At 41.6% G+C, this 60,948-nt stretch overlaps 1 long non-coding RNA gene across 1 annotated transcript; it reads left to right on the forward strand.

Moving 5' to 3' along the window:
• The first annotated feature begins 32,162 nt into the window (after positions 1-32,162).
• LOC137301309 (uncharacterized) lies at positions 32,163-57,388 on the forward strand. The gene is made up of 3 exons (XR_010958266.1): positions 32,163-32,255; positions 53,525-53,764; positions 57,082-57,388. It is a non-coding gene; the product is annotated as an uncharacterized lncRNA (long non-coding RNA).
• The last annotated feature ends 3,560 nt before the right edge of the window (positions 57,389-60,948 follow it).

Genomic DNA, 60,948 nt, shown 5'->3' on the forward strand with positions numbered 1-60,948 from the left:
ACTTGTCTAGCGCGAATGTTACCTACCACTTATCAGCCCAAGTCTGAATGTTGTCAAGGTCTTGCTGCATGCAGGCACAGACTGCTTCATTTCATGAGGAGTTGCGAATGGAACTGAACACTGTGCAATCATCAGCGAAAATCCCCATTTCTGACTTTATGATGGAGGGAAGGTCATTGATGAAGCAGCTGAAGATGGTTGGGCCTAGGACACTGCCCTGAGGAATTCCTGCAGCAATGTCCTGGGGCTGACATGATTGGCCTCCAACAACCACTACCATCTTCCTTTGTGCTAGGTATGACTCCAGCCACTGGAGAGTTCTCCCACTGATTCCCATTGACTTCAATTTTACACGGGCTTCTTGGTGCCACACTCGGTCAAATGCTGCCTTGATGTCAAGGGCAGTTACTCTCACTTCACCTCTGGAATTCAGCTCTTTTGTCCATGTTTGGACCAAGGCTGTAATGAGGTCTGGAGCTGAGTGGTCCTGGCGGAACCCAAACTGAGCATCGGTGAGGAGGTTATTGGTAAGTGCTGCTTGATAACACTGTCGACGACACCTTCCATCAGTTTGCTGATGATTGAGAGTAGACTGATGGGGCGGTAATTGGCTGGATTGGATTTGTCCTGCTTTTTGTGGACAGGACATACCTGGGCAATTTTCCACATTGTCGGGTAGATGCCAGTGTTGTAGCTGTACTGGAACAGTTTGGCTAGAGGCGCCGTTAGTTCTGGTGCACAAGTCTTCAGCACTACAGCCACGATGTTGTCGGGGCCCATAGCTTTTGCTGATCCAGTGTACTCAGCTGTTTCTTGATATCACGTGGAGTGAATCGAATTGGCTGAAGGCTGGCTTCTGTGATGATGGGAATATCGGGAGGGGGCCAAGATGGATCATCCACTCGGCACTTCTGGCTGAAGATGGTTGCAAACGCTTCAGCCTTGTCTTTTGCACTCACGTGCTGGACTCTGCCATCATTAAGGATGGGGATGTTCACAGAGCCTCCTCCTCCCGTTATTTGTTTAATTGTCCACCACCATTCATGACTGGATGTGGCAGGACTGCAGAGCTTTGGTCTGATCCATTGGTTGTGGAATCGCTTAGCTCTGCCTATAGCATGCTGCTTCCGCTGTGTTGTAGCTTCACTAGGTTGGCACCTCATTTTTAGGTACGCCTGGTGCTGCTCCTGGCATGCTCTTCTACACTCCTCATTGAACCAGGGTTGATTCCCTGACTTGTTGGTAGTGGTACAGTGAGGAATATGCTGGGCCATGAGGTTACAGATTGTGCTGAAATACAATTCTGCTGCTGATGGCCCACAGCGCCTCATTGGATGTCCAGATTTGAGCTGCTAGATCTGTTCTGAATCCATCCCATTTGGCACGGTGGTAGTGCCACACAACACGTTGGATGGTGTCCTCAGTGTAAAGACGGGACTTTGTCTCCACAAGGATTGTGCAGTGGTCACTCCTACCAATACTGTTATGGACCGATGTATCTGCGACAGGTAGATTAGTGAGAATGAGGTCAAGTAGGTTTTTCCCTCGTGTTGGTTCGCTCACCACCTGCCAAAGGCCCAGTCTGGCACTTATGTCCTTCAGGACTCAGCCAGCTTGGTCAGTAGTGGTGCTACCAAGCCTCTCTTGTTGATGGACATTGAAGTCCCCCACCCAGAGTACATTCTGTGCCCTTGCTACCCTCAGTGCTTCCTCCAAGTGATGTTCAACATGGAGGAGGACTGATTCATCAGCTGAAGGAGGAAGGACGGCGGTAGGTAGTAATCAGCAGAAGGTTTCCTTGCCCATGTTTGACCTGATGCCATAAGATTTCATGGGGTCCGGAGTCAATGTTGAGGACTCCCAGGGCCACTCCCTCCTGACTGTATACTACTGTACCGTCACCTCTGGTGGGTCTGTCCTGCCAATGGGACAGGACATACCCATGGATGATGATGGAAGAGTCTGGGACGTTGGCTGAAAGGTATGATTCTGTGAATATGGCTATGTCAGGCTGTTGCTTGACTAGTCTGTGGGACAGCTCTCCCAATTTTGGCACAAGTCCCCAGATGTTAGTGAGGAAGACACTGCAGAGTCTACTGGGCTTGGTTTGCCTTTGTCATATCTGGTGCCTAGTGGTCCGATGCCAGGTGATCCATCCGGTTTTATTCTTATTGTGACTTTTTGTAGCGAGATTGTACAACTGAGTGGCTTGTTAGGCCATTTCAGAGGGCGATTAAGAATCAACCACATTGCTGTGGGTCTGGAGTCACATATAGGCCAGACCGGGTGAGGACGGCAGGTTTCCTTCCCTAAGGGGATATTAGTGAAGCAGATGGGTTTTTACAACAATCCAGTAGTTTTCATGGCCACCATTATTGATGCTATTTTTTTTAATCCAGATTTTATTCATTGAATTTAAATTTCCCCAGCTGCCGTGGCGGGATTTGAACTCATGGCTCCATATTATTAGTCCAGGCCTCTGGATTACTAGTCAAATAACATAACCACTATGCTGCTGTACCCGGTAAAACTCAAAACTTAGAGGTTGCTCATACACATAAGAGCAAATACATTGGTTCTAATGCATTTAGATCTATGAATCCGTCTTTCAAAACCCAACGACTATCATGTTGGTGATCAGGTTGTACGGATTCACTGCTGTGTTTAAGTTCATGCAGTTACCTGCTGCTCTTCAGAGCCTGGTTAATATCCTTGGTCAGTACTTGACTAATTAAATAACTGCCAGACTTCACTTTGGTGAGCAAAAGATGACCAGTTCTGCTGAAGGATCAGATCTGAAACATGAACAACATTGCACTTTCAAAGTAATTCACTGTGAAGCATTTTGGAATGTTCCTGAGATACATAATAAGGCATTAAGGGATAAATAATGTGATTTAATGTTTCTGGCGCATAGCTTCATGTGACAGGAGTACATACTGGGAATTTGGATGTGTTTGAATTCCTGATATGTACACACATGAAGCTCTGTCCCAGATATGCTAAATAGTAAAAAAAAAAGATTTTCTGTATTTGTAGTTTTTCTTTTAATCCTGATCCAGCCATCACTGGGACTGATTGATGTTAGATACTAATTTTATCATGAGTTCATCTTCAAAGCACTCTGCTAAATATCAGACTTACAGAAATGAGTCATGTCAGAAAACAAAAAAAACACATAACTGCACATAACAGACACAAACCCCTACAAAGCAACAGTAATTGTTCAACAACAGAGTCTCGCTCGAAACCAACCAGAATTTTGTAATTGCAAGAACCCAGTGTTTCAGCACTCTCTCTTGCATTATCAAAAAAAATGGGATAATGCCTGACGCACACACAATGTTACACCAGGTACGTAGATGAACTATGGTGCAACAGAACTGGAAAAGTGTAGTTACATTATTTCACTGTCACCCTGGTAAAATTGTTGGGAAACTCTTTCTTATAACACGATGGTGTCATTCAGATTGTGGTGACATCCTTTAAATCAAAAAATGTCACTATTTAGTAGAAATATTATTACTTGATCAATATTTTGTAAAATGAATGAAAAACTTTATCAAATTTAGATCAATACCCAATCACAATGTCAGTGATGATAGAAACCTCTTTTCCATAACACATACCATTTAGTCAGCATTATCAACTGCATGAATCTGTGAACAATCTGATTGCAGATCTTTCTGTAAACACAGAAATTGCCATTGACGGAGATTTTCTTTTAATGGGAATGAGGATAGTGATGGAACATGAGAAAATTTTCTTCAAGCTGCACCTCCAGGCTTTGGTAGACACCAAAGATTTGGGAAAAAGTTGTATTCCCAGCATAGTGCAGTTTCCTAGGATCAGCTGACTCCAGTACAGCTCACAGGTGGATTTAAAGTCATATCCAGTGCTCTTCGCAGTGAAGATACTCCGGGATACAGCCTCGTAGGGTGGAAGGCTATGAATATTATCAGCATTCTTCACAAGTTCCTCAAAAGTCAAAATGTTACCAAACATAATTGGATGGTTTCCCAAAAACAGCATTAGATTTCTTCACTGATATGTGCAAATAATTTTACTGGTCATTCAGGATGTACTGGGATCATATAAAAACTGAACTATGAAGAAAAAATATTCAGCAACCTCTTCAGGTTGACCACTTGAGCACAAAGGAAACTGAGGCTCATCCCAAGATGGAAAGAAAGATCCCTGGTTCTACTGACATCCCATAACTAATAATAAACTAATTATTATAGTTTATTATTAATTAGTTTATTATTATAACTAATAATAAATATACCTATTAGTTATTCTAAAATAACGAAGTCTGGTCCATTTTCAGTCTCCTGTGTTGTTGTTTGCCACTTGGGATATTAGCTACAATTTACTCATTTAAGGTTGGTGGTTTGTTCTTCGACCTCTTGTATAAAGCTGACAACATTTACAGCTTTCAACCCTTTCTCTTAAATGTGAACAAAATGACTTGTGGTGAAATAGAAATTGTAATTTCAGATTTTACTCTGCCTTAAATCGAGCTTCAGTTTAGACGGTCTTTTCATTTTGGCAGAATATTTGTAAAAGTTTGTTACAAATAAGTGGCATGCATCATCGATGCCAAACTGTACTTAAATGAATGTGATTCTTTTGTATTAATTTCACTTTTTGTGATAGAAATTATGGAATAAGTCACTGTCAAAATCTGCCAGAGGCAGCGATACATCCTTTAGTTGCCTGTAACAAATTTTTACTTCGACAAAGCAAGCGTCAGCTTTTAAAAATATATTAGTTAAAGGGGAAGGAAAATATAGGGGGAGAACTTTCTGATTAGACTACCCAAGTTTCTACCTGAAGGAAACATAAGAATAAATATACCTATTAGTTATTCTAAAATAACATTGATTTTTGCAATCTCGAGACCTGACATTTTGGATCCCTTTCTCTTCGGAGGCACTCCAGTGACTTCAGCTGTTCTAAAACTCTGGTACCCACTGAAATGATTAGGGATACAGTTGAGGCGACTCTTGAAGTGATTGAAGTCAGCACTGAAGGGAAAATGACCTGAAATGGTAGGTCTTTGCGAGATATTAATATCAGTGTTATTCTAATACAGGTAATTTTACTTATCATTACTTTAGATAAAGATGGGAGGAGTACTTTGAATGGAAAGTACTCCCCCCTAGATTTTTCTAACTCTCTGAGTGTGTTGATTTTGTAAGGGACAATCTAATGTTACACTCAATTCCCAAATTATGTATATCAGTATAATACCTAAAAATACATTCTGCATTTCTTGCTACATATCTTTTTGTTGAGTCCTGCCTGGTTTGTGATTGTTCAATAGATTGAAGATGTCAGTGAATCAGAACAATGTATCTAATCAAAGTACAATTTATTCTTCAGTCTGAAAATGCTGCCAAGTCTGGAGACGTTACTGAAGCACAGAAGACATCTAACATCGCAAAGTACTTAAATATAGCTGCATTGGTGATTGGACTCATTCTTATCATAACAGTTATTTCCATCCAGGCTACAGCTATCTCAAAATAATATGGAAATTACACAAACCTACTGAAAGAAGATAAAATTGCAATTATGACTAATATGGAACAAAATTAAATGCTGGCTCATTTATGTCAAAACAAAATGTGTGTAAGAAGGCATTATCTGATTATATAAAGAAACAAATGTCAACTAGTTTAATTCTAAAATGTGTCTTGCATTCAGCTGAGAATAGTGCTTCACTAACCTGCTATTTTATTATATATGTTTCCAGTTATTGAGTACAAATCAACATTGGCTAAAACAATCTATTTCCAATATACTATTTCCAATATGCTCATTTTTATCCTAATTTTGACAATTCCTCAATAAAATGAAAATTTTCAGTTTGCAAATTGAATTTGAATTGTTTCTATGGCTAGTAAGTACATTGAAGTTCAGAAAGGTTTTGAAAAATCAAAATAAAACAGAAAATGTTATTTTGAATTTGTCTTTTAAAAAGGAATGTAAATATACCATGGGACCAAATTGGGGAAGGGAAGGATCCAAAAGACATGTCTTCCTTATTAAGTTTCACTGCCAATGAATCCTGAAAAGGTAATGTCTAAATTGCTGTTTAGTGATGCTGAGGCTTTTGTATACTTTACACTTGCTAATTATCCATGTTTTACATGGATAGTCAGCAGTAATGAAATGCAAGGGGTAAAGGATAATCCCAGTGTGATCTGAGGGAGGGAGGGAAGGGAAAAAAGCTATCAGCATGGACTACTAAGGGATGAGGGGAGTATACTAAGGGATGAGGGAGAGACGAGTACCTTCATGAAATTGGTGGGGAGGGAGGGGAAGTAATGTGCCTCTATGTCACTGTGGCACCGTGTAAACAATTTTAAAAATGTTTTAATAATCTGATTTATTAACAGAGAACACCAATTTATATTAATACACAACAGCCTAAAATTTTTATGCAAGAACCCTGCAATTTTTGCCACAACCTTCTGCTATACAATGAAATATTGGGTACCTGCAGTTTAAGATATGTCAGGGCATGTACCATAACATTTTCAGTGCTATAAACCTACATTCAGGCTATTCTTGTAGCATTAGATGAGAACATCAGGGCCACTGACTGAATAAGTCAAATTTCATTTTTATTAAATGATATTCAGGGATTTTTACTGGTGCTTTGGGGTTGAAGTGGTAGCACAGCCAAAACTACGCATGTGCATCTCACATTGCAGGAGTGAGGAATAAACCTCATGGTCACTCATTCCGTGCCTCCACTGCAGATTGGCTCACACATCAGGAGCAGAGGAAGCCCGAAATGAAAGAAACAAATTCAGTTGCAGCAAGACTAGATCTGAGCAGATTCAAAGGATTTGTACTGTCATGTACAAGCACTGATTGTAACTTCTCAAAAATAGTTTGTGATGCTTAAAGTAATTTTCAATTAAGAATAAACATCTGTTTTTATCTTCACCCCAGAAAGCACAATCAGAGTCAAATTGCATCCAACTGCACACTAGTGCAAATATTAGTTAAACATTAAAAGGAAATCTGGTTTATACCACCTCAATAAACAAGCAGCCCTTCTCAATATAGTGACGAAGTGTAGCAGCATGGATGGAAAGTTGCTTGACAGACAGGAAACAGGAAATAAAAGGTTAGGGTTAATGGGTGTTCAGATTGGAGAAGGGTCGGAAGTGGTGGATCTCAAGGGTCATTGCTAGGTTCACTTTTATTCTCAGTACTTTTAGATGATTTGGACTTCAGCACACAGAGCACTATGTTGAAATTGCTGATGGCACAAAAGTAGGAGATTGGCAAACAACAACAAGGACTGCAAAAGACTTCAGGTAGATATAGACAGCTAAGCCGAATGGCAGGCAGGTGGCAGATATAAGTGTGAAAAAAACAAGGATTGGGAGTATATATTTAATGAAAAGGTTCTGAAGAGTGTGGATAAACTGAGAGATCTAGAGGTTCAGATGTATAATTCCTGAAAGTATGTGCAAGTAGATAAAGCCATAAAAAGGATCCCTAGCATTTCAGGTTTTAGATATAGGGGCATAGAGAACAAGAATAAAGAGGTAGTGATAAATTTGAATAAGGCAGTGGTTAGGCCACAGTTACAGTACTGTGTGCGGTCTTGTCCCACCAATTATAAAATAACATTAAAGCCATACAGAGCATACAGTCAAGATCTTAATTTTATGTGTCAGCTTGTCTCACTATTGAAGATCACGAGTTCAAGCCTCAAGGACATAACCTAGGCTGACACTTCAGTGCAATACTGAGGGAGTGCTACATTGGTAGAAGTCCCATCTATTGGATGAGGCATTAAACCAAAGTTTTGTCTGCCTGCCTAAATGGACCAATCAAAGAAGAGCACAAAGTTCTCCCAACTTGGTCCTGTCCAACATTCTTCCCTCAACCAACATCACCACAGTGACTGCACTTCAGAAAGTAATTAATTGGCTTAAAAGCACTTTCGGACGTCATGAGGACATGATAAGCAGAAACAGTTTTCCCCCATTTATCTTATCCAAACTCCTCCAATTTTAAACACCTCTATCAAATCTCTCTTGGCCTTCTCTGTTCTATAAAAATGATCCCCAATATCTCTAGACTTTCCTTGTTACTAAAGCTTTTGACATACTTCATCAATAGGATGTTCAAAACTGGATAAAATCTCCTAATTGAAGCCTAACTAATATTTTGTATAAGTTAAGCATCACATCCTTGTTTTTGTACTCTATGCCCCTATTTATATAATCTAGGATGCTACACATTAATATCTCATCTGAAGACCGCTACTGTGACAATGCAGCACTCCCTTAGTACTGCACTGAAGTGTCAGCATAGATTATGTTCTCAAATCCTGGAATTCATAAATTACACTTTTCACTATAGACTCTCTTTAAACTAGTAAACAAATCACCAAAGGAATTCCACCCTAATGAGCAAATCAAAATTTAACAGTTTGCTCATGCTTAACATTGGAAAGTAGCTGGAATGCCTCTGCGGAAACAAACTGAAAGGTCACATCCTGATTCACTCAAACTGAAAGATCAAATTGAGAGATAACAAATCTTTTCTTACCCAGCATTGATTTCCTTGGTTTACAAAGTATAAACCGAGCGCAGTACAAATCTATATCACATCAATTAAGTAAAACTTCTAGTTGTCCCAGTTACAAAGCTACACTGTACAAAGTTGAAAAAAGCACACCATAGAAGCACACCATTTTCACATCGTTCACCTGACGAAGGAGGAAGCCTCCGAAAGCTTGTGAATTTAAAATAAAATTGCTGGACTATAACTTGGTGTTGTAAAATTGTTTACAATTGCTATTTATAGAGCATTGGTTGATGAGGTTGTGCTAAATTCCTCTCTCTGCCATTTTGCTACAGCCATAAACCCATTTATTTTAAAGCTGTCAAAAGAAGAAATTAAATCCCTTTGAGATTCTAATTAACAGACATTGCTGCTACAGTGCTAACTACCACAAAATAAACTGTGTTTTGATTTCTTACATAAAATATTTGCTACCGCCAGGTTACTGTTGATAACATTTATTGAAAATGGGGCATGCTTACAATATGCATTTCTCCTCCCTTCATTGGCGCATGAACCTTCAGCCACCTACATCCTACTTTATGGAACTTCATCTCTAAATCAGTCTGCCTCGCCATTTCTATGCTCTTCTTTAAGGCCCTCTTTAAAACTCATCTCTTTGACCAAGCTTTTGGTCACCCCTCCGAATCAGTCTGTCTTTGGTTTGATATCCATTTTCCCCAATGCCTTTGCAAAGCGTCGTGGAATATTTTCTGACATCAAAGGCACTATTTTAAATGCAAGTTGTTGTTATATGGATAATCATCTTAATAATTGCCGACTGCTACTATTAAATTCCCGTCCATCAGCTCAGCAACGATGATGGGGCCGACTAAAATATTTAAATCTCTGGTGATGAGCATCACAAAATAGAGATACTGTAGTCTGAAAAACAGGAGCATTTCATTTTCGCCTAAAAACCCAATTCAAATTCTGGTGCCTCACAGATGCCCATAATTAAACATAATTGTGCATGGGTAAGAGATAAAGATATCTAGCCCTGAAAAGCTATTCACGGCCATAACAACTGTTTTTAAGTTATTGAAGTTTTTGCTGCGAAAATCAATTTCAGAACTGCGGAGATTGCAAATTTACACGATGGGATTTAGCTTTTCTTCCCCCAAGTCCCTGCCAATCACACAGCCAGAAGTCAGAGAAGAAAAGTGGATTTCAGTGGCACAACTGCCAAAATTATTCCATACTGAGCTCAATGTCTGTAACAAAAACTTAAATGGCATTAAAACAGGAGGATACTTTCAGATTCTCCTGCTCTAACGGGCTCCAACCATGGCTAATATCTGCTTCAATGATTTCTACACAGAAAATTATTCAGTTGTACCTGCAAGACATGGTTGTGGTCATATCAAACCAGATGGAATGTTGAAAGTGAACTGGTTCACTTTAAATCTCTAGCAGTTGCTATAGGAACCAGTAACTGAAGTATCATGCTGAGAAAGATTTTGCGTTCAATTCTTATTACAACATTTAAATGGCAATGGGAAATTCAATTTTGTTGTTTGCAGAGCGGAATGAACTGAAGGTTTAGCACATTAAATTCAACAGCTTTAATCAAAAGCATAATGATCTTCATACCTGTACTCCTGCAAATGATATTTTACATAGACCTAGTTTTTAAGGGAAGTTACCATTACCCTTCAATTATATCATTTTTGTCAATACATCACTTTGATTTTGACCTGCAAATTATGTTAATTCTAATTTAGTTAACAAACCCATATTTCAGACTATGAAAAATAGTTTTTGTTTCCTTTGATATTCTGGTTTAACAATAAAAAATAATTCCCTCATTGCACACAATGACCATTTAATTTCATGATAACCAAATAAATATTACTTTTTGGCAAACTTCCAGTGGGAATCATAATGTAATTATATGATACCTCTACTTTAACTAAGTCTGAATCTTAAGCTCCAATTTTAACTCGAGACGCGAGTATGGCATGGGGGGGCGGAGCGAGTGACAAGCCCACATTGCCACACCAACGTGAGGCCCAGGCCATTTTAACCCACAGGTCTCAATATATCTCAGGACTGAGTCCAGCCCAAACCCAGCGGGAATGACCTGGAGGCCAGCGGGCGGGAGCGGTAAATCACGTGGCTGCAGGCCAAGGAAACGGTCTGAGACAGTCAGTTAAGTGTGTGGGGGGGGGGGGCTGGCAGGCAATCGGGGTCGGGTTAGGGGAGGGAAGCATGGAGCAAGAGAGGCCCAAGGTTTCCATTGTGGGTCCCAGCAGGGCATTCCTGCTTCTCCTGGCCGAGAAGAAAACTTTAAAAATGGAAATTTGCTTAACTTCTTGGCCTTCTTCTTGACCTGCTCCTGTGTGATGCCAAAATGTACGCTGGCCAAAAAGTGCCTGTAAAAATGGTTGGTATGTAGCACAACTTTTATCCCCTCACACACCCATTCGGGTCAGGAGTGGGGGAGGGGGGGCTTGGGCAGTTAAAATCGGGCCTTAGTTAATGTGACATCATCACACATCACCAAAATGGAGAACATTGACCCATATCAGGTTGTCACAAAAAAACTTTGTTACAATTGACCTCACTAACCCATTTTAGGGAAGAGAAATTTGACTCGGTTGACCACTTGAATAACTAATATCCAGCAATGTGTGCATGTGCGTGTGCGTGTGTGTACCTGTGTTTGTGTATACTTGTACGTCTACTGGAAGGTTCTTGGCCCTCTGGAACTGAACTCCAGCAGTGCATTTAGAAGTAAGAAGAGAAAAAAACTGGCATAGGACATTTCTCACCAGTTGAACATGACAAGTCATGAAATTATCCTGAAGCTTAAAGGAGGCAAGAAAAGACGCTTGAGGCATTCCGCGACCGGTGGGCACTGCAGGGACTAGAGTGCATGCTTGTTCAGGAAAATAAAATTCTTCTTTGACTTGACTCTGTTCATTGGCCTGTCGGGATGACATGGGTAGCCCTGTAAAATGGGACACATCCACACATAACCCCACCTCCTCCTTTCTCTTGGGAAGCTTAAACAAAAGAAGAGAAAAAACAGAAAAGAATTTGCTGTAATAGTCCCTCTTGAACCATTCATTTCAGATTTTACTGTAGACTTTCATAGATATTAAGAGGTACTTTGATCTTTATTCAAACTCACACTCACTGACTGGGTAATTGGCAAAAACCCAAATTTTAAATGCTTCTGGTTCTTGTGACAAGAAAAGCAGAATAGCAGAAAGAAACTGAACTCTTTATGACATTTTCGACATTCTGTTTCACATGTACGGATGAATATTTAGATTACAGTAACTCACTGTTCAGCTTAATATCCAACTCCCCCAAGCCAACTATAATTGAACTGGATGCAAAACCCCAGTATTAGAATTGGATGTAAACCATGACTGGACTATTATAGAATTAGATAAAGACTACCACTGTCAGTGAACCAAATAAAGATCACTGGAAAACTGAACATAACACTGCCTCTAGAGTGCCAGGAAGTTGCATACTGATCACCAATGGACCATTAAAGGATTGCATACAGACCACTGTTAAACTGTTGAAACATTCAACAAAATGCAAACACCAGAAGGCAACCAGATGCACAGGACACAGACGACCATAGGAATCAGTTGCATTAGCCATTAGTAATCATTGAAAATTCAACAGAGTGTTGGAATGGTTGGCAGTACCATTGGCCTGTCCACTCCATTTCCTGGGCACCTGATCTCACCTTGCTGTCACTTGGCCTCACAACAGGGTCCTTCTTCTCCTCACCCTCCAGCCCACCGGCCCTCGAATTTGCCAGATTATCTCTGCTATTTTTGCTACCTGCGATATGATCCCACCACCAAACATGTCTTCACCTCCCCTCCATGCAGAGCATCTCTCACTATAATCCACTCTATGTGCAGATTTTTCAGTTGTCATGATACCTGGACATCATCAGAGATCACCAGACCTGTAGCAACGGGCAAGTGGAGACCGGTGCAGGCAGAGGATGTCACTGGGACTACCTAGCCACAAACTTGCTGGGGAAGGGGGAGAATTGGATCCCTAAAAATTGCCCATGCCACCTTCATGTCATGGCCAGCTTGCCATCACACCATGCAGTCAAAAAACAAAACATTGAAGGCACTCGCTAAAATGCACTATCAACTTTGCCTCCTGGTTTGATCGTGCTCTATTTGATGAGGTCAATGGCCTCAACAGAAACACACCTATAATAGGTAGAGAGCTTACCAGATACATTAACACAATTTCTCTCACCGAAACTTGGCTTCCTTCAGCTTGAGGAGGTTGTTGTTGGCTACATCTTTTACTGCATCCATAAGCCAGAAGTTGAATTCTGCCTTTCCAACGTAGGCTTTGCTATCTGCACTGATTTAGCGCAAGCTACAATCCATACCAAAAGGCGTCTACAACAGGCTGATAGTTTTCCAAATCCGCTTTGAACTACAATACTATGCCACCAGCATTACTGCCTACGCACCAAATTGTGAACACCGATCACATCAAAGAGTAATTCCATGAAGATCTCACCAACATCATAAGATCAACACCAAGAAATGACAAACTAATAATCCTCAGAGATTTCAATGCTCAGGTTGGCTGCAATTACACCTCATGAAAAAAGGTAATTGGATGCCACAAGATTGGCAGTGAAAACTCCAATGGCATTCTCCTTCAGGCATTTTTTTTATTCGTTTATGGGATGTCGGCGTCGCTGGCAAGGCCAGAATTTATTGCCCATCCCTAATTGCCCTCGAGATGATAGTGGTGAGCCACCTTTTTGAACCGCTGTAGTCAGTGTGAAGGTTCTCCCACAGTGCTGTTAGGTAAGGAGTTCCAGGATTTTGACCCAGCGACAATGAAGGGACTGCGATGTATTTCCAAGTCGGGATGGTGTGTGACTTGGAGGGGAACGTGCAGGTGGTGTTTCTCCCATGTGCCTGCCGCCCTTGTCCTTCTAATTAGTAGAGGTCGCGGGTTTGGGAGGTGCTGTCGAAGAAGCCTTGGCGAGTTGCTGCAGTGCATCCTGTAAATGGTACACACTGCAGCCACAGTGCGCCAATAGTGAAGGGAGTGAATGTTTAGGGTGGTGTATGGGGTGCCAATCAAGCGGGCTGCTTTGTCCTGATTGGTGTCGAGCTTCTTGAGTGTTGCTGGAGCTGCACTCATCCAGGCAAGTGGAGATTATTCCATCACACTCCTGACTTGTGCCTTGTAGATGGTAGAAAGGCTTTGCGGAATCAGGAGGTGAGCCATTCGCCACAGAATACCCAGCCTCTGACCTGCTCTTGTAGCCACAGTATTTAAGTTTCTGGTCAATGGTGACCCCCAGGATGTTGATGATGGGGGATTCGACGATGGTAATGCCGTTGAATGTCAAGGGGAGGTGGTTAGACTCTCTCTTGTTGGAGATGGTCATTGCCTGGCACTTTTCTGGCACGAATGTTTCTTGCCACTTATCAGCCCAAGTCTGGATGTTGTCCAGGTCTTGCTGCAAGCGGGCACGGACTGCTTCATTATCTAAGGGGTTGCGAATGGAACTGAACACTGTGCAATTATCAACGAACATCCCCATTTCTGACTTTATGATGGAGGGAAGGTCATTGATGTAGCAGCTGAAGATGGTTGGGCCTATGACACTGCCATGAGGAACTCCTGTAGCAATGTCCTGGGGCTGAGATGATTGGCCTCCAACAACCACTACCATCTTCCTTTGTACTATGTATAACCCCAGCCATCGGAGAGTTTTCCCCCTGATTCCCATTGACTTCAATTTTACTTGGGCTCCTTGGTGCCACACTTGGTCGTCAAGGGCAGTCACTCTCACCTCACCTCTGGAATTCAGCTCTTTTGTCCATGTTTGGACCAAGGCTGTAATGAGGTCTGGAGCCGAGTGGTCCTGGCGGAACCCAAACTGAGCATCGGTGAGGTGGTTATTGGTGAATAAGTGCCGCTTGATAGCACTGTCGATGACACCTTCCATCACTTTACTGATGATGGAGAGTAGACTGATGGGGCGGTAATTGGCTGGATTGGATTTGTCCTACTTTTTGTGGAACACCAGCTAGCCAACACCAACACATGTTTCAACAAGCCAACGAGTAGAGGATCACCTGGATGCATCCTTGCTCTGGCCACTGGCAGGTGACTGACTGTGTTATTGTAACGCATGGTGCTAGCTGTTGGTGTCTCCACTGGATGGAGAGATGCACGATAAGAATGACCATTCATCCAAAGCAACTTCGGCATCGTCAATAACCTTCAGTCAGAGCACTCAATGTCCATGCACTCAAGGATTATCAGTCCGCTAATGCTCACCTCTCCTAGATTAATGATCAAGGCTGCTTGGTGAGGAAGACGGCATACCAGCAATTAATGCAGCAAGCTCAAACTAAGCTTGACTCTATGAAGGAAAAATGATGGAAAGATGAAGGCTGAGGTATTGCAATTAGCCACTGACCAAAAGGACATGATGCGCTTCTTCGATGAGCTATATGCTGTGTGTGGACCGAAAACAAGCGGCACTGTCCCCATCCTGAGTGAAGACGGCAATTAGTTGCTAACTGACCAAGCAAAAATCTTGGAACACTGGACTTTCCATTTCAACCAAGTCCTCAACTGTCCCTCTGCAGTTATGCACTAAACGACATACCGCAACTATCTGTGCAAGACCAGTTTGCCATCCCACCTGACAATGCTGAAATCCAATTTGCGATCAAGCAAAAGTCGGGTGGAAAAGCAGCCGGTTTGGACAGTATCCCTGAAGAAATCTACAAGCACAGGGACAAGAAGTTTAAGACTCCTTGCCTTCTGCAATAAAATGTGGGAAGTAGAAACCGTGCCGCAAGATTTCAAAGATGTCAACAATGTGCACCTCACAAGCACAAAGATGATCGCTCATGCTGCAATAGTCATCGCGGAACTCATCTCTCCGCCTCACCCAGCTTTAAATGCGATAGATGCGGTCGTATGTGTGTGTCAAGGATCGGGCTCGTCTCCCATCAGCTCACCCACAACAACTGAGACCTATCCGTCAATTCGATGGGAGGCTCCATCACTATCTTTTATTCTTCAGTTCCGATGCAGGGTCTAAACCCGAAATGTTAACCTGCCTCTTCTCTTTACAACTGCTGACTAACCTGCAATGTATTTCCAGCATTTTCAGTTTTTATTTCAGATTATACAGAACTTTAAGATTTTATAAGATTTCCTACATTACAAACTAATGGAATTATCAGCAGAATGTACCCCCAGAAAAGGTACAAACTTTGGTATAATTTACTAAATAAAAACATGATGGAACGCAGATTGGCAAAATATCCCTCTATGTTCGGGCCTGGGATATGGTAGTAATATCCCTGGTGACATAGGCCATGATGCCTTTGAAAGATGAAAGCAGTCAATGCTGACATTCCTAAGCTTATCCCACATCAGAAATCATTTCTAGGTTATATGTAAAGGAACTAATTGGTTGGATCTACAAGAAGCTAAATTTAGTTGCCACCAGGGGACTTCATCAGCACACTAAAGATGTCCCACTGTCAAACCAGCTACGTCAAATTGAAAGAAGTAGATTCTACTCCAGCATTTCACTTCTATTGCTCTAGCGAACCCTTAAAGGGATCTGTTAAAATGAAATTGCACATAAGATAAATATTTTATGGTACAGAAGGAGGCCATTTGGCCCAATTGACGTGCTGGCTCTCTGAGAAAGGTACCTACTGAGTCCCATTTTTCCACGTTTTCCCCATATCCTTTAAAAATTTTCTTTTCAGAAATTTATCCACTTCCTTTTTAAGAACTATTATGCATTCTACTTCCACCATTGGGGCTAAGGATAGGTCCTTGGGGGACTCTGGAGGTGATTGGGTGTGGAGGTGGGAAGAGAAGCCATTGCTAGAGATGCTGTAGTGAATGTTAGATGAAGATGATATTGGGCTTGGATGTGACGCCTTCTTCAATTGAATAGTGCGCTAACCCTCTCTGTTTAGACTCATGCATAAAGAATGGCAACTGTGGAACTGTACCCTAGTAGGTCAATTTTGATAGGAGAGGAGAAAATTGTCAAAAGAAACACAAATATGTTTATCATGCAGAACTTTGACATACCAGCCTTCTGTCCTGCTCTGTACCCATTTTTCCTCTTTATGCTACAACGGGTATTACCCACCACCATCCAAGAAAGAGATAGACCATCTTTGCTGTGAAGTTTTTTTACAATTATTCTTAATTCCACTCTGTAATCAGCATAGTGAAGGTGTGCTTCTCTAGAGTGGAATGATTTTAGCAGCCTGGTTTAAGAACTGGTAAAGTTCAAATGAGGTCAAATAAATATGCTGAACAGTTTACCTTTTACAGTTTGGCTCAGTTGGTTCAACTTTTGCCCTTGAGTCAGAATGTCACAGGATCAAGTCCTACTTCAGAATTTGAGCATATAATCCAGATTGACACTTTAGTGCATTGGTGCCTTTTTTTGGGTGAGGTATTAAATCTGCTTGTTGAGGTGAACCTAAAAGATCCTGTAGCACTAATCAAAAAACAGCAAGGAAATTCTGCTGGTATTTTAGCCTATAACCATCATCATCAAAACAGATTATTGGTCATTTATTTCACTTTCATTTGCTAGTCGTGGGGAGCTTACTGTGTATAGGTTGTTTACTTACAAAACAACAGGGACTACACTTGTCCCTCATGTATGTATCAATCCTCCCTTTAAATGCATTGATGCTACCTACTTCAGTCACTCCATTAGACAGCGAGTTTTAAATTCTCACCACTCGCTTTGCAAAAAAACAATTCCACTAAATTCTTTGTTTGCTCTGTTATTTGTTGTTCAAGCAGGGTCAAGAACAGTACCCTGGTGATTTTTCCCTTTCTAGCTAAGGGACGCTGAGACTAATCACAGTACCCCCATCAATATCATGACACAGATCAGTTACATCAGAACAAGCCAAGTATGAAACTTGGGACCTTCTGGGCTGTATGGCTCAGCTGCACACCAACTCCTCCAGCTAAGATATTGGGAAAGCATCACCCCATTTGTAACAGGGCCCCCTCAAGCACTTCGGGAGTTAACTTGCCTTATGGTTAGTTGCCCTACATGTTTCAGCTGAAAATAGTTATGTTAGAACATAAGAACATAAGAAATAGGAGCAGGAATAGGCCATACAGCCTCTTGAGCCTGCTACGCCATTCAGGAAGATCATGGCGGATCTTTGACCTCAAATCTACTTTCCCGCGCGATCCCCATATCCCTTGATTCCCCAAGAGTCCAAAAATCTATCTATCTCAGCATTGAATATACTCAATGACTGAACAACCACATTCTTCTGGGGTAGAAAATTTCAAAGATTCACAACCCTCTGAATGAAGAAATTCCTCCTCATCTCAGCATTGAATATACTCAATGACTGAACAACCACATTCTTAAATGGCTGACCCGTTATCCTACGACTATGCCCCCTAGTTCTACACTCTCCCGCAAGGGGAAACAACCTCTCAGCATCTACCCTGTCAAGCCCCCTCAGAATCTTTTATGTTTCAATGAGATAACCTCTCATTCTTCCAAACTCCAGAGAGTATCAGCCCATTCTACTCAATCTCTCCTCATAGGACAACCTTCTCATGCCAAGAATCAATCTAATAAACCTTTGTTGCACCGCCTCGACAGCAAGTATGTCCTCCCTTAGATTGGGAGACCAAAATTGTACACAGTACTCCAGGTGTGGGTTCACCAAAGCCCTGTATAATTGTAATAAGACTTCCTTACTCTTGTACTCCAACCCTGTTGCAATAAAGGCCAACATGCCATTTGCCTTCCTAATTGCTTGCTGTACCTGCATGCTAACTTTCTGTGCTTCTTGTACGAGGACAAACAAATCTCACTGAACGCCAACATGTAATAGTTTCTCACCATTTAAAAAAATTCTGTTTTTCTATTCTTCCTACCAAAGTGAATAACCTTACATTTCCCCATATTATACTCCACCTGCCACCTTCTTGCCCATTCATTTAACCTGTAGATTTTTGTGTCCTTCCCACCTAGCTTTGTATCGTCAGCAAACTTGGATACATTACACTTGGTGCTTTCATCTAAGTTATTAATATAGATTGTAAATAGCTGAGGCCCAAGCACGGATCCTTGCAGCACCCCACTAGTTACAGCCTGCCAACCTGAAAATGACCCGTTTATCCCTACTCTTTGTTTTCTGTCCATTAACTAATCCTTTATCCGAGCTAATATATGACCCCAACCCCATGAGCCCTTATCTTGTGTAACAACCTTTTATGTGGCACCTTATTAAAAGCCTTTTGAAAACCCAAATATACTACATCCACTGGTCCCCCTTTGTCTACCCTGCTGGTTGCATCCTCAAAAAACTCGAATAAATACGTCAAACACGATTTCCCTTTCATTAAACCATGTTAACTCTGCCTAATCATATTATGATTTTCTAAGTGTCCTGTTACCACTTCCTTAATAATGGATCCCAGCATTTTCCCGACATCTAGTGTCAGGCTAACTGGCCTGTAGTTCCCTGTTTTCTCTCTCCCTCCTTTCTTGAATAGCCGTATTACATTGGCTACCTTCCAATCCACTGGGATCGTTCTAGAATCTCAGGAATTTTGGACAGTCACAACCAATGCATCCACTATCTTTGCAGCCACCTCTTTTAGAACCCTAGGATGTAGGCCATCAGATCCAGGGGATTGGTTGGCTTTTAGCCCAATTAGTTTCGCTAGTACTACTATTGAACTCTATTGATATTAATTACTTTAATTGCTCACTCTCATTAGCCACTTATCATAGAATCATAGAATCATAGAAAATAGGAGCAAGAGTAGGCCATTCGGCCCTTCGGGCCTGCTCCACCATTCAAAATGATCATGGTTGATTGTCTAACTCAGTACCCTGTTCCCGCTTTTTCCCCATATCCCTTGATCCCTTTAGCATTAAGAAATATATCTATCTCCTTCTTGAATATATTTAATGACTTGGCCTCCACTGCCTTCTGTGGTAGAGAATTCCACAGATTCACCACCCTCTGAGTGAAGAAATTTCTCCTCATCTCGGTTCTAAATGGCATACCCCATATCCTGAGACTGTGACCCCTGGTTATGGATTCCCCATCCATCGGGAACATCTCCCTGCATCTAGTCTGTCTAGTCCTGTTAGAATTTTATATGTTTCGATGAGATCACCTCTCATTCTTCTAAACTCTAGTGAATATAGGCCTAGTCGACCCAATCTCTCCTCATACGTCAGTACTGCCATCCCAGGAATCAGTCTGGTAAACCTTCGTTGCACTCCCTCCATGGCAAGGACATCCTGCCTCAGATAAGGAAACCAAAACTGCACACAATACTCCAGATGTGGTCTCACCAAGGCCCTGTACAACTGCAGTAAGGCATCCCTGTTCCTGTACTCAAATCCTCTTGCAATGAACGCCAACATACCATTTGCCTTCCTAACTGCTTGCTGCACCTGAATGCTCGCTTTCAGCAACTGGTGTACAAGGACACCCAGGTCTCGTTGCACCTCCCCTTTTCCCAATCTATCACCATTCAAATAATAATCTGTCTTTCTGTTTTTACAACCAAAGTGGATAACCTCACATTTATCCATGCTATACTGTATCTGCCATGTTCTTGCCCACTCACCCAACTTGTCTAAATCACATTGGAGCCTCTTTGCATCCTCCTCACAGCTCTCATTCCACCCCAGCTTTGTGTCATCTGCAAACTTGGAAATGTTACATTCAGGTTCCCCACCATTTCTGGTATGCTATTTGTGTCTTCTATTGTGAAGACAGATAAAAAATATTTGTTTAACGTTTCTGCCATTTCCTTATTTTCCATTATAATCTCTCCTGTCTCAACCGCTAAGGGACCAACATTTACTTTTGCTACTCCCTTCCTTTTTACATACTTGTAGAAGCTCTTACAATCTGTTTTTATATTTCTTGTTAGTTCACTCTCTTTCTATTTTCTCCCTCTTTATTAATTTTTTGGTCATCCTTTGCTGGTTTCTAAAACTCTCCCAATCCTCAAGCTTACTAGTCTTCTTTGCAACATTATAAGCCTTTTCTTTTAATCTAATATTATCCTTAACTTCTTTAGTTAGCCACGGATGGATCACTTTTCCAGTGGAGTTTTACTTCTCAACAGAATGTATATTCGTTGAGAATTTTAAAATATTTCTTGAAATATTTGCCATTGCTTATCTACTGTCAAACCTTTTAACCTAATTTCCCAATCTACCTTAGCCAACTCACCCTTTATACCTATGTAATTGACTTTATTTAAGTTTAAGAGTCTAGTTTTGAACTTATGTATGTCACTCTCAAACTCAATATGAAATTCTATCATATTATGATCACTCTTCCCCAAAGGATCCTTTACTACGAGATTACTAATTAACCCTGTCTCATTACTCAATGCAAGATCTAAAATAGCCTGTTCCATGGTTGGTTCCATGAAATATTGTTCTAGGAAACTGTCTTAAATGCATTCCATGAACTCGTCCTCCAAATTGCCTTTGCCAATTTCATTTGTCCAGTCTATATGAAGATTGAAGTCCCCCATGATTATTGCATTACCTTTGTTACAAGCTCCTATTATTTCTTGATTAATACTCTGACCAACGGTATATCTACTGTTAGGGGGCCTATAATCTACTCTCACTAGTGCTTTCTGCCCCTTGTTATTTCTTATCTCCACCCATATTGATTCTACCTCCTGATCTTCGAGCCAAGATTCTTTCTCACTACTGTCCTTATGTCATCCTTTACTATCAGGGCTACCCCCCACCCCCCCACCTCCTTTTCCATTCTGCCTATCTTTTCGAAATGTCAAGTACCCTGGAATATTTAGATCCCAACCTTGGTCACCTTGCAACCACATCTCTGCAATGGCTATTAGGTCAAACCCATTTATTTCTATTTGCGCCATTAATTTGTCTAGCTTGTTACGAATGCTTCATGCATTCAGACAAAGAGCCTTTAATTTTGATGTTCAATAGCACCTTTTTAACCTCATCCAATAATTCACCTAGTAGCCCTAGAGAGTGGGCACATAGTGTCTGCTGATATGCTTGAGGCTTACCACGACCGGTGGGCATCACATAGACTGGAGTTCATCATCAACACAGGTAATAAAATTATGATTTAATTTGGTTTCATTTAATTTATTATTGTTCAGTCAAGGTGACATGGGTTAAAGCCCAGTGTCATTGATGAAGGGGCATGTTTGTGCCTAAACCCCGCCCCCCTTTTTATGGGGCTTCAAAAATAAATAAATAAATAAATAAACTCAGCTGCACTACCATCCAGTAGATTAATGGACCACCTATAAAGCCTCAGTTTAATATGAGTGCTTTGAGCTCAAGTACTACTGAACTGTTTAATTATGGCCTTATCCAGTATCCTCAGCAGAGAGAGTTATGTGGCAATCAGATCTAGTATTGATGTGAAACCTTTTGCCCTCAAGTACAAAATCTCTACTAAAGGACTGTTCTATCTGTGACAAGAGTTGTTGCCATGCAATATTCTAGCCAGCTGCAGAAGCTTGTAATATGACCTGATCATGCCAAGTTGTCGCTATTTTAAAAAAAATATTTTATTGGATCTTTATAGAATACTGTTGCTCCTGTCTGGCATCTTAGCTTTATAGGAATGAGGATGATTGGATTGAATCTAATTAGAAAAATGTAATATTGTGCCTGATTTTTGAAGGTTGGACTTTCTTTTCCAGGCATGAGAAAATAACATCACAATTTGCTTAATTTCCATTTAACTCCATCAAAGTATGGTTCCAGTTTTTTTTGGTTTGAGTCTGTTTGTGTACTACTTACAAACATAATGGGCCAAATCTTCCTGGAAAAATAACGGCGAGTTCACGATGCACACCGTTATTAATGCACAAATCGGCCAGCAAGTTCAGGGGAAGGAGAGATACGGTGTGAGTTGCAAATCTCCAGAATTTGCTGGTCGATTTACGCCGCTCCGCTGTTTGCTTCACACAAATGGCATCTCGCCCTTAGCCTCCCCGTCATTTTTAAGAACTTGCTGGATTTGCACATTATTGCCCATTAAACTCGAAAGTTAGGGCTCATAATTAACAGTGTAAGTGCTCTTTTAACGATGTGATAATTGTTAATAAATATTGTGCCAATCGTACCTTCATTTAGAAAGAATAAAAATAAACTTGAAGGTGTGACTGGTTTAAACTGTGGCAAAATCTGGCCATGTAGTAATTAATCTGAGTTGGTTTATTTCTTAGACTTTCATTCAAGTGAAGACTCATCCCTCATCTTGATTCGAGCCACAGAACAAAACAACATCATTATTCAGCTCTCACAGGACAATTTTCACTCAAACCAACCACTTGGCTGAAGTGGAAAGGTCATGCTTTCATTATGCAATCCTGAGCTGATAAAATCTACCATAGCTGGCTACATGAGAGGACAAACAGTTGTGTTTGTTCTGCATATTCAGCCAGACAGGTCACAATCATTAGATGTCACCCTGCAACAGAGTGGCAGCCTTAAATTCAAGAGTTTTAGCACTTGTCACTTAAAAGCTATTCCTCAGCGTACAAGCATATTAATAGGGTTCTGAAGAAAAGCCAACAAGAGGAGGCATCTGACAAATTTATTTAGTGGTGCTGTACTTTATATCTTCTTATTTCTTAAGAGATGTCAAGCTAAATTCTAATAAAATGGAATTCACAAAACCCAGGACAGAATTGAAGGCAGGCAATTTCTTAATCTGCCCTTACAATATTATTTTGTTCTTTGTCTTTGCTATGTCTTTATTTTTTGTTATATACTAGCTCATTTCCAGTGGCATTATTCGTGGGTAGTCTGAATTGTGATGTTTAGCTGCTGAGATAGAGCTGTGTTCAATGTGGCCTGTGCCTTTAAATAATGTGCTCAAATAACCTCTTATGAGAAGTGGGTCTGAATAGGCACACCATAGGCTCAATTATAAGCTATAATTGCTGTTGTTGATGGTGTTACTGCAGATTGCTCAGTTCCTTTTTTGGGGTAAGGGCCAAGTTATCTGAAAGAAATGACTAACTTACTTTCTCTTTTTGTGTATTTTTTAAAAGATTGTATGTAACACCAACAAATCACAGCTGAACAAGGCTTGATGTCTGAAATGTGTTAGGCACACTTTTGTATAACATTTCAGAAGGCCAGTAGCTGAAAAGTCCTGTGAAACACTACAGTGGAATCTTAATGTTTAATCTGCCTTTATATTATACATTTGGCTTTATATTATACTTTTGACATCAGTGTAATGCTATCTGGGACACTGACTCATTACTGTAAATATTGTGCAGATTGGTGGGGAATGCATCACTGCAGTGGTAACAAAAGCATCTGTTAAAAGTGATCTCACACTGGTAAGGATGCACACTAGCAGCAGTATAAATGTAATTTGTACCATCCTAAAAAAAATGGTATTCTCTGAAAGTTAAAAATATGCTTACAGCAGTCCACTCTGCTGCCAGTGACATTTTAAATAGTGAAAAGAACTGACTAGTACCTGCGATTTCTCAGCATGTTCATCCAGTGAGTACTTGAGCCACACAAACCAGCAAGGTCCCAAGTTTGATCCCTAGACTGTGCTGAATTAAATGATGTCAGCAGGTCCATGGTGCTTTCCATGTTTGAAAAGTCAGTCAACACTCATGGTTCCAGCTCACACATCAATAATGGCCACTTGGAGAAGGTACTGGTGGAATGTAACAAACCATAGCTGACAAGGAGTCAATGCCTGCAGGAGAGGACGGGGAGCAAAACTGGCAGAGAAAATTAACAACAATTTTTTTTAAAGAGGAAAAAAGATCATTATAAATTGCACCAACAGTCGGAGAGCTAAGTAGGTTGCTATGCATGAATTTGAGTATGTATATGCACTCCCAACCCAAAAATATATAATCTTTTTGAAGAAATGTTGCTCACGTTAATGGAGTAGATAAAATGTATTAAACAATCATTGAATATATATATTTGACATCCTCTTTAGTAATCTGATTTTCGGAAAACACTTTCAATATTTTCCTTAACACTAACACGGGACGCAACCAACAGAGTACCCTTTGTCGTCCAGTACTTCCCCGGAGCGGAGAAACTACGCCATGTTCTCCGCAGCCTTCAACATGTCATCAATGAGGACAAACACCTCGCTATGGCCATCCCCACACCTCCACTACTCGCCTTTAAACAGCCACCCAACCTCAAACAGACCATCGTTCGCAGCAAACTACCTAGCTTTCAAGAGAACAGCGTCCACGACGCCACACAACCCTGCCACGGTAACCTCTGCAAGACATGCCAGATCATCGACACAGATACCACCATCACACGAGATGACACCACCCACCAGGTGCATGGTTCATACTCCTGTGACTCGGCCAACGTTGTCTACCTCATACGTTGCAGGAAAGGATGCCCCAGAGCATGGTACATTGGCGAGACCATGCAGACGCTGCGACAACGGATGAACGGACACCGCGCAACAATCGCCAAACAGGAGGGTTCCCTCCCAGTCGGGGAACACTTCAGCAGTCATGGACATTCATCCACCGACCTTCGGGTAAGCGTACTCCAAGGCGGCCTTCGAGACACACGACAACGCAAAATCGTCGAGCAGAAATTGATAGCCAAGTTCCACACCCATGAGGACGGCCTCAACCGGGATCTTGGGTTCATGTCACGCTACACGTTACCCCACCAGCGAACAAATGTTATCTGTTTTTAATATAATGGGTCATTTGCTGGCTCTCTCTGCCTTCCGGATGTTTCTGCCTCTCTCTGTTTTATTTCCCTGTTTGTTTTTTTGTTGAATGTGTATTCGGGGGTTCTGCAGGTGACACCTCTCTGTCTGAACACGGTGATTGCCTTGGCAACGGGCAGTTGCAGGGGCAGTCTGTAAACACCATGTATTGTTCAATATGTATAAATGCGTAGGCTTCAAGGAGCTCTTGAAACATTTGCCTGAGGAAGGAGAAAATCTCCGAAAGCTTGTGAATTTAAAATAAAATTGCTGGACTATAACTTGGTGTTGTAAAATTGTTTACAATTCCTTAACACTCTTAGAGCAGAGTGCTGTCACTTTTAAAGGGCTGTTGTATGTCACACAGGAAAAAAAATCTGCTATTGGAGGGGAAAGTGGAGTTACAATTCCCCGCCTCCCCTTCCCATTAACTACAGCAGAGGACTTCAGTCCTCTGCTGTAGTTAATGGGAAGTGGAGGCGGGGAATTGGAGTAAGGGGCCCGACATTCCACATAACACCAACTTGGAAACTATGCCATCATTTCCATTTTTAGCCAGCAATAAAAATGCAACACTACATATTCTTGCAGCAATTTGGCAGTGGTTCTCAAAGCCTTTATCCATCCTCTTGGTAAGACACTGTAATCATACATCAAGGACTTGGAACATATTGACATCCTTCATTCACAACATAAACATTAGATGTAGAAAAACTACCCTAGTAAGGATTAAAATCTCCGTAAAATTAAAATGGTACTATTAGGGGTTCTAAAGGTCCAATCTAACTTCAGCAAATTTCTCCATCTGAATTAAATCCTGGCCAAATTATCAGCCCAATCACTCTGCAGTCAATGTATCAAGGAACACAGAGGTCAATAATACTATGGCAGGTACCCGTATCATTGGGCACAGAAGCCATGGACCTACCCTGTGTCTGATACACATTGGGTGCCCCAATATGGCCAGAATGCAACTGGAGCACTGGGAGCCTGCCCACAAGGCCACATGAGCCTTATGTTACATTAGGCCATTGTGTTACTGGACCACTGTTCCTTTCCACCTCACTCCCTCTTTCCCTGCCATCAACTCCCCTACTCCACTCCCAGGAAATATCGCCAGTGCTCTAAGTGATGGAAGGCATCATCGGCAGTGCTATCAAGCGGCAATTACTCACTAATAACCTGCTCACCGATGCTCAGTTTGGGTTCTGCCAGGACCACTCGACTCCAGACGTCATTACAGCCTTCGTCCAAATATGAACAAAAGAGCTGAATTCCAGAGGTGAGGTGAGAGGAACTGCGCTTGACCGAGTGTGGCACCAAGGAGCCCTAGTAAAATTGAAGTCAATGGGAATCAGGGCGAAAACTCTCCAGTGGCTGGAGTCATACCTAGCACAAAGGAAGTGGTTGTTGGAGGCCAATCATCTCAGCCCCAGGACATTGCTGCAGGAGTTCCGCAGGGCAATGTCCTAGGCCCAACCACCTTCAGCTGCTTCATCAATGACCTTCCCTCCATCATAAGGTTAGAAATGGGGATGTTCGCTGACGATTGCACAGTGTTCAGTTCCATTCGCAACCCCTCAGATAATGAAGCAGTCCGTGCCAGCATGCAACAAGACCTGGACAATATCCAGGCTGGGCTGATAAGTGGCAAGTAACATTCGTGCCAGACAAGTGCCCAGGCAATGACCATCTCCAACAAGAGAGAGTCTAACCACCTCCCCTTGACATTCAACAGAATTACCATCGCTGAATCCCCCACCATCAACATCCTGGAGGTCACCATTGACCAGAAACTTAACTAGACCAGCCACATAAATACTTTGGCTACAAGAGCAGGTCAGAGCAGGTCAGAGGCTGGGTATTCTGTGGCGAGTGGCTCACCTGCTGATTCCGCAAAGCCTTTCCACCGTCTACAAGGCACAAGTCAGGAGTGTGATGGAATACTCTCCACTTGCCTGGATGAGTGCCGCTCCAACAACACTCAAGAAGCTCGACACCATCCAGGACAAAGCAGCCCGCTTGATTGGCACCCCATCCACCACCCTAAACATTCACTCCCTTCACCACCGGCACACCGTGGCTGCAGTGTGTACCATCCACAGGATGCACTGCAGCAACTCGCCAAGGCTCCTTCGACAGCACCTCCCAAACCCGCGACCTCTACCACCTAGAAGGACAAGGGCAGCAGGCACATGGGAACAACACCACCTGCACGTTCCCCTCCAAGTCACACATCATCCTGACTTGGAAATATATCGCCGTTCCTTCATCATCGCTGAGTCAAAATCCTGGAAATCCCTTCCTAACAGCACTGTGTAAACAATTTTACAACACCAAGTTATAGTCCAGCAATTTTATTTTAAATTCACAAGCTTTCGGAGGCTTCCTCCTTCGTCAGGTTCACCTGACGAAGGAGGAAGCCTCCGAAAGCTTGTGAATTTAAAATAAAATTGCTGGACTATAACTTGGTGTTGTAAAATTGTTTACAATTGTCAACCCCAGTCCATCACCGGCATCTCCACATCAGCACTGTGGGAGAACCTTCACCACACGGACTGCAGCGTTTCAAGAAGGCGGCTCATCGCCACCTTCTCAAGGGTAATTAGGGATGGGCAATAAATGCCGGCCTCGCCAGCGACATCCACGTCCCATGAACGAATAAAAAAAGTTCAGCTCATTTGTATGCAGACACATGCAGTGCCTAAGGGGTAGCTGTTCCGCAGTGTCAGGGCTGCGTTAGAAGGCCTCCATAGTGATACAGAGGTTACAACTACCCTTCTAAAACCAATGTACCATTTGCAAAAGCAAGAGAGTCCTTGATAACAAAATTGATGACACGTGAACGCATATTATTAATAACCTCTCCCTTCATTCTTTTTTTTGATTATCTTAAATTTATACTCTTTAGTTACTTACGAACTAGCCACTAGATATAGTTTGTGGATGAAACTAGTTATAAGCGGCAGTGCAAAATGAGCGATAGCAAATCGCCAGCCCGTTTTACACTTCACATGATTTTCTTTTCCTTTGACTAAATCGGGCAGGGTGTAAAATGGGCTGCGGATTCACTGTCACCAATTTTGGTTATCGCTAAAGACAGATTTCACCCCTTTGTCCCCATTTACATTATTTAAATCCCGCATAACTTTTAACACCTCTTCCAGATCGCCTCATCACGTTCTTTGATGCAGAGAAGAGATAAGGGAGAAAAAAATTGGATGGGGCCGTTTTTGGGCGTAGGTAGTATGATGTGCTATTACCCCGCGCCCAATGGCCCCTGCGCAGGCAGGACACAAGTTTCAACCCACCTGAGGACTTACCTGAAATCAGCGTTCCATTCCAGGCCTTGCACGTGGAATCAATGCAATTCGCACTTTCCAACTTTCCACCATCAGTGGGAGCTCAATTTCTTAAAGGGAGGATGTTTCTTAGAAATCTCTTCAAGGTAGCTGGTACCTGTTATTCGCTGAAAATAACAGTCTATTGTCTGCACGGAGTCTGAACAGAGATCAGGCATCGCAAACGTAAAACACAGATGTCGGTCCGATCCCTATGTTTATACACTGATGAGTTATGTTAAAACATTGAATAAAGGTTGCGCACTACTAAATCGCACGTCCTACAATCTGCACGCCAGACCTCACCGATCTGCCAATCTGAGTTGGTACCAGGCCTGCGAGAGTGCATGCACCAAGGTTCTCTGCTGATGCACTAGAGACCTTGGTGCAAGAGGTGGGCAGAAGGAGGGGCATCCTATATCTGCAGAGTGAGGTGGGGTAGCGGGGGGAACAAGAGGCCCTCCAGGCATGTATCCAAAAGCAGTGGGAGGCAGCGGGGGACGAAGTCAATGCTAGGCGCACAGCATCATGAACATGGATGCATTGCAGGAAGAAGTTCAATGCTTTGATATGAGTGGTCAAGGTGAGTGAGGTCAATTGTCAAGTGGCGTCTCCTACCAACTGCACCACACACTACACCACTCATCTCCCACATACCAACAAACTCTTTCCATCAGTACTCAACTCCTCCAGCCAGATGCTTTCGCTCACCCTTCCACATTACCATTGTTGCAAGCCGCCCACCCACAACCCACAGGCCACACACACTGGCAGATATTCAACCATGACAGGCACATCACCCAGACACACATCCTGCTTTCTTGCAGGAGAAGGTGGCACATATCAGGAGGCAGCAAGTGGCAGTGGCATTTAGCCCCTCGAGCCTGTTCTGTCATTCAAAGAGATCATGGTGGACCAATGACCTCACACCATATACCCGCCTTAGCCCCATATCCCTTAATCCCCTTGGTTCACAGAAATCTATCAATCTCAGATTTAACTTTCACAAGTGAGCATCAATTGCCGTCTGCAGAAGAATGTTCCAAACTTCTCCCACTCTTTGCGTGTAGGAGCATTTCCTAACTTCACTCCTGCACGTCCTGGCTCTAAATGTTAGGCTATGTCCCCGCGTCCTAGTATTCAAGAATAGGAGACCTCCAAAAACAGTTACAAATGTCTCGGCAGCCAGAAGCAATAATCCAGCCACTAACCTGTAAATCCTGCATGGTCCCTTTAAATAGCACTGGTGGGGGTCCTCCAGGCACTCTAAGACACATTCAGATGGTCGGAGGTAAGACTGTGCATTGAGTTGAGCGTTAAGTCCCAAAATGGTGTCTATCACTTTAAATCAGTGTTGCACATGATTCCAGCGTTTGTTATCTGCGCATGCGCTAACTCCTATACCAAGATGGCGTTCGGTGCACATCACGCTGGAAACGTGCGTGCGCATCTAAGACGCTATCTTCGATGTCGGAGAGGCGATGTAGCACCGAAACAACGGGCGCTTCACAGCCCTAATTAGCGCCCCTAGTTTCTCCAGTCTCTCCTCATAACAAAACCTTTGCATTTTCAGTATGAACTTGATAAATTTCTTCTGTACTCTATCCCTAGACATGATATCTTTCCTAACGTATGGACCCCAAAACTGGACACAATATTCTGGTCTAACTAATGATTTGTATAGTTTCAGAGAATGAGAATTATAAATGGTTCAGAATCAAGAGACAAACCTGATAGGGTGGAAATCAATGTAATATACTAGCAACACTTTTAAAAATGTTTTATAACATGTTTATATGTTGCAGAATGTTATTAAACACTTATAAACTGATCATAGTTCTGTATTCAGCTTATACAATATAATTTTCATTGTGAAAGAATGGAATTTATTAAATGCTTTAATAATTTCTAGCAATGTTTTTAAAATGCGACTTAACTTTCTTCAATCCACACTGTCTGATTTCTAAGTTAGTTACATGCATATTTATGGACCAGGCACAGGGAACATTTTGCACAAACTTAACACAGCACTTTCGTCGGGGCACCCACAATAATTTTACTTCAGAGCAGCTGAACTTCTCCAGGTGCTGTGCAGCTGCACAAATTATCCCTGCAATGTCTTTCTAATATTTACCCTTTGTTGGCTTAACCCAGATCTGCATGAGCTCACTGCAGTGTCTGCCCCACTTTTAAGTTCTTTTTTTAAAAACACAATTTTCTTTTCCACTTAAAGTCCCTTAAAACTGCAAACTTAAAGTGCTTTGGGACATTTTACGACAGTAAAGGCGCTATATAAATGCAAGTTGTTGTTATTGTTGTTGTTTGGTATTTTTTTCAAATACCAAAATTTGAAGAAAATGTGCACCGTGCATTTGAAACTGAAGGCCAAGTTTTAATGTAGTTATATATAAAAACTGTAGAAACATTAGAGAAAAAAATCTGGTGGTTGTTAGATATTGTTAGCATTATGTGTGGCTTAAAAATCCTAGAAATGTACTTTTCAATATATATGAAAATGAAGGCTCAAGGGTAAATGGAAATTCCCAGTTAAATATTTTGACATAAGGCCTTGTACTTCATAGTGATTTATTATCTACGCTTTGTACTGATACAGCGAACAACATTATTGCCTTGATAACTATTTTTCAAAAGTGCAATCTGAATGAAGAGTGCTGGTGCCGCTGACAAGACAACCTTAAAAAATGCCTCAAATCTAGCTTCCAGAAATCATATTTATACTTTAACCTATTCAGATGAAACCCTGTACTGATAAATATCCCGGTAAAGGATTAAAAACAGATCTGTTTTCTCACCAGTTGTTTTCCTTCAATCATTTTCATGGGCAGTAGGTAACAGGTTGTCAAGATTATTTTTCAGATCACTATTTTTGCTTTACATAAAGGGAGATCGAAATTACGAATCTCACAATGACATGATTCAGTCACCCACTCTGTTTTTCTTGATCAATGTTATAAAAGAGCTGAGCACTGACCTAACCTGGCAGGAATAAACCCAATAACAGATATCCAGCAATGATAGTCACACAAAATTCCAAATGTGAAATGACTTTAAATGAAAACAGAAAATGCTGCAAATACACAGCAGGTCAGTCAGCATATGTGAAGAGAAAGGACAGGTCATGGTTTTGGATGATACGCTTATTCTGATGATGGGTACATACCAGAAATATCCTAACCTGTCTTTTTTTTTCTTTACACATGCTGACTGACCTGTGTATTTGTTGCAATTTCTGTTTTTTTTTTAAATTTCAGATTTCCAGCATTTTGTATTGAAATCGGCCAATTTTGCAAACAGTGGGAAAACATGTCCAATTTGGGCAATTGCACGCTCGATGCTGCACCTCCACTTGGTGCAGAGCCCGCCTCGTGCGCCGCGCGTGCGCGTGCGCGGTGGCGAGAGGGCAGGGCCGGGCCGGGGGCGGCGGCCGGCGGGCGGGCGGCGGCGGCGGCATGAGGTGCGAGTGACGGCCGAGTGGTGAATGAACGCCGCCCCAGAGTGTGGGACGCGCGGAGATCGGGTCAGTAAAGTACTGTACAAAAACAAAAATGGCGGGATTGGTGTACAAAATGGCGGTGCCAGCGAGCTCACTTGCTCCGTTTGTGGAGCGGCTGAGCCCGGGCCTGTGCTCATCGGCTTTGGGGCGTTGGACTTAACAGATCCCCAGTTACGTCGAGCGTTGGTGTTTCCTGTGGGTAAAATGCAACCACTTTTGTTTTCCCTACCTCGGTTAAATGAAGCTCTTCGAATTTTTAATGGGTTTTCACTTTCATTTCCCACGCTGCTTCAATTATTCCTTTTGCCAAATGAGAAAACCAAACGTGGGGGAGGCAGAAGGGCGTGCATGGGATTTTAGTTTATGGTGACATTTCACTATAATACATAGCAGCCTTAATAAATAATGTCAGTACATTATGGCCTATAAGCCAAATGGGGGAAAAAGGCAAGGTGGATAAAAAACTTGAGGGTTTTTGATATACGGGGCATGATTTTGATCCCGAGCCGGGAAGGGGGGGGGGGTCAAATTGCGGACAGGAAACTCAGAAGTACGGGTTTCCCGGATGTCCTTAGGATTTTGACGCAAGAACGTCTTTTTTTTTGTCGATTTGCCGTTCAACTGACCGGCCTGATTGAGAGGCTGGTCTCAGTCGGACGGGAGACCAGCCAGGGGGCGGACGTGTTCAGGTAAATCTTTGTTTGTATGGATGGGGGCACAGGTTGGCACGAGGGTCGTCAGTCATGGGGAGAGGGATCGGGGGGGGGGATGTCAGGATCGGGGGTCCACGATCGTTGGGGGGGGGGGGAGCAGGTTCCGGGGTCCGCGATGGGGTGGGGGGGAGGTCAGCGATCATTGGGGGGTCACTGCAGGTAGGCTTGTTGGGCTTGGGGGAAGCACTCCTGCTCCTCCTGGCCCACAAGCTATCAGAAAGGCAGCTATCTTTGGTTATGTCCCCTTTGTCGTTAAATAAAACAGTGTTAGTAGTATTGTGAAAAGATGACAAATAAGGACCTCGTGGTACTTTTTGGAGTGCAAGTTTCCATTGTCTGCCTTTAAAGCCCCTTGGGTCCCTTTCTTCCCCCACCCCAGGCTGTTTTCCTCCCTTTGCCTCCTTTCACGAGGCATAAAAGAGAAGGCCTGGGAATCCCAGCCCCCGGGGTTGAAATCGGAAAATGGGGGCCCAAGACCTCCTTGAATGGTTTTAATGCCTGACCTGCCTCCTGGGAGAACCGGAAATGGATGGGTTGGGGGCGGGTCTGAAATGGTTGAAATTTTGAATGCCCCCAACCCACCTGTTTTTCACTGTGAAAATTATGCCCAAGGTTTACATTTGAGATATTTCCAAGCAGGCCACTCATAAAGTAGACTGACCCCTTTTAAATTGAACTGCTGCCAATCTTAGTCTGCTTTTGGCAATACTGCAGTTTGTTCATGAACTTGGAGGCCAATCTGAATCTATCTAAGCACAGAAAAAATATAATTGGTGGAATATATAGTAGTTATATACTTTGAACCAACCTGGAGACCTATGTAGAACTACTGTTTTTTTCACATTGCTTGGATAGTTCTACATAGGCCTACAGGTTGGTTCAAAGTACCAGCTGTCATTGCACTGGGATGCACACAAGTTGTACCCATAATCTATGTCATTGGAATGGCTGAGGGGGGAAGGGAAACTCTCACCTGAAATCTTGTTTTCCGTAACCTTGAAAATCTCTGAAACCTTGAAAATAAGCTGTAAAACCATGGATATTCCTTTTAAAAGGTTTAAGGATCTGGTTGCTTTGAGAAAATGCAGCATAGAACAACCATGAAAATGTCTCAGGAGCTCTGCACTTGCAAAAAGTATATATGTCGCACCTCTCCACTGCATTCAGGTATGTTTAGTGTTGTGTTTGTCTGAAAGCCTGACTTCAAAAGAATTAAACGGCTAAAACATAAGAACATAAGAAATAGGAGCAGGAGTAGGCCAATCGGCCCTTCGAGCCTGCTCCGCCATTTAATAAGATCATGGCTGATCTGATCCTAACCTCAAATCTAAATTCATGCCCAATTTCCTGCCCGCTCCCCGTAACCCCTAATTCCCTTTACAAAGCTGATCACTGAAACAGAACTAGAGTTACTTCCAAATTCTGTCACCGTCAGCCGAAGTACTCAGTTCTGTTTTCACTGTATGCATTGTGTTGCATGTATGACAAAACTTAATGTTTCACCAATACCAAAACTGATACAAGAGGATAAAAGGTGGAATTTTCCATTCAGAAACAGATTGTTTTCCGAAAGGTATCAGAGATGTTCTTTTGAAGGATGATTGATCTATTATAGATCCCTCTCATATTTATATATAGTGTTAGTATTTGCCAAACTAGTGCTTCATATTTCAATCTAATTGTAAATTTATGTTAATATCTGCCAAAAAAATGTGTGGTAGAATAGCGTGAGACAATGTTTAATGCAGTAAGCAGATTAGCGTAATTGTTAATCCTTAGGATACAGAACAGCATCGGCAGAATACTGAAAAGGTACAGCTTGCAATTATAGTGAAGAAGGGAACTGTTGTAGAAGCTTTGAGAGATAATACTATATTGTATGGTTCAGTAAATTAGCCTTGAGTAAAAAGTAGTGCAATATGGGTAGAAAGCACTACTCTTAAGATTGGCATCCTTGCAGAAATTGATTAACAAACATCAGTTTAAAAAGTGAATAAAAATCCAATTTCTACTTTTTAAAGATCATGGATGATGATGACACTCCACAACTACACAGTTAAATTAAAAAGTGGGTAGTTTACTCCAGGGAAGACCGAGTTAGTGAATTTAACAAAATGGAAGATTTGGAAATATCACCAAAGCTGCAAAACTACTAATTAGCATAAATAAGTTTTTTTGCCCAAGTGTATGAATGCTGTTGGCAATTATATTATCGTGGAGCAGAAAGCAAGGGCATCCTAAGAGCATAAAAAGGGTATACCACAGCTGAGTCAGCTACCTGGGTGGAGGAGCAATTTCTGAGGAGGTTTATGGTTTCTGAGTAATGGACTCCATAATACTGTCCAGGCCACTTTCCATTGTGGTGTATATAGTGATAAGTGACTAGGCAGTACGACGCTGCTACAATTGCCTGTTACAAATTTTTGTCCAAAAACAGCAGTCAGAAAGCCTCCAGGCTTAAAGATCTCGGGGAAGGTTGCAAAAAGGGGGTAGGGGTCGTATGTTCTCCTGTTTACCCTCCAAAGTTGTCCTGTTCTTGCATTTTGGGGGAAAATGAGGCAGCAGGGCCAGAGCACCTCGCTGGGTCAAAATCCTGGAACTCCCAACCTAATAGCATTGTGGGAGCACCTTCACCTACATGACTAGCAGTTCAAGAAGGTGGCTCACAACCACCTTTTCAAGGACATCTAGGGATGGGCAATAAAAGCCAGCCTTGCCAGCGACGCCCACATCCATAAAATTTATTTAAAAAACAAATTAATCATGCTTGCCCTTTGCTTCCAAGAAATCGCTAGACAACCCAATGTTGTGGGTCTGCGCTTCCTTTTTACCTCCTTTTCTGTATGGAAAGAAAAATCAGCCCCTGTGTGATGATTAACCTGATAAATTCCAGTAGTTCTGTCATGCCAGACTCTCCCTTACAAGTAAATCAGCTACGGTGTACAAAATGTAACCTAATTTGCGAATGGCCATTTTTCTGCCAGCGCAATCAAAAAAGAGAAACAAAAAAATAATTTGTTTGAAAACTCTCTGATCTGGCTGAACACTGTGAATTTGACTTGGAAACATGGGCGCATTAGGATGGTACTTGGATTGACATTGCTGATAAGGACCTGCATGTTAAATCAGAGCTGATAACTGACACAGCTAACCACATGACACATTACTCAGATAAAATGATAAAATGTCACATCGACTGTTAGAAGTCAACTAAAGTGTTAGATAAGGTCACACAAAAGTCTGTGAGGCCTCTGACTATGCAGTCCTTTTCTTCCTTGCTAACAATCTAGAACTGGAAGAACTCAGCTCTATGACCCAGACATTATGCCTTGATGTGGGATTTTGCATGATTGTTACTGGGAAGTGAGCTGAATACGCTCCACATGCCAGAGGGATACTATGGCTAATAAGATTTTGGAGTGCTATTATCGTGGGATTTTGTGTTCCATAATGCAGTGTCTCTGGGATTGCGGTTTTATTGTATTGCTGGAAAACAAAATAAATCTTTAGGTAAAGTGACCTAAAAGAGCAAGAATCTAAACTGGTTTCATTAAACTAACTTGATTTCTGTTTTTGATGTAATTTACAACACTATAAAACTATGGTTGGCAGGAATGCACATGTAGTGCAGAAAACAAAATCCAACGAAAATAGCACTTCAAAATATTAATGCCTGACTTACCAGGAGCCAAAAGGTATGACTTATACATTAAATTTTACTATATACTCTTTTTGTTCAGGTTCTGTTTTTCACACTTTACCAATTCATTTAGGGAAACAGGGGATATTAGGCTGACTGGAGAATTATTAGCTTAGAATTGGCATTGTGTGGTAAACTACGTGAAGCAGCACTGAAGAGAAGCACAATTACGCTGGGATAATCATTTGAAGATGGAAAATATGCAACTATCCGAATCTGAACGGCAGCAAACTTATATGGCCTGGTCTGTTTTTAATCTGCTATGCTGCTTTTTTCCACTTGGGTTAGTGGCACTGATTTTCTCCTGCAAGGTTAGTTGACATCCATAACAAAAATTTGAATCAGTATTGATAAAGGCTATAACATTTATATAGAGAGCATCTGTAGGTTTATGTGAACTGAAATTAAAGTACAAGTACAATTTACAGTAAGTTGGAGTTACCCTATGAGACATCTCAATCATTCGTACCAGGCCCTGACATTTGCCTACTGCTTCTCAGAAATCTGTATGGGAGCAGATTGTTGGACAGCATTGTGGTTATTAAAGCCCGGGTTATTGGCTGTCACAATCTGCTTCCCCAATGTGGTGAATCCAGAAAAGGTATACTGCTTTAGATTTAGCCCCAATCAGATCAGTCCATCGAAAACTCTGTCTGAGTTTAGGACCTTAGGCAATGGGGCTGTGCTGTAGAGAACCCTGAGTAGCCATGTTTCCAATGGTGATCTGCAGCTTGGTCTGGCATATGCAGCATTGCACAGTTGTGGATTGTGGACTGTTCCCTTGACCCTTCAAAACTTTTCAGTCTACATATGGCAGCTTATATGGCAAGCTATTTTAGTATGTTGTGCTGCAGTGCTAAAATGTATGCCTTTGTTGGAGGGAGTAAATGAGTGAATAAGAAGATTAAGGAATCAAAAACAAAGGAAAATACTAGCCATGGGCTTGGAGGAGGACTCTGGCCTCGCCCTCCCTGAATCCCACTATTGCCTCTAGGCCCAGAATATCCAGTGCCCCATTGTAAAGGATCTAAGGTCTTAGATGATTATGTATGGCCTTGTCTTGCAAACAGATAGAAAAGGGCCAAATGTTGGCATGAGTAGTATGAGAGAAGATGTGTGTTACCCAAGCTGGCCAGCAGCCACTACCTGTGTTTTTGAACATTAAAACCCAGATACCTCAAGTTGCCAATGTGCTTAATATTTGTTGCTTGCCATATTTAATGTATTACAGGGCAAATATATTGGCACGGCAACAGTAGACGTGCTCTGCTAAAACATGGGCATGCCTGTTGCCAGAGTGCTTTGCACACTCTCTCTGCTGACCCACCAAGCTTACAGTGAAGAGCTGTTAAGATGCATTATAAGGCACAACAACAATACCAACTTGCATTTATATAATTCATAGGAAAATGTCCCAAGGCACTTCACAGAAGCATAATCTGGCAAAGATTGACACCCATCCAAAGAAGGACATATTAGGAGGAGTGACTGAAAGAGGTAGATTTTAAGGAGGGTCTTAAAGGAGGAGAGGCGAAAAGGTTTGGGGAGGGAATTGCAGAGTTAGAGCCTAAACGGCTGAAGGCATGGCTGCCACAGGGGGGAATATGTAAAAGACCAGAATTGGAGGAACACAGAGTTTTTGTAGGGCTGGAGGAGTTTACAGAGAGGGAGAGGTGAGACTATGAAGTGTCTCCATGAGTGACCAGGAGCCAATGTAGGCCAGCGAGCAAAGAGGTGATGGGTGAGCAGGACTTGGTGCAGATGAGGATATGCAGAGCTCTGGATGAGCTGAAGTTTATCGAGCGTGGAGGATGGGAGGCCAGCCAGAAGAGCATTGGAATAGTTGAGTTTGGAAGTGTTAGTGATTTACAAGTGCTTTAAGAGAACATAGGTTTGTGAAATTGTTCTTGTTTTCATGTTTTTTTAAACAAACTTTTGAGCTCAAAAGTGAGGGATGTTAATGGAATACTTCTCACTTCAAGGCCCCAGTGTCAGTATGAAGTACTTGTAATTCAGGTATACCACAGATAGATGCAAAGTAAAGCGCCTCTACTCTCGCCTAAGAATGTGCTTCAGCCTCAGACGAGCACCTCTGTCTACACCTGTTTCCATTTTGCCCCACCAGCCATCCTGTGGCTTTACTTTAATGCCAATTAGTGCTGAATTAATGGATGATGTTTGCTGTGGGCTTATTTCCATTCTGAACTGGATTGAGACTTAATAAAATTATTATATATAGGACCTTTACAGCCAGCAGACAGAGAAGACTTTGATTGCTGGAGTCTGGATTGATTTGAACCTAGGTCCCAGAGGTACACCCTCTAGTTCTCAGAAACTAAATATTTCTCCAAGACTCAACAAACAATATTGTTGAAGTAGTTTTTAATATGGTGACTTTAAATGAAAAACATGGGACAAGAAATAGGAGAATAACTTCTCGATTTGACTTTTATACTCTTGGTTCTGTATTTGTCATTTGAATGGCTTCTTTATATTTTCAGGCTGACATTGCTACTAGAAATAACGACCGAGAAAGTGCAACGCGTTCATCTCGCATTGCCAGATTATTAAACCTAATAGCAACAATAACTGGAATTACAATCTTTATTATAATAATAGCTTTTCGAGTATACTGGACATAAAGGCCTAGGAAGTGGTTCACACTGGTGCGAAGTGGACATAAGAAACATTCCCAGCGCCAGAATGGGTAGGCCCAAGGTCCACCCAATATTGGGCTTCGGACGAGGCCAATGAGCTGCAGGTGCCTGCTGGGCATCCCCAGGCAGCTCGCCAGCGAACAAGATTTAAATTTTGGGCCAACGTGTCATTGGCAGCGGCCCTCAGGTCGGTCCTGGGGGGTGGGGGGGGGTGTAAGCAATCAGGAGGGAGGCGGCGAGCGGGAAAGGGGAGAGGGAGCGAGGGAGGCAGCTATCGATAGAAGGAACGGGGAGAGGTAGAGAGGCAAACGGGAGGGCGCTGAGTGATGGTTGGCAGCGGTCCATGGTTTTAACGTGGAGAAGGGAGGAGCACTCTTGCAGCTCCCTGCTCCACATTCAGGTAAGTATTTTTTTTTTAAAGTACCATTTTGGTGGCGGCCTGCAGCAGTCCCTTTAAGGACCATTGGTTAGGCCACATCGAGACCACATTTTCCTGAACGCAGTCAGTCCAGCGCCTGCTGTGTTCAGGGTAGCCCAGTTTTACAAAGGAGGCCACAACCAGGCATTAGGCTCCCCTATTTGCATAGGCAAAGGCATGGACCCAGATGCCTCTTTTTTGCCTTCATCTTACAGCACATTTATGGCCACATTGGATGCTTCAACGCCCGTTTTACGCCTGGCACCATCGAATTTCTAGGCGATCAACTGCACGTTAGCCCTGATGATAAAAAGGCAGTAATGGCTTCACAATTACTAAGCCTCTTGGATTATCATCACATATGAAGGACATGGAGTACGCTGACAGCTGATGTCCACACTCACAACTGATATTAGTACAAAAACTGACTAAAAGCAAATAAAGCCACATAAATGTGTATTACAGAATGATAATACTATGGAATGATATCAAACCAGTGTTTCATTCAGAGGGTTCAGATAATGGTTATAAACAATTTGAGCTATGTCGCCATGATTTCATCGAAATTTTGGTACAGGTGACCATTTCTACCCATCGTACCTGTGCAGTGCTAGCTCCCTAACTAGAGCGACTACTGCAATCCCAAGTGTGTGCTGTTTTCCTGTAGCCCTTTAATGTTTGTCTTCAATTGTTTAATTCCCTATTAAATGTTCTGATTGACTTAACTTCAGTAGCAACTTGTGGTAAAGCATTCCATGCCTTAATCTTTTCATGGAAAAATAATCTTCCAAATTTCTCCCCCTATGCTTCTAGAACTGATCATTAGTTTATGTCCCCTTGTTGTCTACTCACCAACTGGCTTACTGTTTTCCCTCTTAAACCTGTTCATAATTTTAAACTTGGTCCGCTTTACCCTCTGTACAACAGTGAATACAGGCCAAATTTTTCATTGTCAGCATCAAGCACTCCCAAGTCAAGTAGAGGATGGTTACATAGATTTACATAGAATGTACAGCACAGAAACAGGCCATTCAGCCCAACAGGTTCATGCCGGTGATTATGCTCCACACAAAGCCTCCCTCCCTACTTCATCGAACCCTATTAGACACAGCTCCTACAACTCTGCCCAACTTCATAAAGCAGTCTTTTCTGCACCAGAGTGATATTTTCTACACCAGCTATTCAATGACCTCCAAGTGAGATGCTTAGTTTAGTGCCTATTAGTATCAGTTATTTGATGTAGAAACTGGCTCTAACTCATTACCCAGTCTATATGAAGATTAAAGTCCCCCATGATTACTTCTCTCTAATAGCATAGCTCATTTTGGTAACTCACCTTGTGGGAAACGGTCAGTGTGTTTTTACTGGCATATAGTTATTAACCCTTGTATTCTGTATTTAATGTACTTTAGTCCACTTTTTTTAATGTGCATTTGCAGTTTATTAAAAGTATATTTCAGAAATACATAATGCCAGCATTTTTTGTTTCAAAATGTATTTTCTCTTCAGTGTAACTAAGAATGTATAAAATGTTCATGATGTGATAATAGTACGAAAATACATTACAATTATTATTGTATCATAATCTCTGCTTAAAGTCTGTTTCATACATATACCATGACAAAGATTTTTTTTCAGTATTGGTCTTCCAAGCACTGACTTCCTGGGTTTCAAACAGCTTATACACCTGATGGGAAGACTTTAATTACCAAGGACATGATTTTAACTTGGAAAAACAGGTGGGTTGGTTGTGGGCGGGGCAGTAAAAATGTCAAAAATCTAAAACCCGCCTCCGGCCTGCCCACTTCCAGTTTTAATGGAGGAGAGACGAGGCCTCCATTTGAACAGCTTTTTTATTTTTAACTCCTGGGAGATGAGATTCCCGGGCCTTCTACCTTACGCCTGGTGAGAGGAGGCAAGAAGGCTCAAACTGCAGGTAAGTGCCTTTATATCACAGCTTAGGGGCCTGGTGGAGCAGGAGTGCTTCCCCCCCCCCCCCCCAGGCCCAACAAGCCTACCTGCAGCAACCCTACAAAGCTCCCCCCCCCCCCGCCCTCAACAATCTCCGACCCCGCCCCCGCCCCCGATGATCCCCAACCTCTCCCTGGCTGCTCTCCTGTCCGGCGGAAAACATACAAAAAGAAAATAAATGACATCCTTATGTCAAAATCGTAAGGACGTCCGGGTTTCCAGTCAGGAATTCCACCCACATCCCCCGCCCCCTTCCCAGCTCCCCAGTAAAATCATGCTCCAAGTGTCTGTGAAACGTTACTCATGCCGTAGAAACAAAAAGCTTGGTTTTCTGCGATTCAAAATAAAACAAGTCTAATTTCAAGCTAGGCTGATATTCTGAGGCCAGCACTAATTGTTTTGTCATATCAAGCTCTTGGCCCATATTGGGCCTAACACTGGAACTACACCAAGATTCAGGGTGGGAAATTTTGTGAGTGAGCAGTCACCAGTGGGCTACTGGGGAAATGTATGGGGATGCAGCCATTAAAATGTAAGAGTGCAAGTTTTTTTAGCCTTTACAAAGGCTTAATTATTCTAAATGTGTATATTTCAACCAGGCAAAAGGCTATTTTATGCATGGAAAAAAAGGCTGACAAAACCTCGCAGCTGGCAAAATAAATGATTGGTGCTGAAAGGTACCCACTTGTAAAGTCCCAGCTGCAAGCTGCATAGATGGAAGTTACTGAGCAAGTGAATGCAGTCTCCCAGATCTACGGTACCTGAGAGCAAATGAGGAAAAGGTTCAGTGACATAAGGAAAAAAAGCGAAAGCTAAGTGTAGACACTTTTTTACACATGTACACTCTTCATACATTGCATGAACGTAAAGTAAATGCTCATCTATTAATCTACCATGCTCTTAAGGAGATAACCTTTAAAGCACACACAGGATTTTTTTTGCAATAACATTTGCAGTTGGAGACAATTATACTATAAACAACATTTCACAACATGCAAAAGAGTACAGACAGGAAAAATACCGTATAAGACCTTCCACAGGAAAGTAGGTTGTCAGGGCACAGTTGCTGCTTGAGGCACTTAATAACATCTTCCTAAAGGTGCAGTGCTTGCAGACTAAGGCTGCTCACAACCATCGAGAGAGAACCAGGACAGGAAGTGTACCAGCCATGGCCGGTCAGAGTTTGAAGAAATGGCCCTCATCTTTTTGGCAATGAATCTGTAGAGGCATTTGTGATAGGAAATCTGGAGCCGTGATACTGCCATGGAACAAGTATCCTCCATTTATTATGATTCTTCATATACTGAATCCCTTACTAAATCCTCACAGCACAATCTGCAATTGCAAAGCAGCTGTAAGATACATGAAGGAATAGATTTTCCATAATTCTACCACCTAATTGTGGGCAGTTGCAAGGTGGATGGGGCAGGAAATGAAGCAGGGAGCAGTTTCATCATCAGTGGTCCACCACAATTTTGGAATTGCTCACCAGAAGTGATGTTAGACATTGAATGCTTCCACTAGGAAGACCAGTGGGTTCCTGGCGCCCAGATTGTTTGCCCCACCCCCTCCTCATCAACATTACACTGTGGCAAGACTCCAAAAGCCCACCCACCACCGATCTGGCCATATACCTCATTGCTGTTTGAGAGACCCGGCCAAGTCCAAATTAGCTGCCACGTTTGCCTACAATAACAACAGTGTCTGCAAACACTCTCACACCCACACACACACACACACGGTTAATATTTTAAATTTAATAGCCCTGAAATGATGCTATGCAAAACTGTCTTACAAACACTTGTGCTTGTTTAAATATGCTCTGCAAATTTGGCAGAGGAGTTAGCCTGTTTATTTTAAATAGGTTAATGTCTCCATTAAAATAGCAAGAAGGGTAAATTAGGCATGTGTTAAGCATTCATTCTCTCACAGTGTAATTTCAGGACCAGTGTATTTTATGTGTCCAAAGTTATTATATGCTTATGGCCTCTATATTTGTTTATTACCAATATCCATACTGCTGCATAAACAATTTTTGATCAATTCTTTAAAAAATGCATTTTTCACTTCTGCTGATAGCTCAGTAAATAATTGTGCAGGCTGTATGTTGCCCAAAACGGACTGGAAATGTATCAAGATGGATACCTGGTTTATATTGTTAGATGATCACATCCCAAATTGGTTCACAGTGAATTAATTATTTTTGAATTGCAGTCAGTTATATAGGCAAATACAGCAGTCAATTTGCACACAGCAAGGTCTCAAAAACACCAAATGAGTTGAATGCCCCCCCAGGTGGTGGTTTTGGGTTGGGAGAGGAATGTTGGCCAAGACACCAGAATAAATTGTTGCTTTTCAAATAATGCTTTGTGATCTTTTACATTCACACACGGGCTTCCGTTTAACATCTCATCTGAAAAATAGGGCTGACAGTGCTGCACATCCTCAGTATTGTACTGAAGTCTCAGATGCTCAAGTCCTGGAATAGGGGCTGTGAGATGAAAGTGCTACCAACCAAGCCGATCTGTAGGTGATACAACTTTGCAGTTGATGTTAATTTCCCACTCCTGATTGCTATTAAGTGACTTCTGTTGGAAAGTGTGCGTCTGGATGTCAGGTAACGGCAAAATCAGCCTCAGATGTAATACACCCCACCCCACCACCCCCCTGCCCCACTCCACTCCAGCACTCCCTCCCCAGTGAAATACAAGTTTGATGCAAATAACATAAACTTAATCTTTCTAGATGTGATGTTGATTTATGTCAGTTAAGATGAGTTAATGAATTGTTAGTAGATTCCTTCACAAAGTGACATCTTTCATAAGGCTTTGTCTCACAAAATTTCTGGCTGATAATCAGGAGGTTGGATAGTTGGAGCATGAAAAATTGATGTAATTAATTGCCTTTATATTAATCAGCTTATTTATTGTAAAGTTAATTAAAACTGAAAAAATACATTGAACACACATGTTTCTTCTATGTAGTCTATTTTGGACAATTTATGATCTTGCATTAAAAATTATTTATGCCTTTAGGCTAATGGCGCTCTTGATCGTGGGAAGATGGAGGAAGCCAGGGGCACCTATAAAACTGAAGGAATTAGCTGTAGCAACAAATATATTTGGAATAATTATTTTTGCAGTAGCAGTCATTTATGTCACTACGAACAGTCTCCCAGCAAAACATTATGTATAAAATGTTTTACAGATAGTTTCCTCTGCCAATTTTTTTTTAAAGATTGCCAGAAAGAAAATGTCATTTGTTATTTACACCAAATAGTCTGTATTATGAAAAATATGACCAAGAACATTTGATTTTTGATTCACCAGTATTTATGGTCTGTACTTAATTTGCCCCTTCCAAATGATCTATGTACATAGAAACAGGAGTAGGCCATTCAGCTCTTGAGCTTGTTCTGCCATTTGCCTTTGCTCCATGTCCCTTACCAAACTAAAATCCATCAGTTTCATCCTTGAACATTTCAATTGACCTAGCATTCCCAGGCTTTTGGGGTAAAGAGTTCCAGATTTCCACTACCTTTTGTGTGAAAAAAGTGCTTCCTGATTTCATTCTTAAGTGGCCTAGCTCTAATTTTAAGATTATGCCTCCTTGTTCTGGATTCTCGCACCAGTGAAATAGTTTCATGAAGTTTCTGGATTCCCCACCAGTGGAAATAGTCGAGGGAAGTTAATGTTAATAAATGTGCTTTTTGATATTGGATGTGAAATACACTTCGGCTAACAGTATCTAATTTAAGAGAAAGTCTTGCCTTGCTGTCCTGCAAAGATTGATTCGACAAACTGTTATATGCTTTCAAGGCGATTTAGACAAGTTGAGTGAGTGGGCAAATACATCGCAGATGCAGTATAATGTGGATAAATGTGAAGTTATCCACTTTGGAAGGAAAAACAGAAAGGCAGAGTATTATTTAAATGGTGATAGATTGGGAAATGTTGATATACAAAGGGAACTTGGTGTCCTTGTACACCAGTCACTGAAAGCAAACATGCAGGTGCAGCAAGCAGTTAGGAAGGCAAATGGTATGTTGGCCTTCATTGCAAGAAAGTTTGAGTACCGGAGCAAAGAAGTCTTACAGCAGTTGTACAGGGCCTTGGTGAGACCACACCTGGAGTATTGTGTGCAGTTTTGGTCTCCTTACCAAAGAAAGGATATACTTGTCATAGAGGGAGTGCAGCGAAGATTCATCAGACTGATTCCTGGGATGGCAGGACTGTTGTATGAGGAGAGATTGGGTCGACTCGGCCTGTATTCACTCGAGTTTAGAAGAGTGAGAGGGGATCTCATTGAAACATATAAAATTCTGACAGGGCTAGACAGACTGGATGCAGGGAGGATGTTTCCCCTGGCTGGGGGGGTCCAGAACGAGGGGTCACAGTCTCAAGATATGGGGTAGAACTTTTAGGACTGAGATGAGGCAAAATTTCTTCACTCAGAGGGTGGTGAACCTGTGGAATTCTCTACCACAGAAGGCTGTGCAGGCCAAGTCACTGAATATATTTAAGAAGGAGCTAGGTAGATTTCTAGACACAAAAGGCATCAAGGGGTATGGGGAGAGAGCAGGAATATTTTTTTTTTTTATTCGTTCACGGGATGTGGGCGTCGCTGGCAAGGCCGGCATTTATTGCCCATTCCCTAATTGCCCTCGAGAAGGTGGTGGTGAGCCGCCTTCTTGAACCACTGCAGTCCGTGTGGTGACGGTTCTCCCACAGTGCTGTTAGGAAGGGAGTTCCAGGATTTTGACCCAGCGACAATGAAGGAACGGCGATATATTTCCAAGTCGGGATGGTGTGTGACTTGGAGGGGAACGTGCAGGTGGTGTTGTTCCCATGCGCCTGCTGCCCTTGTCCTTCTAGGTGGTAGAGGTTGCGGGTTTGGGAGGTGCTGTCGAAGAAGCCTTGGCAAGTTGCTGCAGTGCATCCTGTGGATGGTGCACACTGCAGCCACAGTGCGCCGGTGGTGAAGGGAGTGAATGTTTAGGGTGGTGGATGGGGTGCCAATCAAGCGGGCTGCTTTATCTTGGATGGTGTCGAGCTTCTTGAGTGTTGTTGGAGCTGCACTCATCCAGGCAAGTGGAGAGTATTCCATCACACTCCTGACTTGTGCCTTGTAGATGGTGGAAAGGCTTTGGGGAGTCAGGAGGTGAGTCACTCGCCGCAGAATACCCAGCCTCTGACCTGCTCTCGTAGCCACAGTATTTATATGGCTGGTCCAGTTAAGTTTCTGGTCAATGGTGACCCCCAGGATGTTGATGGTGGGGGATTCGGCGATGGTAATGCCGTTGAATGTCAAGGGGAGGTGGTTAGACTCTCTCTTGTTGGAGATGGTCATTGCCTGGCACTTATCTGGCGCGAATGTTACTTGCCACTTATCAGCCCAAGCCTGGATGTTGTCCAGGTCTTGCTGCATGCGGGCTCGGACTGCTTCATTATCTGAGAGGTTGTGCAGTCATCAGCGAACATCCCCATTTCTGACCTTATGATGGAGGGAAGGTCATTGATGAAGCAGCTGAAGATGGTTGGGCCTAGGACACTGCCCTGAGGAACTCCTGCAGCAATGCCCTGGGGCCGAGATGATTGGCCTCCAACAACCACTACCATCTTCCTTTGTACTAGGTATAGTATTGAGATAGAGGATCAGCCATGATCATATTGAATGGCCTACTCCTGCTCCTATTTTCTATGTTTCCAACATCAGAACAGTGGGAGGCATTCAAGGAGTTCAGAGTAAACATGTTCCCACAAAGAAAAAGGGTTGGACTGCCAAATCTAGAGCCCCCTGGATGTCAAGGAGCACACAGGGTAAGTTAAGGCAAAAAAGGAAAGCTTCCATCAGAAGGAGCTAGATAGATTTCTAGACACAAAAGGCATCAAGGGGCTATGGGGAGAGAGCGCGAATATGGTATTGAGTTAGAGGATCAGCCTACTCCTGCTCCTATTTTCCTTTGTTTCTATGATCCAAAAGGACTATTTGGAGAGCAGAGAGTTCTGCTAATATTCTGACCAACAGTCCTCCCTCAACCAAAAGCAGATTAATTGGCCATTCATCTAATTTGTTGTTTGTGGAATTTTGCTGCCATGTTTGCCTACACTTCAATGATTTATTGGATGTGTAATAGTTTGGGACATTCTGAGAACAAAATAAGACACTTTATAAATGTAACTTTGTAGGAGATTTGTCAAACAATGAAGAAGACTGAATATAGAGGATTAAAGGGTAATCTAATTGAGGTGTATAACATGATTAAAGGATTTGATACAGTAGATAGAAACTATTTCCTCTGGTGGGGGAGTCCAGAACAAGGGGTCATAACCTTAAAATTAGAGCTAGGCCGCTCAGGAGTGAATTCAGAAAACACTTCTTCACACAAAGGGTAGTGGTTTAACGTAGTGGTATTAAGGAAGTGGTAACAGGGTATTTAGAAAATCATTATATGATTAGGCAGAGTCAACATGGTTTTATGAAAGGGAAATCATGTTTGACAAATCTATTAGAGTTTTTTAGGATTTAACTAGCAGGGTAGATAAAGGAGAACCAGTTAATGCAGTATATTTGGATTTTCAAAAGGGATTTGATAAGGTGCCACATAAAAGGTTGTTACACAAGATAAGAGCTCCTGGGGTTGGGGGTAATATATTAGCATGGATAGAGGATTGGTTAAAGGACAGAGAGTAGGGATAAACGGGTCATTCTCAGGTTGGCAGGCTGTTACTAGTGGGATCCACAGGGATCGGTGCTTGGGCCTCAGCTATTCACAATCTATATTAATGATTTAGATGAAGGGACCGAGTGTAATGTATCCAAGTTTGCTCATGATACAAAGCTAGGTGGGAAAGTAAGCTGTGAGAAGGACACAAAGAGTCTGCAAAGAGATATAGACAGGTTAAGTGAGTGGGCAAGAAGATGGCAGATGGAATATAATGTGAGGTTATTCACTTTGGTAGGAAGAATAGAAAAACAGAATATTTTTTAAATGGTGAGAAATTATTAAATGTTGGTATTAAGAGAGACTTGGGTGTCTTCATACAAGAAATACAAAAAGTTACTATGCAGGTACAGCAGACAATTAGGAAAGCAAATGGCACGTTGGCCTTTATTGCAAGGGGGTTGGAGTACAAGGGTAAGAAAGTCTTACTACAGTTATACAGGGATCAGTGAGACCTCGCCTGGAGTATTGAGTACAGTTTTGGTCTCCTTATCTAGGGAAGGATATACTTGCCTTAGAGGCCGTGCAACTAAGGTTCACTAGATTAATTCCTGGGATGAGAGGGTTGCCCTATGAAGAGAGGTTGAGTAGAATGGGCCTATACTCTCTGGTGTTTAGAAGAGGTGATCTCATTGAAACATATAAGATTCTGAGTGGGCTAGACAGGGTAGATGCTGAGAGGTTGTTTCCGCTGCCTAGAGAGAGTCTAGAACTAGGGGGCATGGTCACAGGATAAGGGGGCGGCCATTCAAGACTGAGATGAGGAGGAATTTCTTCATGCAGAGGGTTGTGAATCTGTGGAATTCTCTACCCCAGAGGGCTGTGGATGCTGAGTCATTGAATATATTCAAGGCTAAGATGGATAGATTTTTGAACTCATGGGGAATCAAGGGATATGGGGATGGGCAGGTAAGTGCAGTTGAGGTTGAAGATTAGCCATGATCTGATTGAATGACAGAGCAGGCTCGGGATGGCCTGCTGCTGCTCCTATTTCTTATGTTCTTATGGAAATCTGGAATGCTCTCCCCCAAAAAGTTGTTGAGGTTAGGTCAATTGAAAAATTCAAAACTGATTGATAGTTTGTTGTTAGGCAGGGGTATTAAGGGTTACAGTACCAAAGCAGGTAGATGGAGTTAAGATGCAGATCATCCATGCTCTAATTGAATGGTGGAACAGGCTCGAGAGGCTGAATGGTACTCCTGTTCCTATAAGACATACAGGTTAGCGGAATGGGCAGACAAGTGGCAAATGCAATTCAATGTGGATAAGTGTGAAGTAATACATTTTGAGAGTAAAAACAAGGAGTTGGAATATACACTTAATGGGAAGACAGTGAAACATGTGGATGAACGGAGAGACCTAGAGGTTTAAATATATAATTCCCTGAATGCCCAGGTGCAGGAAGGCAGATAAAGTCACCAAAAAGGCCAATAGAATTTTTGAGTTTTATAAATAGGGGCACAAGAATTTTAAAAAATGAGAAGTTATACAAAACATCAGTTAGGCCACAGTTAAAATACTGTGTATGTTTTGGGTGCCCTCTTATAGGAAGGACATTAAATCCTGACGAGAAAAAGAAGTCTTCCGAGTCTGATTGTACCACTTCACTTATGTCTATTGAGGTTGCCCTGAGGTACCAAGATCATGTAGAGAAATATTTACCACAACTGCTATCACATCTTAATAAATGGGGCAGGAAATGAGCTTCTTAACCACCATAATTCACAATTTATCTGCTACTCTTTATGTGTTAAATCGAAACTTAAGAGCTGTGGCTCACAAAACCACAAAAAACGTCATACACTTAAATAAGAAGTAGTGACCTTTGGGTGATGATTTTCAGCTCAGGAGTGCATCTCCACACAAAGAACACAATGCTCATGGTTTAAAGCCATTTATGCTTTTGTGCCTCAGTCAGTATAAACTTTGTTGACTGGAAATTGAATAGCAAGTTCAAATATCAATACGAGAATTAGAAAAGAAGACAAAAGAATAAATAACAAAATAATTTTTTTTTTTTAAATAGTCCATCTGGCAATATTTGAGCTGTGACACTAGGAGAATTCTAATATAATTTATTTGGAAATTTCTGTTCTCATTTCAAAGTTTCATTTAAAATGGGCTGTAATGTAACATACAGCAATACTACATCACAATACATTGGACTGAAATCTCTTCTATTTTTATTATTTTGACTGTGCTATTACTTAGTTTCTAACTAATAAAACCTAATATAAATGAAACATGGCAGGAAACAATATCTACTGCTGAAAAGTATGCCATCAACTCCTGTCAAATAGGATTGGTGAGTTCAAATCTCTTGTGTCAGTTTGTACTGAGTGGAAGGAAGTTAAATGAGTCTGAGAACAGTTCACACAGACAGTTAACGTGCATCCAGATGACATGTTATAAACATAGTGCAAAAAAAACAGCTGCTGACATAAACAGTTGTTCATGGAGTTGGAGTACTGATGTTTGAAATTGGCAAGTTCTAGAATGTGGGGAATAAAGGGGGCGGGGGGAACAAGTGACAGTTTAGGCAGTCGAAGGAATGCATCTGTAAAGGCAGGATGGAAGGTGGGCAGATTGAAGAGTAGAAATGGAAATCAGCACAACAGTGAGAGACAAACACAAAAGATGAGGAAGAATTTTGTAATTAAAAAGAGGCAGAAAATAGTTTGAAACTAATATAAAGGAGATAATGGGTCATATCTTCCTCTAGGTTTTAAGCTTAATGAAAAACAGGCAGTAAGGCTAGTAGAAAACAATAACAGACTCTTCTTGTCTGATATTTTTACTACTATATGTTTGCTCGCAACCTTAAATAATTGCAAAGGAATTAGTGGAGAAAAACAAAGAAAAATAACTTTGCTTATTCAAAACCTCTTACAGATTGTGAAAGCCTAGTTAAAGGCAAATTATTATAATTTAATATGGAGATACTGGAAATGAAAAAGGTGAACTATTCAGAATAGGGGTCAATCAAAAAAAAAGGACGACAAGATTTGGAAGAATTTGCATAGATTGTATAAAACTTAATTATTGTTTTAAAATAATCAGTTTACATTACAAATGTCCATTGAAAAATATATCCACATTAACACTTTCTACATTGCTTCATCAAATCAGCCTATAATTCTAATTGACAATTATAAATTCCAAAAACAATGTCTTAGTTATTTCTTGCAAAAGAGGAAAATAGCACCTTAGTTACTTAGTTTAGGTATTTTAGTATTGACTTAAGGAAAATAATAATATAATCAATCAAATCAATTGTAGTACTTAAGGGAATTAGGTGTGAATTTAATATTAAAATTAATCCATTCTACTCAAAAGTAATACCGTTCGTATTATGATTAAACCTTTCTACAGGCATTTATGATCGGAACTAGTTTATATATAATAGTATCAAGGATTTAGGATCAAGCAAATGTAGTACCTGTATGTTAAAAAGGAGGCAAATCTAATCCAGCCAAATGCAGATCCATTAGCCCAAAATCAATAGCAGGTAAAATAATGGAAACTATTCTAAGGAGTGGTTTGGAGAGCTACCTTCATGGCAAAAGCTTAATATAAAATGCCCAGCATGGATATAGAATGTGAAGATCCTGTTTCTCCCTAGATGCAATTATAAGTAAAGTAGATAGTTCAACTCCCTATGATATGGTTTCTTTGAACTTACAGAAAACATTTGACAAGGTCTCACATGAAAGATTTTGGTCAAGAAATAGAAAGCAAAGAGTACTCATGTGAGGTGTAATGCATAATGTCAGAACAGAGGAAGGTATTGAGCGGAGTACCACAAGGGCCAATACCTGGACATGTTGTGTACTTCTATACATCTGTGGAATGCTACATGAGTTTCTCAATAATAACCTTACAAAGCCTTAATAAGCAAAGAATAGCTTTTTCACAGTTCCTGCCAATGTTCATTGATTCATTTTTGAAAGATAGGAATGATTAGAGCCGTGCTAAAAATGGACAAGTATTGTGTCCTTTACCTACTTTACACTGCTATTTACTCATGTATCTTATTTTGCTAAAATTAGCAAAGCAAAGAATAACAACCCCCATTATTCCACAACTTTTTGTTCTGTAGTCATCATTGTTTACCAAAATATGTACACAAACTCAACAAAGCAATACAGAAAAAATATATTTGGTACTATGCAGGAAAAGTTAAACCTTAATCTAGGAACACTGAACAGCCATTGTCTGATAGAGAGTGGGGTAGGCAACACTATCGGAGGAGGTTGATTGCTCGCTATCCTTTCAGGTGAAGTGATGCAGTGGAGCCTAAAAAATGGGAGGAAATACATACATTGAGAATACAAATTCTTGCAGATTTAAAGAACATTAAACCCACAGTAGGACAGTTGAAAGTAATAACAGGAAAATGGCAAAATCCTTAATCAGAAGGTAATTAATATTATTTGCCTGCATTTTTAACAAACTTTTCTTCCCCTTCCTTTTAGGTCTCCCAATGCATGCACCATTTCAATGCTTCTGAGATAGCCATTAACACAAACTGCTCCAGCATGACTGGGTATCCAATTTTCCCTTTCTGACTTCCTTACTCTTGGGAAGCACTAGTCTTCATTAGGGTCCACATTTGAATTTCATGAGCAAGATCTGGATCATGGATAAAATGAACCATCATTTTGTCGAGAGTGTATTGATAACAGCACATTACGATATCTTTATTAATTAAACTATAAAAATAGGTCTGAACTTAAATTCAGAGTTTGTCCTGGCTTCACGGCAGGAATGTCCAAGCTTTATCCCCTGAGCCGCAAAGGTGCGTAGAATGGAGCCTCAGGGCCACATAAATTTAAATGCATGTTCCCATTAATCTGCATATATCTCAAGTTGATGATTCTAATAGGTCTTGGAGTTATAATTTAGGGTATATCTACCAATGAGGCAACAGTGTTAAACAAACGCTTTCAAACTAAGACACACAAAATTTAAATAGGACAAAATAACACATAGGGCATATATGCGCAAATAAGAATGAGTTACCTGGGCTTTGAGGGTTACAAGTTGGAAACCCTTGCTTTAGAGAACCACACAATACTAACTATATTTTAATGCACATTTCTCCTTCCAGGGCCCACCCACAATAATAGGAAGTGGAATAATTTAAAGACTCACTGAAGAATTATTTGCCAAAATAATTTAGTGCATCAGAAAGACTGAGAACTCCACAAAACATCATTGGAACCTGATGATGAAGAACTCACAAAATCCCAAGGATGGACCAGTGGTAACCTACTTAGGCTGGTCCATTTTCAGTTCAATCTTTTGCTGTCTTCCACTTGGACTAGCAGCAGTGGTTTATTCCTGTAAGGTTAGTTGTCCATTTGTATGAGTTTTGTAAACTTCAGACCGTTGCTATGAAAAAGAAATGAAATTTAAACATGTTTAAACTTTATGCATTCACTGTTACTTAGCTCAGCATTTTATTTAGTTTAGGTTTTTCAATGAAATTACAAAATAAATATAGTTATACTTTGTAAGATATCAACTGACATTTAAAGAAAGTTTTGTTAAAAAATAAGAATATCAAATTCCTGGATATCGTCCAGTAGGGTCGCTATTGGAGTTATTCATCATACATTGTACAAATGTGCAAGAAAACATATTTGTACATTGTTTGACATAATTCTGCTGCTTGTAAAGTTTTGCAAATTTCAAGTAATTAATCATAGTTCTGATCACAATTGTTAGATTTCCACTTTAACAAAGGGTAAATAACTGCATTGACCCTGAAAAGAAATAATAATTTAGGTTTGCTGATCAGTAACTTTGGAAAGGTGCCTAAAAATGAAGAGAGAGATATATTTCTGTGGTGCACCAGAAGAGGTATTGGCCTGGATGGTAGCAATATTCAGCTCTGGCTGGAGCTCCTCCTCCAAACCCCTTCTTCCTGCAACTTAGTTTGGATGGAGATCACCAGCGAGATTACTATCCATAAAATCTGCCATGAAGTCTGCATGACATCAAGAAAAACAACAACACAGCAGTACCTTTTACTACTGGAAGATTCTTGGCAGTTGCCCATGGGATATTAAAGTCTTTACCCACCAGAAACAATTGCAGAGTTGTTTAACTTGGAATGTTTTCATAATGCAGCAGAAACCAATCTATCCACGATTGGTTGCAGTAATTGCTCTCTCTTCAGTGCTGTGATTCCCAATGCACATTACTGGATAGGTAATGCACAATATAAGTCAGAAAACATACTGTCACCAACACAAGAAGCTGAACAGGACAATAAACTTTCAAAGTTAAAAACAAGTGCCTCCCACTTTAGCTGCATCTTGTGCAGTAACGCTGCAGGCAATTGAGTTGGTAAAGTGCGGACTGTAGTAAAAAAAGACGATATGCAAGATATACAATGCAGCAACACAGACATGTCCAAAAAAAGCCCAAAAATCATCAGCCACTAGCCAAATGTAACCTACCTTTTAAGAACATGTATAGATCCGGCCAGGCCTGTTTCTCAGAAAAATATCTGATTTGTATGGACAAAGAATGCCTCTTGAGGGGAGCATCGCCCGTCATCAATAAACTCAGCATGGGACCGTATTTGAACAATTATGCAAAGTGAGCTTTATATACTTGCACCAAAGCCTACTTTTGTTGCCCTAAGTCACCCATTGGAAAAATGGGTGTGGTAAGCATGCAGTGCATGAGGCCAGAGTCCTGACTTCCCAACTTATACCCACTGCCAGTGATGACCCCATGCCACCAGCAGGGCTTTGGAAAATAGAGTTTTATATTGTCTTTCTTATTGCCATCTTTTTCTGTGCTCAATTCGTTATCGTCTCTCTTGACAATTTCATCAGATTTTTCATTGCCATTATTCAGCTCTTTTTTTCTACTATCTAGTCAGTGAGTAAGAGAACTCTATGGAAGCAATTCTAGCAGTACTCATAGCACAAGTGACTGGATTGTTTTATAACTATGCTGGAGAGCAAGACAAAGAGAAAAAGGCATCTGAAGGTTACACTGGCCATTGTTGGCAGAATCCATGCAAGTGAGAAAAGCAGCTTTTTCACTGCCAGAATTAGGACATCCTAGGCATTTGATGAGACTAGGGACGTGATTGGAAGATTTGGTAAAATGATAAGATGATTTACATTTATGAATAATGTCAAAACTTGACTTATAGTTTGATAACTTCAGTAACATTTCTCAACACTTTTCAAAAATATCAAGGATTATGCAGTTTATCCGGTGTTTCTGTGGCTTTTCCACCGATGTGATGGGTGGACAAGTGGGAGAGCCCCTGAACAAGATCACCCACAAAGTGTCTGTTCACCTTCTCTCTCCTGAGCTTGAATTGGTGCCCCCTAGTTTGTGATTACATCAAAAAAATTTACTAGGGTTCAGTTTATCTATACCGTTGAAAACTTCAATAGGGTCTCCCCCAAGACTCTCTCTTTGTGCTCCAATCACGTGCTGCATTTATACCAATAAAGCAGCTGTACAAATGCTAAACCATTCAAATGTCCTCAAGACCTCTATGAAAACTTTCTCACTTCATAAATCTTTCACAGCATACAAGGTGCTCAAATATACCACAGCAAACTCTGATCATGTTTATGCATACTTCTAGATTTCTATTTATTACATGTACAAAAATCCAGTTTGCAAAATCTTTGTACCACAGCCCATGCAATGATTATCCACCATTTCAGTAGAAACAGAAAATACCTTAAACAAAACATACTGTACAAAAAAATATGCTTCTCCATGTTAAATTTGGATTTGCAGAATGTGGCTCTGTACATGAGTTCCTCCATATCTTCACATCTCATTGATTACATCACTTTGACACTTCTTAAATGAATCTACTAATGAACTGCTACAAGTGCAATGTGCTATATTTATTTTATAGATACATCATGGATAACTCGCCTGAAAATAGTTTCAATGTACTGAACTGAATATCTCATTTTGATCACTTGAGGACTTTTCATGAAAAGTTTATTCTGAATTAATATAAAATCAAAAAATATTGCATTTTTTAATCTGTATTTTTAAAAAATTAACAGTAGTCACTACCTCCACTAATGGCTCTTTAGGTTGGCTGCCTGGTGTGATACTGAGTAATGCAAGATACGTACCAACTTTGACACCTGATTTGTGCTGAATTAGCTGATCTTAGTCCAAAGGTGGTGGAGGCTTGGCAATCAATTTGAGTAACATTTGACCAGGGAGCAGATAAATTAGTTGGCAATTCCACTCCCAACTCCTGATCGGTAGTCATTGAGTCTTGCTGGAAAATTATCGGGGTGTACAGCAGATGAGTGCAGGATCGGCCACAGTTGTGATGTCCCTCAAATCACCTGTCAGCACTCACTGAACAAAGTTATTTTTGAAGAATGGTCACTAAGACAAGTTACAGAGGCCTACGAAGCAATGCTGCAGCACAAGTCACCACCTGTAGGGAAGGTGGGGAGAAAATTGAACAAAATAAAACAGGAATCAGGGATCATTTGGATGACAATGTGCAGAGTAATCTGAATAATGAATTGCCATCATATTTACTGATTATCTTATTGTGAAGGTAATTAAAATCTCAGCACAAACACATTGGAGATACATTTTTAAATTACTTCTCATGTGCCATTAAAATTTATTTAACTGTGCTTTCAGGCTAATGGAGCTCTTGATTATGGGAGCATGGAAGAAGCCAGGGGTGCCTCCAAGACTGCCAAAAGATTAAATATAGCAGCATCTGCATTCGGAATCATTTTCATTGGAGCAGTAATTATTTATGTAGCTGTTCATAATATCCCAGCCAAAGCTCGTACATAAAGCATTTTACAGATACTTTATTTTACTATTCTCTGTTTAAAAAGGATTGTATGAAAGAAAAATTGTTACTTCGTACATCAATTAATTCTTCATTATGGAAAATATGCCCAGGAACTTCTGATTTTTGATTCACTGTGTTATGTATGATAAGTACTTAATTTGGCATACTGTAATATGTATGGACATCTGTTAAATGCAACTTCATGAAATATATAATGGCGATACAATCTGGTTTAGAATTTCTTGTCCTTTATTTTGTAGTGTAGTAAGTTCCAAGAGTAATGCAGGAAGCAATAAATGTAGTGTGTGGAATAATGGAATCATAAAAACAATGAAGTAATTGATATTGGCACACATAGCTGATGATCAAATTGTGGTGCTAGTTACCTTCATGTTATGTTTGTCTGGTAATTGGAAATAATACTTGACTTGTACTAACAGCATAATGGTTAAAGTGGTGCAGCGGGGACAAGTTTTGATTCAGTTCCCTTGTTTAGACTGTCAGATACATTGTGCGTATGAATTCTTGGGACTTGTGAACATTTGTATGAGAATGGTGACATTCCCAACTCCACTAATGGTGAGCATGTTACACAGAGAGATAACTTGATTGTTGCTCAGTTTTAAAGACATGTGATATTAGTGCTTTATTGGATATTCTAAATTGATGGATGAATTGTTAATTACATTTGGCCAGATTATCTGAATTCTAATTTCAGTTTCAATAGTTTAGCTATCAGTGTTCAAAGAAAGATGGCTTTTTAACACCAGCTTTAAGGACACGTTTTGTGACATTGAGTTTAGATGAACATTCAAACAGGCATTCAGATAGAAATGCAATAGATTGTTTCAAATTGATGCATAAGAAAACTTTGCAATGTACATGTGGAGAAAATAATTTATGGTTTGAGCTGGTACAAGCAAAGTCAACTTCCACATGAAAGCAGTTAAAATAGCACTTACATGATAGAAACTTTCAGAGTTGCATGAAGGGTGGTGAAGAGGCTGCAGGTTTGTTTTTACCTGTGTTTGAAATTGGTTTGGACCCTCCGAAGTTAGAACTCCAAGGTGGATGATATTTGTTACTCGCTTATCTCTAAACCTCCCAAGATAGGTGTTCTGGAGCTGGGAATGCAGCTTTCATGAATCTGCATGAGGAGCCTTTGGCCTCAAGGTCATGCCAAGCCAGGTGATAGTGGGAACAGTCCTGTCACAGCAAGGGAGAGCAACTCTGGCAGAGGGATGATTTATTGCAAGAGTCCCCCCTGCCAGTGCTGCACTCTCACTCACCCACTGGAACTGGATCCATCCCTCTCCCACCTGACTGGATCCCACACCTCAACATCTGTCCTTAAGGCTGACATAGGGTCTGATCATGGCAGAGGGAGGAGTGATTCATGGTAGGGGAAGGAGGACAGCAATCAAAGGAAAAGGTTATTTTATAGGGTTTCCTTAGTGGTGATCCAGGGAAATCTGTATTATTTAAAACAAATACTCCGCTACTTTAAGTCACTGCTCAGGATAGCTTGTTAAGAAGTCCCTCCAACAGCGAGGATTAGACTCCAGCTCCCACTCCCCTGCTGCAACTCCCCCTCCCTTGCTGCCACTTCCACTACCACTCTCACTGGCATGACCTGTCCCCGCCCATCTTGAGCACCATAACTTTCCCCCCTCCCCACTCCATCCTTTAAGTAACAGGAACCAACGTGGCTAAACGGGCTAACCATCCAACACCTGTTTCAGTGCTATACAGACGTGGAGACTATATTAAGGGGAAAGGACCATACGAACATTTTTTGAGGTCTTAGTGAGCTAACACATGCCTGATGCACAGATCTACAGCACCACAGGTTCAGGCAAACTGCACAATTTAAGAACATGCGGCAGTTTCCTATCAGCAGGACTGTGATACCGGTTATTCAGGGTTTTAAGCCACTAATCAAAACATAATCACAGTTTAGTACCTTAACAAGTGGGACAAAGAATGGGCCCGTTGACCCCTTTAACACATAATTCTTCCACGAATGCAGATGTGCTAATCAAAAAAGACAACTGTGACTCCATAAACCACAGAAAAAGGACCTTTTCACAGACAGTTAAGCCTCTTCAACTGTCCAGGGGTACTGACTTGCAGGGTGGAGGTTTTCAGCTCTTGAACAGACCCATTCTTTGTCCCACTTGTTAGGGTACGGTAGCATAGTGGTTATGTTACTGGGCTAGTAATCCAGAGGCCTGGACTAAAATCCAGAGTCATGAGTTCAAATCCCGCCACGGCAGCTGGCGAATTTAAATTCAATTAATTAATTAAATTCAATTAATTAAATAAAAATCTGGAATTAAAATACTAGTATCAGTAATGATGGCCATGAAACTACCGGATTGTCGTAAAAACCCATCTGGTTCACTAATGTCCTTTAGGGAAGGAAGCCTGACGCCCTTACCCGGTCTGGCCTATATGTGACTCCAGACCCACAGCAATGTGGTTGATTCTTAATTGCCCTCTGAAATGGCCGAGCAAGCCACTCAGTTGTAAAATCTCGCTACGAAAAGTCATAATAAGAATAAAACCGGACGGACCACCCGGCATCGGACCACGAGGCACCGGACACGACAACGGCAAAACACCAAGCCCAGTCGACCCTGCAAGGTCCTCCTTACTAACATCTGGGGACTTGTGCCAAAATTGGGAGAGCTGTCCCACAGACTAGTCAAGCAACAGCCTGACATAGCCATACTCACAGAATCATATCTTTCAGCCAACGTCCCAGACTCTTCCATCACCAACCCTGGGTATGTCCTGTCCCACCGGCAGGACAGACCCACCAGAGGTGGCGGTACAGTGATATACAGTCAGGAGGGAGTGGTCCTGGGAGTCCTCAACATTGACACTGGACCCCATGAAATCTCATGGCATCAGGTCAAACATGGGCAAGGAAACCTCCTGCTGATTACCACCTACCGTCCTCCCTCAGCTGATGAATCAGTCCTCCTCCATGTTGAACACCACTTGGAGGAAGCACTGAGGGTAGCAAGGGCACAAAATGTACTCTGGGTGGGGGACTTCAATGTCCATCACCAAGAGTGGCTCGGTAGCACCACTACTGACCGAGCTGGTCGAGTCCTGAAGGACATAGCTGCTAGACTGGGCCTGCGGCAGGTGGTGAGCGAACCAACACGAGGGAAAAACTTACTTGACCTCGTCCTCACCAATCTACCTGTCGCAAATGCATCTGTCCATGACAGTATTGGTAGGAGTGCACTGGATACAGCAAAGGCTATGGGCCCCGACAACATCCCAGCTGTAGTGCTGAAGACTTGTGCTCCAGAACCAGCTGCGCCTCTAGCCAAGCTGTTCCAGTACAGCTACAACACTGGCATCCACCCGACAATGTGGAAAATTGCCCAGGTATGTCCTGTCCACAAAAAGCAGGACAAATCCCATCAGTCTACTCTCAATCATCAGCAAAGTGATGGAAGGTGTCATCGACAGTGCTATCAAGCGGCACTTACTCACCAATAACCTGCTCACCGATGCTCAGTTTGGGTTCCGCCAGGACCACTCGGCTCCAGACCTCATTACAGCCTTGGTCCAAACATGGACAAAAGAGCTGAATTCCAGAGGTGAGAGTGACTGCCCTTGACATCAAGGCAGCAGTTGACCGAGTGTGGCACCAAGGAGCCCTAGTAAAATTGAAGTCAATGGGA

The sequence above is a fragment of the Heptranchias perlo genome, chromosome 33, assembly GCF_035084215.1.
Source record: "Heptranchias perlo isolate sHepPer1 chromosome 33, sHepPer1.hap1, whole genome shotgun sequence".
NCBI lineage: Eukaryota > Metazoa > Chordata > Chondrichthyes > Hexanchiformes > Hexanchidae > Heptranchias > Heptranchias perlo.